The sequence below is a fragment of the Dipodomys ordii genome, unplaced genomic scaffold (assembly GCF_000151885.1).
Source record: "Dipodomys ordii isolate 6190 unplaced genomic scaffold, Dord_2.0 Scaffold78, whole genome shotgun sequence".
NCBI classification, from domain to species: domain Eukaryota; kingdom Metazoa; phylum Chordata; class Mammalia; order Rodentia; family Heteromyidae; genus Dipodomys; species Dipodomys ordii.
The window spans coordinates 3,471,088-3,543,176 of NW_012267294.1; positions in this window are offsets into that span (position 1 = coordinate 3,471,088).

A 72,089-nucleotide genomic window follows, 5' to 3' on the forward strand; every position below is an offset into this window, starting at 1 on the left:
TAATGTATTTCTGATTTTCTCATCATCAACTGAAGAGAAATTGAGCAACAAAAAGATATTATACTCTTGAAAAGTTTCTTTTTCAAAAATTTAGCATGCATTGTATATGCAAATGGCAAGATGGATGGCATTTACGACAAGATAAATTGCATTGTTTAAAAAATTATCGAGTATATGAAAGAAACTAAGTCCTTTGCATTCCATGTGGGTCCTGAATTTTCTCATCATGTTAGAAATTTTGAGTTTTTACAGGTAAAAGAGATCATTTTATTATAGTTGCACGTATGTTTTGTGAGACAAAAGAGCCAAAATGAAAAAGGAGGAAAGAAAACTCAGTACCTTTCAAGACAGAATCCCTTGTTTTTTCATTGCTAGTGAGTTGGTTTATGTGTCAGGCAAACTTTGATCTTAAAATATCTTTCAGAGGCATGATTTCCTCCAGAGACAATTTTCTGTCTTGATATCCTGGTAAGTGAAACAAGAATAAATATTTTGTTCTGTAAGTGTTCCTCCCATGACTATTCGTATCTCTCAAACTTATCTTTGTGTGAGGGAAGGTGTAGCCAATTTTTGTTTTTTTTAAAGATTTCCAGAAAGTTTCTCTCTTACTTAACTGGGAATCATTTTCTAACTTTCTAAAGATTCAGAAACAAATATTCTTATATCATCTTAATATCCAGTGTCCACAGCAAATCACTCTTAGATTGCCCTCCCTTGAGCCTCCCTGCATTCTTCCCTTTGCAGTCCTTTGCAGACTACCTGGATCACATGAAGCAGTGGCGGGGAGTTCTGTTGCACACTGTTTCTTGCTTCTCTGACCTGAAAAGGAGGAGCCTCATCCTTCCAGTTGGACATTTGACATCAGAATTATTTGGTACATTGTGTGCACCCTTTAGACAGCACATCTTCCTTGTTATAAGAGTCTTCTTGGAAACCAAACCAGGTGAATTTGTCAAAAGCACATTCTCTGTGATCACAAAGAAAAGTAATCTGAGCTATATCTGAGTTGGACTTAAACTGAATTTAAGATGAGAACATCTGAAAGCATTTCACTCTAAGAGAAGAGAAAGTTTACTTTTTCTAGTGCCTTCTATTTTTGTTATCAGAATTTTTGAATTAATCATGTCCTAATTATTTCACGCATCAATGTAAATTAAGATACTTTTGCCTTTTTTTGATCTTCCTTGGCCTTCTGTACAGTGTTTGTGAGGATTTTGTGTCTTATAGGTGAACAATAAGGTCTAGTAGAGTCAATCTAACTTGTCCACATCAGCAAGTCCAGCTCATATTTTAATACTGAGAATTCAACTGTCATGATACAATCACAGCCACTATACAGTAGAAGATTCTCATTTTTTTTCCAAAATATCCATTTCCTATAATTAGCCCAAAGAGAAACACAGCACTAAATTTTAGTACTTCTGTAAAGGCTTTACTACTTTGTAAAGGCTTTACTACTTTTCCACTTTGCGTGCACGTGCGCCTGCGCATGCGCGCGCACACACACGCACCAGTCCTGGGGCTTGAACTCAGGGCCTGGGCACTGTTCCTGAATTTTTGCTTAAGAATACTTAAGGATATTACTCTACCATTTGAGCCACAGCTGCACTTCTAGCTTTTTTTCTTGCCCATTCTGGCTATGAATCCTGATCCTCAGATCTCAGCCTTTGAAGTAGCTAGGATTACAGGCATGAGCCCCAGGCATCTGGTTTAAGACTATGACTTTTAAGAACAAGATCTGGTGCTGGGAAGGTGGCTCAGTAGTAGAGTGCTTGCCTTGCATGAATGAGGCCCCAGGTTCAATTTCTCAGCACCACATAAACAGAAAAATCTGGAAGTGGCACTGTGGCTCAAGTGGTAGAGTGCTCGCGTTCAGTTGAAGAGCTGAGGGACAGTGTACAGGCCAAGAGTTCAGACTCCATGACTGACAAAAAACAGACAAACAAAAAACAGGACGGAAAGCCCATCGTTTCTTTTACCATAGTTAGCCCATTTTATGCTAACTCTGAGGAGAGTTTGCACACGTTCATTTGTGGTATCTCCATGTAGTATGATTTTCTTCACAGGAGGTCCTTAACTTGTGAATTAGTGCTAAGAAAGTGACCTGAGGGGGAGAAAAATAAGTTTTGATCACAAAACTTTGCTGTCCCTTCACTTTCCTTTTACCTCCCTTCATCCCTGCTGGGAACATGAATGGGGCTTTGTTTCACAAGTTGGAGTTACCTTCTCCTATGCAAACATAACACAGAGAAGTTATTGCTGGCTTAAATTTGGCTTGCATCAATATCCAAGAAGACCCTGAGGAGTTCTGTCCTCTGATTAGGAAAAACATATAGATTATTTCCCCTTCTTTTTTTTTTCAAATTAAAACTCACTTGTAAAAATGTGAATATTTGATTTCTTCTATGGTGACTGGATCCAGAAGAAATAGTGTATAGGCAGTATTTGACTGGTCAATATTTCTTATATGTGCTCGTTTTATTTTTAGTCAAATATTTAGAATTCCTGTTAAGAACAGATGTCTAAGCATCTTGTACCACAGGGATTTAATGGGAAACGTTCATACCTGCCTGAAACCCATACATCATCCTTGTTTTTCATGTAAGAGTATGACAAAAAAAAAAGTGCTAAATATTTTCAGAGTACCAGTTAAGCAAATATGTATTAGCTCTTTTAATTGTTCTTCCAATCAGTCAGTTCTCCACCTATTCAAAATAAATATTGATGATTGAAAGCTTCTGGAGACAGAGCACTTGACTCAATTTGTATGTGAATCTATGGAATTGATAACAAGAGATAACGTATAGATTAAAGACTTTAGCCTTTATCCACGGTGATTACTGGCTGTTACTCTTTAAACTTCAATTCTCTTATAGTAAGAATTGAAATAGTGTAATAGAATGATGCTTTTGGAGGGACTATTTGATAACGTGAACAGTACTTAGCACAGTTCTTTTTTGTGTGATTTAAATGCAAATTTACTTATTAATTTATTTTTATTGTGAGAATACCACACAAAGGAGTTACAATTACATGGGCAAGATAACGAGTGCATTTCTTATCAAGCATTGTTTCCTCCTCTTTGTTTCCCCTTCCCATCCCTTCCCATACTCCTCCCCCCTACCCCCACCCCATCCTCTACCCCCCCACCAAAGTTGTAAAGTTTGTTTTTCCGAAATAACGGACTTGTACATCTCATTGTTGCAATGGATCCATCTGTATCCCTATTTAAACGATTTGTTTTTCCCCTTCCCCTCCATAAATTATACCAGCATCAAATACAGTGAAAGCAGGGGTTATACCGTGGGGGAGGGACATACAAAGCAACAAAGAAATCATCTTATAAATGTGTTAGAAACACTAGCATGAAAGAAAAAAAACATTTGAATACATATCTTGGGGTTCATTCCCCTAACATCAACTTACCTGACCTTTTCTGCTTGACTCAGACATATACTAGTTATTGCAAATAAGGGAAACCATGAGACCTATGTTTCTTTGGGCCTGGCTTACTTCACTTAATATAATTTTTTCCAAGCCTTTCCATTCCCTAACAAAGGGGACAATGTCATTCTTTCTGATGGAGGCAGAGAATTCCATTGTGTATATATACCACATTTTCTTGATCCATTCATCTGCTGAGGGGCATCAGGGTTGGTTCCATATGTTAGCTATAGTAAATAATGCTGCAATAAACATAGTGGTGCTGGAAGCTTTAGTATGGTCTTTTCTGTGATCATTTGGGTAAATGCCCCAAAGTGGGATTTCTGGGTCATAGAGGAGCTCTATGTGGAGTCTTTTGAGGAACCTCCATACTGCTTTCCAAAGTGGTTGAACAAGTTTACACTCCCACCAACAATGCAGTAAGGTTCCCTTCTGTCCACATCCCCTCCAGCATCTGTTGTTATTAGAGTTCTTGTTTATAGCCATTCTAACTGGGGTGAAGTGGTATCTCAATGTTATTTTGATTTGCATTTCTTTTATGGCTAGAGAGATTGAGCATTTCTTCATGTGTCTATTGGTCATCCTTCTTTCCTCTTCAGAGAAGTTTCTCTTTAAGTCTTTAGCCCACTTATTTATTGGGCAGTTGTTTCTTTGAAGATTTGTTCTTAACAAGTCTTCCTGTTACTTTAGTCATTCAACTACTGCTCTGCATTTCCCTTTCTGCAGCACCCACCATCCCAAGGCCCAGGAGTACAACTTAACAGCAATGTCTGTTCTAACAGCTCCTTTCATTGTTTGTTTCGAAAAACTAACTGAGATTAGGGAAAATCTCTCTCAGCATTTTTACCTGATTCTAAAACGTTGGCCTGCAAACCAGGAGAGAAAAGTCAAGGTTAAAAAAAAAATACTAGGACATAGATATCTGAGACACACTCATCTCCAATTAAAAAGCTGGAAACGGAGCTGTGGCTCAAGTGGTAGAGCACTAAAAAAGTTCAGAGAAGTGCCCAGGTTCTGAGTTCAACCCTAGAATCTCCCCCCTCCGAAATAAAAGTATTCAGCTTCTAAAAAGACCCTATTTTCTCTTGTTTACAGACTTAAGTGTGAACCTCTTCCTTAGATTCCATAAGATACTCTTTCCAGTAGATCAGCCTAGCTCCTATTTCCTTAGCTAACTAGGTACACGTTGACTCTATAGCTTATGAAAGAAATGATTTTAATATAATTAATAATATTCATTAAAATGAATGATAAGGATGAGAATAAAACCCAACTTATGGTAGTAAAATCTAGATTCTGGATTCTCATTGAAAACGCTACACTGGTTCCATTTTATTTACATCCTTCATAGTGGACTCAAGATTTTACTTGTGAATCTATGGTTCCAAGAGCCTCTATTACAGAGAGAAAACACTCGAGAAATATTTATGACTATGTGAAAGAAGTTGTGAAGGAAATAAAGTTAGATTAGATATAAAAGAATCTAGAGAATATACTTGAGAACAAAAAGATCTTCATAAAAAGTATCTTAAAGCAAGGCATGGGAATAGGCAAAGGTAAAATGTATACCTTTTTACCTCGAGTTACAGAAGAAAAACCAATTCTAATAAATAATTCTCTAACTAAACAGTACTTAATAGAAGTTGAAAGACCAGACATAGGTAGCCAAATGCTTTTAAACACTATCTTTTAGAGAAAAGAAAAAAGGAAACCTCAAATATAGATGTATTATTAACACAGAGAGTATTTCCATAAAAGAGTACTCTATTTACCAGAACACACTGCCACTCCCTCCAACCTCCAATGAACTTCCTGTTACAATAGACATATATCACAATAGCTTCTCAAGGCAGTAATGTTTTTTGTCTGAGGATTTGAAACAACTCTGAGGTGCATCTTTGTAAGCCAAGTAAATATGAGTTGGCTTCCAGGTTGTCCTGGTCAATTGATGTAGGATTCTTGACCTCAGATTCTAAACAATTGAAAAGGCAAAATCTCTATCACAATGATGAGAAGTTGGCCAAACACCTGTGGAAAAAAATCCTTCTGGCCAAGAAATGAGAAGCTGTGTAAGTTTCATTGAATATAAGTATGCCAAAAGTCCTCCTGGATTTCTCCATGGGACTGTGCTGGCAAAGCCAAGACCTGCCTAACTCTGCATCTATTGTTTGGAAAGGGCAGAGGGTTCTTTTATAGAAAAGTGGGAGGAGAACAAGATGTAGTTTAAGTTATTTATATGATAAATATCACTAAACCACAATATAAAGCTATAGATTTTCCAGCTTCATGCTCCTAATGCAAGGAGTCATTTATTAAGAGATTGAAATGAGCATTTGCTAACAATGAAGTCATTATTTTAATGAAACCTGATCAACTTTCCTGAATAATTTTGGAATTCTTTTTCAACAACATATTTCAACTCAAGGGAAAAAGAAAAAAAAAGGAAAAGACCATACGTTTGGCAGAAATGAAAACGGTTTCTATGGCAGCTTGATTGGGACGTGGAAAACCTGTTTCAAGCTATTCATAAACTCAAGTCTTGCAAACTATTTATTATGTACAATAAATTATATGAAACATGTAATGAAAAAAATGAGGGTGACTTGTTTTTAGGACTCAGAGCTATAATGAAAGCTGTTTAAGGAGAGCCTGGGAAGATGCTGGTCCTGGTGCTCCTGCTGAACTCAATGAATTTTTACTCATTCCAAGAGGACCTCCTACTCGTCACCAGCTCAATACAAATGTCACATTATTTAAAGAAGAAAAATTTGGAATTTTCCCTAACTGCATAAAGTACATCATTTTCACAATACAAATATAATTCATTTGGCCTCTACTCCTTCTGCCTGAATGGACATTTCTAAGAAGAAACTTAGACATGGAAGAGGCAGGGGAGAGACATCCTGACAAACCTCTCTATTTGAAGCCACTTCTACAAAAAGACAATTAGAATACGTATGTTTTTTAAATGTGTTTTCTCTGACTCCAGAAATCTTGACAATTCTTTGCCACATACATGTTTTTGCATAGACACGACAGTTACAGAGACTTTTTTTTAACCCCAAAGACAGATAATCTAATTGGCAACATAAAATTTATATTCTCCAAGTAAGAATCATTAGAGGCAGAGTATGCTATCAGGTTTTCAATATCTCACCTGGATAACAAATGGCATGGAAACTTTGTAATGGGGCAAAAAGATTTGGTTGGAAAACCCTAGTTGTATTTATTTCATACCCTGAAGGCTTTTGCTTTGTAAATGGTAGTCATTTGAATGTGATGTGAAGACTAGGAAGACAGAGAAGTGTTTAGGAGAGGTCTCTTGATGAGAGCAGGTCTTAGTGTGCTTTAAGATATAATCTTATTTTTTAAAAGCATTCAAAAAAATTCAACCTGTGTGCAACTCTATTCAAAAATGTGGGTGGCAGGCAATGAACGCAAATCTTATAGTACAGTTACTGAATCTGTAAAGTAGTCATAATAAACTCACTTTAGAAGGGAGATCGAGCAGAGCTCTATCCCCAGAGCCAGATTCCCTGAAGAGCTCATGAGTAGCGTTTATGAACTGTGTCAGTTTTGCTGTCTCTATTTCTCCATATGTAAAATGGGTGTGAATGACAGCATGTCCTGCCTGGTAGAATACCTGGTGGGACTAAGTAAGTCCAAGTTTTCAAAAGTACATAGGATATTCAACAGAAAGTAAACATTTTATCAGTGGCTATTACTATTAAAATTAAAAATGTTAAATGAGACATATCATTTTCACCTCTAACCTATCTTTCATTACACAAACTTTAGAACTTCAGAACTACTACCATCTTTTATTGTCATTCTAAGTTAATTTTTACCAGCTATGTCAAGGCATGATAAATTGTACATAGTTAAGGTACAGAATGTGATCCACTTTGATGCAAGTACACAACTCTGAAACTGATTAATGCCAAAATTACAAAAAAGAAAAAAAATACCCAGCACTACTGAAATTCCTTCTGCCTGCCCCAAAGTAATCCTGCATGCCCACCTTTGTTTCCCACATTTCTGTTTCAAGACAATAATTTATGTTTTTCACATTAAGTTTTCATTTTCTATTATTGTATGAAAGAAGAATTGTACAATGTATATTCTTTTTGGAAAAGCATGACTCTTCTCATGCAGCCTATTTATGCTGACATCAATCCATGTTTTCAACATCAATAGTAATTTTTTTTAATTCTAAAGGTGTTTCTCAACAACACTATCTGTATATATTTAATCCACAATTATTTTTTCATTTACCTGTTGATGGACATATGGATTGTTTCTAGTTTGAGGCTATACCAGTAAAACTGTTATGATCACTTATGTAAAATTTATATACAGGCACACATTTTCATTTTTCTTGGAAAAAATACTTAGAATCAGAATGGCTTCTATGTTTAATATTTTAGGACACTATCAAACTTCAGCATTATTGTGGCATTTCATATTTTCATCAGCACTGTTACATTCCTTTAGATGCTCACCAACAGTAGATCAGTGCTCTTATTTTAGCTATTTGAAAATATTTTGCCATTAATTTGCATTAATACCATTATTCATAAAGTTCAGCCTGTTTTCAAGTGTTTATCATAAATGTATCTTCAGTCAAGTATCTACAGTCTTTGCACACATTTTATTAAATTGTTTGTTTTATTACTGAGTTTCAATTTCTCCCACTCTATGTTGCATTTCAATAGCTTAGCTGCCAAATAATTTTACATTTTAAGTCCAACTTAATAATCAGTTTCTTTTAAGGATTGCAAATTTAAAATACCTAAGAAATCTTTGCCTAAATTAAGAGATGGAGACTTTTTTTAAAAAAAATCTGAGAAGTTTCGTAGTTTAGGGCTTTATATTCAAGTCTATGGAAATTTTTTATCATTTTTTATTGATATACAGAGGTGTTACAGTTACATAAGTAAGGAAATGAGTACATTTCTTGTTAAACACTGTTACTCCCTCCCTGGTTTTCTTTGGCTGTCCCTTCCCCACTCCCATTGGGTTGTGAAGTTCATTTCCAACAGAGTCTATTTCTATACACTCTTATCTAGTACTATTTATGTATTTGTCTGTCTTCTTACCAATACCACATTTATATTTCTAAGTGTGTCTTAGTCTTTATAACAAAACCTTGGAGTCAGGTATTGTAAATTCTCCAACTTTAATTTTGTTCAATGTTGTTCAGAGTTTTCTAGGTTTCTTGATTTTTCTATATGAATTTTAGAATCAACTAACAAGTTGAATCCTGATTGAATTTATATTATACCTCTATATAAGTGTGAGGATATTTGTTAGGGAAATGTCTATTGTTATCCATGAATGTACATTTCTTCAGATATTATATTTAACTCAGAAATGCTTTGCTATTCTTAGAATATAAGTCATTTACATCTATTTCATATATCTATTTCAAAATATTATGCTATATGCTTTTGTTAATGACAAAGAGTTTACACTCACATTTTCAGTTGTTTTGATTTTGGTAAAATCACATTGATTTTTCACGCTGATCTTCTATCCTGCATTCATCCAAATCAACTCATGGTTCCATAGATTTAAACCTACACCATCCATTTGTATGGAGATAAGGAGTGGTCCTCCCATCTCCTGGTCAATCTTTTTCTTATGTTATTTTACTAGCTAGAGCTTTCAGTACAATTCTGAGTAGGAGTAATGCTCAGGCATCTTTCTTTGTTCCTGACTTAGTAAGAAAAGCCTTCAGTCTTTTACCATTAAGAAGGATTATAGCAGAGGGCTGGTGGCCTAGCTACTCTGGAGGCTGAGATCTGAGGATCACAGTTAAAAGCCAGCAGGAAGCCGGGCACTGATGGCTCACACCTGTAATCCTAGCTACTCAGGAGGCTGAGATCTGAGGATCGCGGTTCAAAGCCAGCCCGGGCAGGAGAGACCCTGAGACTCCTATCTCCAATAAACCACCAGAAAACTGGAAGTGGCGCTGTAGCTCTAGTGGTAGAGCGCTCGCCTTGAGCTGAAGAGCTGAGGGACAGCGCCCAGGCCCAGAGTTCAAGCCCCACGACCGACAAAAAATAATAAAAAAAAGAATGATTATAATGTTACATGTAGGTTTTTCATAGACACACTTTAACACTATGAGTTGGTTTTACTGCTAAAATGCTAAGAGTTACTTGTGAACGGATGTTGGATGTGTTTCATGATGTTATCTCTCTGTGTGTATTAGAAAGATGAGATAGCTAGCCAGCTAGATAAGTAGATAGATAAATATCTTTATGGTTTACTAATTAGTTTACTTTCAAATGTGAAACCAAGTTTGTACCCCTCACATAAACTTCATTTGGGCATAATTTCTACACTTTTTGTATATTGATAGAGTGTATTTACTAACATATGGAAAGATCTTTGTATCTAGTTTGTTAGGTACATTTCAGTGTGGACTTTGATTTATTTTTCTTGCTTTTTGGTATTGGAATAATGCTGGTTTTGCATGATGACTTAAAAGTATTCCCTTTTTTGTAGCATTGTGGAAGAGTTTATGTTCAGTTGATATTAATTCTTCATTAAAACAACAATGATTTTTCACTAATACAGTCTGAGCTGGTAACTTTCTTGGTGGAAACTCATAAACTGTAGAAATATTTCTTTTATATAAGAGAAATGCTCAGTTTATCTATTTCTTTTTCAGTAGTTTTTCATAGTTTATGACTTGAAGAAATATCTCAGTTTTACATAACTTGTAATATTTATGGAGAATATGCTTTAATATTTTTCTCTTATAACTATAGATTTGAATCTATAAAGTCTATATTGATATTATTACTTCTCTTTATGACATTAGCTACGTTTGTAGTATCTTTAATATCTAGTCAACTATTTTGAGATATATCAATTTAAGTATTCTGCTCAAGCAACTAGGTTTTGGTTTCACTGAGTTTCTCTATTACTAGAGTACTTCATTGATTTCTGTTTTGATCGCTACTACTTCCTCTATTTTTTTCTTATTTTTTATTTTTTTTCAATTTTCTCAAATATGGATATTGATTTAGGCCTTTATTTCTCTTTCCAAAATTTACTTTTATTTTATTTGTGAATTTTTATTTAATAGATACACACCTGTAAATACAGCTAATCAGGAGGTAGAGATTGAGGGGAGTCATTGTAGGTATCTCAGGAAAAGAATCAGAGAGATTCCTTCTGAACAAATAAGCAGGGAATACCTAGAAAACAAATTCCAAGATAGAGAGAGAAGGGGGGAGCAGGGAGAGGGAGAAGGAGAGAGAGGGCTAAGGAGAGAGAGAGAGAAAGGAGGGAAGAAGGAGAGGAAGAGAGAAAGAGAAACAGATTCTTCTGGAAAATATACTATTATTCTCTCTTTTCAGCCTTTCCTCAAATGTCACCAGTTCCATAGGTCTTCCTTTATTTACCCTAAAGATTGACTCGCTGGCTTACTTTTATTCTCTCCTTTTTTTAATTTTAGCTCAAAAGCACTTATAAAATGACACACTCTACATTTTTCCTTTCTGTGTGGTTTTGCCCTTTATTTCTCCGAGTAAAATGAACTGTACATATGGACAGAGGACTTATGTCTTCGTTTTTGCCACTTTCTCCATGACATCTAGGAACTTACTTAGCACAAGGTAGGCACTTGGCCTACAACTGATTCGACTTTTTAAAAGTCTGTTCAGTTACTTGTTCTTGATAACTAAGTTGTAAACTAGAAGATAATATTTGAAATGATAAAACATTTTCTGTATTATGTATGAACTTCAAAATGCCTCTCCTATTTTTCTTTCCAGAACTCTATTTTTTCAGTTAGGAGTCTGGTTGAATCTAAGCATCCAAAGTCCTTGTCACAATATCTGTATGGAATCAAACTGAGAGCATTCAACACTTTGATCCAGTAAAATGTCATTAACTGACCAACTGTGGTATATAATGCTTATATTGCTAGCTACAAAGGAAGTGGAAATCAGAAGGATCTGTTTGAGCCTAGCCCAGGCAAGTTAGTGATTCCTCTATCTTAACTGATAAAAGCTGCTATTGGTCTATGTGCCTGTCATCCCAGCTATGCAGCAAGCATAAATAGGAGTATGGAGGTCTAGGTGTCCTGGAAATTAATGGAAGACCACTATTTGAAAAATAACAACAAAAGCAATGTAGTGTTGGAGATATGGCTCGAGAGGTAGAATACCTGACTAGCAAGGGCAAGACTCTGCCTTGCCCTTGGGTTCCATTCCTCAGTACCACATAAACAGAAAAAGCCAGAAGTGGCACTGTGGTTCAAGTAGTAGAGTGCTAGCCTTGAGCAAAAAGAAGCTCAGGGACAGTGCCCAGGCCCTGAGTTCAAGAGCCAGGACTGGCGAAACAGAAAGAAAAAGAAAGAAAGAGAGAGAGAGAGAGGAAAGAAGGAAGGAAGCAAGGAAGGAAGCAAGGAAGCAAGGAAGAAGAGAGGGAGGGAGGGAGGAAGGAAGGAAGGAAAGAACAACAAAAACTACTAAAAGTGCCACAGTCCACCCAGTAAACCATAATCAGTGTCGAAAATATCATCTTTGCATAGCACAGTACAATCATTAACGCTCATAATGATAAAACCAAGTCATCAAAAAAGATTAATTACATTCCATCCATTCTGTTTAAGAAGGCAGAGAAGTGTGAAATCCATTTTAGAAAGATTTCCATCAAAAATGATTAAAATTTTCAACTATCCAAAATGATTCATTCCCTGGGGTTTCTACATAGCCAAATATGTAAATGAAAAACACAAATATTGCATATTTCATACAAAACAAATAAGTAAACCACAGAAAGAGAGACATGGAGAGAAAGACAGAGAATGAGAGAGAGAGAGAGAGAGAACTGAATTGAGGTGAGAATTTTTCTAAGTTCTCACCAGGCTGTATATCTAGGCAGGTAGATATCTTTTTTTTTTTTTTGCCAGTCCTGGAGCTTGAACTCAGTGCCTGAGCACTGTCCCTGAGCTGCCTTAGCTCAAGGCTAGCACTCTACCACTTGAGCTACAGTGCCACTTCTGGCCTTTTCTGTGTATGTGGTACTGAGGAATTGAACCCAGGGCTTCATGTGTGCTAAGCAAACACTCTACCACTAAGCCACATTCCCAGTCCCAAGATAGATATCTAAGTTTTCATGTCTTGCATTTGTCCTTATTTCTCCATTTGAACAGTTGATGCCTATAGCAGAGAAGTTTTGATTACTTTGATTACTTCTTCTATCGCATGGTCTTGGGAGAGGTTAAAGTTTTTCCCATAGTCTCAGCACATATTTGGAATGATGGAGTCTCCCTCACTCAGAATCCTAAAAGTTCTGACTTTACTTCAAGAATGAAAGAGAAGATTTTTGCAGAATCCTAAAAGTTCTGACTTTACTTCAAGAATGAAAGAGAAGATTTTTGAAAAATTCTGAATGCTACTTGACTTGAATTTGAGCTACATAAAATCAAGAAACCAATGTACTTCTCATCTCAGTCTAGTGCCTTGTAGTTTGTACATATGTGGTAACTGTTGACTAAATAATTCTTTCTAACCATCAGCAAAAAAATTAAAAATTTACTAAATTATTGTGCATCTAGGTGACAAAATTATGAAGGTTGACTTTTAATATTGATCTGATAGGTGCTAATATGGGTATTTTTCCATCCCTGTACCCTCATTTTCAGGAATTATTTTGGACTTCAGATAAAATACAATAATACTGAATGAATGAATGAATGAAACAAAATTAATAAACAAACATTAAAATTGATTATTGACAATAAAATGATTACCAGTATAGGCTTTGTTCGAGGGGTAATATATGATAGCCCCTTGAAGCAAATGAATCAAGAAAATTCTGGAATGCTAAACTGAAAATTAATCCCAGTAATTACTCTAGAAAATATCTCATATCTTACCTTGAATGTTTAAAATACATGCATATTATATTTATTAAAAATAATATATTCTATAGCTATCATAGAAATGTTTCACTGTATCAGCTTGTTTAGAAGTTGAGTTCATTACAGAAGTAAAAAAAATTAGATGATATCAACTTGTCCACAAATGGAACATTGAACAGAATGAACAGTGATAGAACCAGAAATATTCTCTCAAAAATAAGAGGACTTAAGTGGTCAGTGAGTGAGGAGGTGTGAAAAATTAATCCAAAAATCATCTTCCCATGGTGGACGAGGGCAGTCATGGTTCATAGGTATGGATCTCCTTTAAAGGTTATTAAAATATTTGGAGCCTTATAGAAATAGTTGCTGCACAATATTATAAATACTACTGAACTGTTCACTTGAAAATGGTGAATTTAATCTTGGTAAAATAGAACAATATGTATCACCAGATGAAAATAAAACAAAGATGCCTAAAAGCTCTTTAAATCATTCAGGCCAACTATGGAGAAATCCTTAACTGGGCTGAATTACTAAAATAAAGAAGGATCAAGGACTAGACCTAACCATTAGCACCCAATTATAAAAATAAATCCTAGCATCTTTTTTAAAGACAAGAAACCTCCAACTTACATTACTTCTCAAAGCAAGTTAACATAGGAAACAATAATCAAATCCAGATACCAGGAAAGGTCAGCCATTCTGGGCCGGGTAGACCACATGCTGCTGTGCCAGGGAACAAACTGCTCACCAGTGTAGATTCCGTGTAACTTACCTCTGTACTCTCAGCCTCCACCAGCTGAGTGATGGTGGATATTGAATGAAAGTAGTTAAATTAGAGGATTAATACTGGGCTAAAATCATCTTTGGACTGAGTTTGATTTTGACTAGCAGAGTTTTAATCCCAGGAGATTATTATGTCAACTCCAAATCACAGCAAGCAACAGCCTGAGAATGTCTCATTACCCATGAAGACATTTGAGAATCAGTTAGGTAACATATAAAAAGGAAATATTCTTGGACTCTATCTCAAGTTTTCTAATTCAAGGAGGGCTTGGAAATCTAAGGTTCATAATGGTGATTTCATGCAGATAGTCTGTGGAGCACACTTTCAGAACCCAGTGCTACCCACTAGCTCCCAGATATGAGCTGTCTTACATACTTTTGCCAGAAATGGAAGCTCGGTGAGAGAATGGCCAGTGTCTTTAAACTCAACTAAGTAGGGAGTAAGTAGACTCTGAAGCTCTTCTGATCTGTTTTTATTCATTGTAAGTAGAACGCTATAACAACCAAGACTGTTCTGAACATGAAAATATCTCAGCATAATGAGCTGTAGAATCATGGTTGAAAAGTGTTAGAAGTTCTTTCCAATAAGAGGGATTTCAATTCACAGGCTGTGAAGGGTCCTTCCAACTCAAGTTCTCTGTTTCTTTTTTTTTTAATTTAATTTAATTTTATTTGTGAACATACTGTACAGAGGGGTTACAATTACATGGGCGGGATAATGCGTACATTTCTTACCAAGAATTGCAGCCTCCTCCTTTGTTTACCCTTCACATCCCTTCCCAGCCTCCCCCCTCGCCCCCAATCCCAATCCTTCTCCTTCCCCCCTTCCCCCCCCCCACAGACATTGTAAAGCTCGTTTTGGGCATGACAACTTGTACTTCTCATTGTTGCAACAGGTCCACCTGTATCCTTAAACAACTGGTTTTTCCCCATCTCCTCCACAAGTTATACTGACATCAAATAAGAGAAAGCAGGGGTTATACTGTGGGGGAGGGACATACAAAGCAACAAAGAGATAAATGCGTTAGAAACACATGCATGAAAGAAAAAACATTAAAATACATATCTAAGTTCTCTGTTTCTGTAATGAAATGTAGTCAACAAGCAAAAAAACCCAGATGATATGTGAATGTATAACTGCTTTGAAGATGTAGATTTCCATACATCTACCAATTTTACTCATAATTACTCATAATTTCAGAATAGCATCTAGCACTATTTTTGAAAGCTTTATGAACTTCATTTATATTTTATGAAAGTATCTAATATTGCATATGATGAGTTAAATTTGGGAAATGAATTTTATTTGTAAAAGGTAACATTCAATGTTTTAAGTATCTATTTTGTCTTCAGTTTTAATAATTTTACTTTTCTGATTTCAAAAGTAGATAGTCAAATTCACAAAAGTTTAAAAAAATTAATGTAAAATCACAAATTATTTTATCATTGTGAAGAAACCTTTAGTCATATTTTAGGACATTTTTCTCTTCTCCAACCTAAAGAGTAACATAAATAAACATTTCTGTGGTGGTCAGTTTATCATATTTTACATATTATTTAGAAAATGTACTCGATTTACCATGTATCATTCCATTAAAATTTAAATTGGTTAATGCCAAAATAAATTGGTCCTTAAGTCAAGCTTGATATTGACCCAAGGAGTATATTATTACCTTCAAACTGAAGCATATAAAAAAAGTCTTAAAATATAACTAGTTTCTTACATTTTCACATTTAGATTACTTCTATTTTATCTATTATATTAAATGTGCAATGAGCATGGTTGTAACTGGAGCATTGACATACTCTATATCTTAGAATGGATTCTCAGGCATAGAGATTATATGTCCAGCCCTATGGACATTTGCAGACAGCCCATGCATTTTTTTCTTTTTCAAAGTGCTATACATTAAGATCACACCAATTAGGATTTGACAAATGGGTATGAATGTGATACATTTACTTCTTTCACCGCACAGTTGCAAGCATGAGTATTTACAGGGAAAACAAAACTTTTCCACCAAATTTACTAGGTAGAAATGTGAAATCTTGTTTGTACATTCTTCCCACTGATGACTGTGGAATGAAGTGGAACATACCTGCAGATCCTTGTTACTCATTTTTCTTCAGGTTTTACTTCTACACTTGAACATTTCTTTACCTAAGGCAAAGTGAAGAAGTTTAATCTACAAAAATTCTTCTTTGTGTTTCTTACGGGTAAAAAAGAAGTAGACTGGGAAAGAGAATATTTTAAAGAAAAGGACAAAAATACAAAGTTATTTGAATGCTTTTATTATTGAAATTAAAGAGACTTATGGCACCAGGTGGCATTTGCCTAGCTATGCGTTAGCAAGATTTTTCTTAAAGACAATAATATGGCAATAAATATGAATGAGTTTTCCAAATACATAGACACTGTAATAATAAATATATGTTTTCATGGTCTATAATAAAATTTTATTTCAAATAAATCAAAATAGCGCAGAAGTAGTTCAAGGTAATGTTTTTTTAATAATTAAAAAAATTGAACAAATTTCAAATGAATCTACAATAATACAAATATTCTATACAGATTAAAACCATGGCTCTACTATCTAGGACTGTGTCTCTACTGTGTGACATTTGTTGCCACCCAAAAGATGTTCGACTCATCCTTAAAACCACATATTCTGACTTAGCATGCCCATAATTCTATCTACTCCGGCTGAAATCTGAGAATTGTGGTTCAAAGCCAGCCTGGGCAGGAAAGCCTGTGAGACTTTTTGTTCAATTAGCCACCAAAAAAGTGAGAAGTGGAGCTGTGGCTCAAGTGATAGAGTACTAGCCTTGAACACAAAACCGCAGGGACAGCACTCAAGCTCTGAGTTCAAGCCTCAAGACTGCAAGAGCAACAACAAATAAATACTTGCAATAAAAAGAAAGAAATGTTGCTTCCCTTCATTATTAGTTTAAATTTTCAAGCCCTCCATGCAACACAAACAATACAAATGTAAACTTGTGCAATACAAACTTAAACTTGTTAATACCAACCTCACACATTTAAAACAATTTGTTTTGGGTAAATATTCAATTGATTCACAATCATCCTACTTTTTAGTAATACTGCTTTTTGTAAGGAGTGGGGTTTTTTGGTTATTTTTGTTTCTATTTCTGAAGATTGTGCCTATGTTTATGGGTGGGAAAAAATACCTTTGTATTTTTCTTAAAAAGGAAGAAAGCTGCCCTTCACGTCTTTTGCTGGTGTGTGACCTGACCCCAAACTGCTTTCTTTTCATAGAGGTTGGAAGAATGGGCGTAATGCCACTGCTGAAGTATATATCTGAGGACTTTTAAGGGAATGTCCTGCTCAGCTTCCACTGGTCTACCCTCGTTGTTAGTGATTTTGCAAAATCTGATCCATTTCCTTTCAATCGCTTCTACCTGCTCCATGATGTTCTCATAAATGGTTCTTGCATCTCAATGCAACCATCTTTTTGGCTTAGATTTAAGGAAACTTGTTGACCTCTCAAATATTATTGTTTCCTCTCTGCCTTAACACACCAGGCTGGCCTTTCTTGTCTCTAAGGCCCTCCCCCGAGTGTGTGAAGATTCTCTAAGTCCTCTCTGATTTAACACAGGTCAGCCATTTCTAAACTGCATCCTAAGTGGCATAGCATGGCCACCATGGTGTTGACCTGAGGTTTTCTTTTCAGAGGACTGTAATTTTCCAGAGACACAGCCCTGAAGCATCAAATACTGAAAATCTTTTGCAAAGCTATTTCAGTGTTTCAAACCCTACTCTCCTTCCTTCTTCCCTCATGTATTTTCCCCAAAAGGGCCACTCAATCTGAACTCTTTCCTCCCTTCTCTTGCATTTGCTCAGGATCAAATCTTCTTTCTTTTAGTTAAAGTTACAATTTTCCTACATTTAGTCCTCTTTCCTCACTAGAGGAAAATATATCTTCTTTCCTCCAAGGCTTACTGTGTATGTGTACCCTTCAGAATCTACAAACACCTTTTCAGCTACTACAAGTCCTGATTCACAAGGTATTTTATATTCCCCAATGTATGTATGAGTTCTTAAAAAAATCATTCTTTGAACAAGGACTTTTTTTTCTCGTTATATTCCTCCTTTAATAACCCAAATCCTGCCTAAAACAATAGATACTTTGCCTGAATAGGGGAAGAGTCAATTAATTTAATCATTGCTAAAACAGATGATATTGATTAATTACTTTTATCTTCCAGTTGATTCCAATGTCATTTCTTAAAGGAACTATTTCTGGTCTCCAGAAATTGCTTTAAAAGCAAACTTCTTTTTTAAAAAAACTGAGTTGAATGTTGAATACATTGCTTTCGACATGTATATTGCACGTAAAAAAATTTAATGCTTTCTTACTGTACTATACTATCTGTTGTGAGAAACTTCCTAAGAAAACAAGTCAAGGAGAACAGGAAGTGAGGAATACACTGACATGGAGTGGGCTTCACTCGTGGGATAGACCCTGAACATGTAAAATAGGCAAAAGCATTTTCAAAACAATAAAAAATAATAATATGGAGAATGATTTGGGAAATAAGAATTCTGACTCTTCCATGTGTCTTAACAACACCTGTAAATCATTCTAGAAAGATGTATTTTTTAAAAGATATTTGTTCTTGGCATTGCTTTCCGTGTTCCCCCAGCCTGTCTCCATGTTTTTCATAATGCAAGTGCTTTGTTACAGTCTTTTTCTTCATATGATTGGTGCTGGCTCATCCCACTCTTTCTGTTTGTTTGGTCACAGCTGTCCATGGACATCTTTCTTCTCCCAAGTAGTTGGACTAACCAGGACTCACAGCAAATAATGGACAGCTCCAGGGTCAGTCCCAGTGGGGATGCAAGATTTTACTTTGGAATAAAGCCATTTTTGCTACTACTGAGGCTTACAAGAGGTTGTTTTTTTTTTTTCCATTTCTTCCTTCTGTCTTACAGCTAAATAGCTACTGAAATAAAAGCTCAACAAAAAGGGTGCTGCTTACTTTTTTCTCATTCCTTTTACTACCTAATATATTAAGAAAAGAATAGATATATATATATATATGTGTGTATATATATGCTTACATATATATATATATACACATATCACCATACAACTGCTGAAACTGCTTCCTCCAGAGAACCTATAATTCAGAGACCTCTCTCAGTTACTTTATTTTCACCTTCATCTCCCTACTGCCTTTGACATTCCAATCAAACTCTCTTACATTGTTTCCCACCCTTGGTTTCTAGAATTCAGTGTTCTTCTGATGTTCATTTTACGTCTCCAGAGTATTCTTTTTCTGTCTCTTTTTGCTTTGTTGCTCTGATCTGGATATTGTTTGTCCTCCAAAAATTCATATGTGGGAAGGTTGGTGCCCATTGTGGTGAGGTTGAAAGTCTAGTAGTATGAGATGGTTAAGTCATTAAGGACTCTGACCTCAGAAGAGGTCAATGAGTCAATGCTTGTAAGAGTGTGTTGCTATAGAAGAACAAGTCAAATCCTGAGGCTGCCTAAATTCCTGTTTCATCATGTGATCCTGTACATGTTCTAGTGTGGCCATAATTCCATGTTAGGGTACAACCAAGTAGGACCACACTGGATTTTGGTGCTGTGCTCTCAAATCATCAAAGCTGTGACCTAAACACATCTCTTTTTTAAATGATAGAGTTCCATGCTTCAAACTACTCAGTCATAACAAAAGAATATGCACCACTGTACCATATTCAGCTGCTGTCTTTTTCTGTTAGCAATTTTTTCATGAAATTTTTTAACAAAAATGTTTTCTTAAAAATTTCTTTTTGTTGCTTTGTATGTCCCTCCCCCACAGTATAACCCCTGCTTTCACTATATTTGATGTCAGTATAACTTGTGGAGGAGATGGGGAAAAACTGCAACAATGAGAAGTACAAGTTGTCATGTCGAAAACGAGCTTTACAACGTTGGTGCGGGGGGGGGGGGGGGGGGGGGGGGTTGGGGGGGGTGAGGCTGGGAAGGGATGTGAAGGGTAAACAAAGGAGGAGGCTGCAATGCTTGGTAAGAAATGTACACATTATCCTGCCCATGCAATTGTAACCCCTCTGTACAGTATGTTCACAAAAAATAAAATTAAATTAAAAATTTTCTTTTTAAATAGGTACAATTTTCATTTTTATATACAAAAAGGGTCCTTGTGACATTCCCATACCATAAACAAAGTCTCCTATCAAACTCACCCCCCTATCACTTTCCCACCCCCTCACCCTTCTTGAAACAATTTTAACAGGTTTCATTGTTCTATTTTCATTCAAACGCATAAAGTACTTTTTCCATATTAATTCTTCACTCTCTCCATTTTTCTTCTCCTTTTTCACTAGTACCCACTCCAAACAGAACCCATCATACATCTTGGTCATTTATTTTTTAGTGTATGTTAATTGTCCAAAAGAGTTTGTTTCATCATGGTATTTCATATGTTCATAAACTATACTTTGGCCAAATTAACCTTCTCTATTGCCTAACTGGTTCTCTTCCAGGTCTTTTCTTTTTAGTATTCAACATATTTCGGTGAGTTTCATTGTATTTCATATATATTTTTTCATATATATATATATATATTTCATATATAGATACAATGTATTTCCATATTATTCACTATCCATAATTCTCTTACCTTCTCCACCCTCCTCCATATCGTCATAAGCAGTGCCACAAGCACAGTCATTATTTGTGTCTGGTATATCCATTTATATGTATATCTTTTAAGACTAACTAGGTTTTGAATATTATAGAAAACACGCAAATTTGTCTGTCTAAACCTGTCACTTTACTTGACATAAGGATCTCTACTTTCAACTGTTTTCTTACAAATGACAGAATTTGGTATATATACACCTCATTTTCTTTAGTTTTTCATCAGTTGTAGGGCATAATAGCTGCTTCCATAACTTGGCTTCTGTAAATAGAGTTGTAATCAGTAGGTGTGTGTAAGTGTCTCTATTGTATCCTGACTCACATTCCTTCAAATATATACCCAAGTAATATTGTTGGATTCATGTAATTGTTCAAGGTTTAGTTTTTTGAAAAACCTATTTACTGTTTTCCATGGTGGTTACACTAATTAATATCACCACTAACAATGCATAAGAATTCCTTTTTCCCTGTGTGCTTACAAGTATTTGTTTTGTTGTGTGTTCTCCATGACTGAAGTGAGATAAAGTCTGATTAGCATTTCCTTTATGGCCAGAGTTTTTGAGCATTTCTTCATGTATTTTGTGGCCCTTCATATTTCATCTTTCAAGATGGTGTGTTCAGTTCATTTGCCCAGTGTTGATTTTTTGAGAATTTAAGTTTTTGAGCTCCCTTTCTCATACAGGTATTTTCCAAGATTCGTTATATCTAGAATTATTATCTTCTTGTAATTTCTACCTAGGTAAATATTTATGTAGCTTGAATATTATTTTCATGCAGATATAATTTATAATTATTTTTCTAACTGACTTCCCCACTAGACTATAAGTCATAATTTCCAGCTGTTTGCTGAATATTACCACCTTGTTACTCCCACTCAGTACTTCAGACTTAAAGTACCCAGAGCTAAAGTCCCCCAAACCCTTCTTGGCTCTCTTCATGACTTCTTTGTGTCCATTTCGATAGCTATGTGCTGGAGATAACCACACAGCTTACAAGTGTTCATCCCAATTCCTTTTGCAGGATAGGAACAGATGATGGCAAATAGTACAAAACAAACCAGGGTTTTGTTTTCTTTCTATTTTTTCCTCTTCTCCTTCCACCCTTCACACCGTCATTTTCTTTACCGCATCAATTTCCTTCCTTCTCTTCCATTCGTCCTTCCTTCCTTCCCTTTTCTCCATCTCTCCTTTTTTCTTTTCCTTCTCTTCCTTCTTCTAAAAGCTAAACTTTTTAGCACCTCACTGATCATTGTCGTATGACTCTTCTCACTACCTGAGTTTGAAATATAAGAGTAATTTTAGACTATTTTTGTTTCTTCACTCTACAAATCCATTTACTGTCTAGTTCTCTAATTTTTAGATCACTCCAAATCTTGCCTGTCCTATTGCTCCTGGCCTTATTCTTGCCTGACTATACACCCAGTCTTTATTTTTAATCAACTGGACAAGTGTTGTTAAATTAATCTTCTTATGGACCATAGTCAGACTTTTCAATGATCCTTCTTCCTTAAAAAAATTTGAGTCAATAATTTTCAGTCAATATCTGCTATAATTTGCCTTCTAACTCTAATGTTGCATCTCACCCTGAGCTCCTATCTTATCATAACTAGGAAAATATGGAGAATAAAATTGTTAAGTTGACTGAATGAACACATTTCTAACTATGAATCTGCTTTTTTACCCCTCCCAAAGGTTTTTTTGTGTTTGTGGGGTTTTTTTTTGCTGTTCTGTACACAAAATCATGCAACTCCAGTCTGAATGATCCTTATCCATGACCTGAAGACCCAGATCACTTTTTTTTTATTATTTTTGTCAGTCATGGGGCTTGAACTCTGGGCTTGGGTGCTGTCCCTGCGCTCTTCAGCTCAAGGTGAGCACTCTACCTCTTGAGCCACAGCACCACTTCCAGTTTTCTAGTGCTTTATTGGAGATAAGAGTCTGACCGACTTTCCTGCCCAGGCTGGCTTTGAACCGTCATCCTCAGATCTCAGCTTTCTGATAGCTAGGATGACAGGTGTGAGCCACCAGCGCCCGGCAGTACTTTGCTTTTATAGTCACATGTACACTCTATTCCTTTTATATTCTACTTTTTATAAGATGAACATTAGGCTAGGCCATGATGCTGCTATGACATCATGCAGAACAGGCAGAGGAGGAGCAAAGCTGCCTACCTCTCGGAAGCTAGGAAGCAGAGAGAGTGAGGGAGACACCAGAGACATGCCCCTAACCAAACTTCCTCCAATCAGGTCCTCTGTTACATACTTTATGCTGGCTTCCAGTAGTATATTTGACTATGAATCTGTCAATGGATTGAGCCCATTGGTTAGATCAGCACACTTATGATCCAGTCAACATTCAATGATTGACTATCCTATCTGAGTCCAAGTTCTCAATACATGAGCCTTCTGGGAACATTCCATATCCAGATCATACATTTGTGCTTGGTCTAAACAGTATAAAGCCAAAATGTATTGAATAATTTATTTGAATAATAATACCAGGATTTTACCCTGAATGCTTTATTTTAAAATTATCTGGTACCCTTTCAATTCCCATAAAATAACAAAAAGAAATCAGAAAATTTAACTCATTTAATATCATTGAGAAATTGGAGACTGCTACTTAACAAGATCTATGTCTGGAACTTCAGATTTTCTACTTCTCCAACAGCATTACTCACAATACATTCTTTTGCTCTTCATAGTCTATACAGCATTTACATAAATGAAAGGTTGATAGTTTAATATCCATATTGTCTGAACATAAAAGGAAATATATTTTTATACTGTACTAAATAATAAGCTCCATGAAGCTAGAGCCCATGTGTCTTTTCATCCAAAATAATCCAACTACCCCCTTTGCCTCAACATTATTTCAATAAATTAGTGAACCACATTGACCCTGAAAAGCATGAATAACATTCCTACTATTATTTTATAAGAGTTTATTTTCCAAAGGTTTTTAGTTTTTCTCTCAAGCTACAAAATCACTGTGTTGTAGAGTGAGGACTTTCCCCAAGGCCTTTATTGGTTTATTTATTTACAGAGTTTGACTATAGCTTGGTGATAGCATCAGTAACTGAGCAGAGAGAAAGAGTAATTTGGCACTGTTTTAGAATTTACTGATGACCTCGTACAGCAGCAATACTTTAACATGGGCAGCTTGAGTAACATCCTCTGTGTGTGTGTGTGTGTGTGTGTGTATTTTACCCTGTGTGTCTGTTAAATAAAGGCTGACATTTTAAGTTTATGAGAATATAATTAATGATCATGGATTATATTTGTCTTGTTTTAATAGATTTACCTTGCTATAATCCCAGAGAGTTTGTATTTTGTTTGTTTTTGTTTGCTTCTTAAAATTAGACCAAAAGAGTTTCCTCTTTGTTCCAGTTTTTGATCTGGAAATTACTTTGCTAGCAAAAGCTAATCTTTCAAAATGCATATGCACAAACTATTTTATGATACAAATTGTTAAACCATAGGAGTAGATAATGTAGATATTATTGGCCAAGATTCAAAATGAGAAAAGGACATGTCTGAATTCCATCAAGATAATAGATATCTTGTTAGGACTTAAACGGAATTGGTGAGAGAGCTATTCATACTTCTCTGTATAGGAAGCATATTATTTTATTTCCATATATCATTCTTTCAGAACAACCCATATTTTTATTAAATATTAGTATATTTCTGCATTTGATTGCTTTACCTGTGATGAGCACATTCTTTATAGTAATATTTACAATGAAGTCTATGATCTACTAAGTATACCTTGTGCTCCTAGGTTTTAACATGCTCAGTGCCTATTATACAGTTAACAATTATTGAGTTAGGCTTATGGAAACCTTTTGAGAAATATAGCTAAAAAAAACCATTGGGGTTGGTTTTGTTTGTTTGTCTAGTTTGGCATTTATTGTTAAAATGAATAATACAGCCCATTAACACATCTGAAAATCCCTTTCAAGAAACAATAATGCATCACCTTGGTCTCATCCTTTCTATATATGAAGAAATATTCTATGTGTAATATTACCTCAATTAGTATAGTTTGTAGACTGTTTAAACCAGTCAATGCAAATTAGCTTTGTAATTTCCTTTGTAATAATAGTCTGTTCTTGCTCACCTTATGTGCAGTTGAGTAATATTTAGGCTGTTGTTTTGTGTTCCTATTAAAGACAAAGGAATAAGAAGAGCAATAAATATAATCTATTATCACCTACTATGGACATGGTTTTTTAATCATCCCCCTTTTTATTGCATTAGCATAACATAAAATGTGTAAAATACTAACTCATCATTTTTGAAAGTGCTAAGCCCTACATTTATGTTTAATACATTTGTGTGGAAAATAGTATATGATGAAAATTTCTAATACCATCAAGTGTGGAAAATGAAAGTATTTTTCAAAATACTTTTGAAATTTATTTACAAAACTATTGACCAAACAGTATCTAATGTTTACATCAATAGAGAAGGAACATGAATAAATTTGTAAATAATAAGAATTGTAATTGTATTTTCATTGCCAAGAAGGTGATTTATAAATTAAATAAGTCTTTAATCCTTCTTAATGATGACAATAAGAATAGTTGATAACCATAGACACCCTCATTGAAGGCTGATGTCTGCGTGGGTCTTAACATTTAAGCACCACTAAGTCTTCACAGATTTTGAGTTCTTCTTTTGCTAGTGAGAAAATTAAAGAAAGAAAGGTTCCATAACTTTCCCAATGCTTCTTGTTAAAAATTTTTGAGTTGAAATATGAAACTTTCTTTCCTCATGCCCATCCTCTTATTACTTGCCTACAAACTCCATATAGTAAGTTTTAACCATTTGGGAAAAAACTCCTATTAAAGTTTATAAGATCCTAATTGCTTGAATTAATTTATCACATTCTTCTATAAAGAACTTTTTGTAACTATGGGTATTTGTAAATACAACCATAAATATTGACCCTTATGAATTTTATTTTGGTCTCTCACATTGCATCAAAGTACAGTTCTTAGCATCCAAAAGCAGTTGGTTCCAGGACTCCTTAACCCTGTGTATTCTGAAATCTGAAGGTGTTCAAATGTCTTACATAAAATGGCATTGTGCTTTCATGTAAATTAATGACATTTTCCTGTATCCATTAAGTCATATCTAAATCACTTATGATACCTCTTACAATACCTAACATAGTCTAAATGTTATATAAACAACTGTTACATAGTATCATTTAGGGGATGCTTTTAAGGAAAATATAAATATATGTCTGGTATAGATACAATATAGTTTAGACTAGGATTACAGGTGTACTCTACAATATTTGGTTTGACTGTTTTTCACCCAAGGTTGGTTGAATCTGGTGAAACAGAATCTAGAGATAGGGCTGATTATATTTTTTGACCTCTGACCTAAGCTTCAATTCCCATAGCCACAGTCAACATTAGTGACCTCAATCTGTCAGTTGTTTATATTCTTACTTATAGTGGGAGAGACAACCTTTCCTTCTGCTCCTCTAGCATAGCGGGAAGTTGGTCTAGCCCATCCTTTATCTTCAACATCTTTCGCAATGTCTGGCATTAAACGAATAAATAGTTTAGAGTTACTTGGTCCCCCACGTAGACAGAGTCCTGGAGAGCTAAGGACACATTCAGCCTTTCAAATATGTTCGCATCAGGGCCAAGGCATCCAGGTCAGAATTGAGCTCCATGGGACAAAATGTGATGAAGGAATCAATTGGTTATTAAACCAATTTATCAAAGTCTTGAACAAAACAGAGACAAAACAGAAAAAGAACAATACATGCATATATGAAAATAGCAACATGAAACTCACTGAAAATGTTTTGAAAAGAGGGCACTATACTGCTTTAAAAGGCATTAATAAAAATATAGACAGGATGTATTTGATCAAATATATATTACAACAAAACTCTCTTGTACAATTAATGTAGGTTGATATTTTAAAAATATAAGGAAAAGGAGTAAAATTTTTGAAAAAGATGACAATGCATTGTTTTCATAAGTGGCTTTGTTAAATGGCAGCTCCTTTGTATAACTATTTTACAATAATTTTAAAATATAAGGGAGAGAAGAGAGCAAGGGTAAAAATATCTTCTCACTAGTTGGTATTTTATGGCATTATTTGGAGATTAATAATATTCATACAAAGAGCATCAATAACAATAACAATAATAGTAGTAGTAGTTATCAAACAGTATCCTATTATACCTCAGAAATGGCATCCTGTTCATTGTATATAAATATAATCAAAGTTAATTCATAGAAAATATAAGTAATATCTTTCCATTCTAGCAATGAGGGACATGAACCCCAAGAATTACTATGTACAAACTAGGATCTGAACCCAAATTGTCATCCTTCAGCTTTGATTTTTCCACAACTCCCAATCTGGAATTGAGCCAGGAAAATAAGAGGTCCCTGCATTTTATAAAATGCTACCGTTTATTTCACATGCTTCATGTAATTATAGATTTATAGCAGTGCAATGAGTTTTTATAAACTATTTATATACTTAAGTTATACTCTATACCAAACAAAAAGTACATTGTTATTTTCATGGAATTATTAAGCATCTATTTGAGATTTGGAAGCCAAAGAAGGTAAACATTGGTCACGTTGTTATTGTTAGCTCTATTTTATGGAGGAGTGAGTGTAAGAGTGGGTGTGGTATAACCCGCAGTTTTAAGAGGATACAGATCCCAAGCTTGACGATTGCTTTCCATGTAGTTCCATGTGTAAGAAGAAAGTCTCCAAACCTACCATTTATATTGTAAACCAGAGTATTCCTTATCTGATGAAAAACAAGTTGGGAAATATTTGAAGCTCTGGATGAGGTGTCACTGTCAGGTGCTATCTCTTAGAAATGCATGGAACATTATTGCACTATGATCTATGTCAAAGGTGGACACAGAAAAGTAAGGGCAAATTATATTAATCTGTTTCTCAGAAAGATATCTCTGTTCTAAATCTACATCTGATTACAATTTCCTAATTTAGTTTATTTCATCATTTGTCCATTTCAGAGAGAAACTTACCAGTAAAATGACTAATTTTTTAAGAAAAAACTGAGTATATTTCAGAGACTTTGCCAGTGTGCTATGTCTTCTAACACTGGCCAAAAATAGCAGTAGACTAATTTTGAAATAACTATTTTCCCTGTAGAATCCTCAGTGTTATTCTCATTTGCCCTCTTTACTTGAATTCCTTTCCTTTTAACTCCCACCCCGGAAAAAAAAAAAAAAAGAAAAACAGATTACAGTAAACTTTGGCAAAGAATTCTATTTGCATCATTTTCTTAGAAGTCATGTGCTTTGGATTTCCTCTTGTTTATGATATATTAAAATGCCTTCCAGATGTTTTTAATTATATAAGAAAAAAAAATGTTTTCAAGAAAGCAGAGTAATCCATAATAAAATTTCCTCTTTTTTTAATGGCCAATAAATTAGTATATTCCAGCTTATCAAACTGCACCATAATTCTGAGGGTGAACTGATTGGAGAAGGTCAGGCACTGAGCTAGACAACCAGATTTTGGTTGAGGTAGCATTTTACCAAGAACACTTTCAGTTCCTGTTTCCAATAGAGCCTGCTCCCTGCCTAGAGCCTCCCCATGCCAAAGTCCATTGATTGGAATGACTTAAATGTCCCACCCAAATATAAACACCTCCATGGTGTTGGAAAGATGAAAGGAACAGCTTATTGATATTGTATACGCTAACATTTGGATATAGGGCGGGAAAGACAGCATTAACTGCTGGTATGCAATGCTGAGGTTGGACTTCATGAAGAGGTTTTCATTTACTCCTATTGGATACATGCCCAGACTGCCATAGGAGAATTTAGGGAGAAACACAGAAAGGAGAAGAACCACAGAACGTTTTCTGGGAACAACCATGTAAGGCAGAAGAATAAATATATATGAAGACTGTTTCCAGAAATGAAAGAGCTAGGGAATGATTGTGACCGCCACAAATCCTTCCCAGGGCCTCTTCATTTGTGTATAAAGGTACCTGTTTGTTCATCCTAATATTGATTAGGAGTAAGATCAGAAAGATCACCCTTCAGTTGAAAGAGACAGGACAGAGAAGGGCTAGCAGAAGAACCCTTACAACATTTTTGCATGTTGTTTAAAGAGAAAGAAGTTAGGCTGGGTTAGTGGTGGTTTTGTTTTGTTTTAGGTACAAATAGCTAAAAACAAAAGAGCATTAGGGATTATGGTCAGGGTTGCTTTTGAAACATATGTACTCATTGGTTGTCATGTGGGACAGGCTAGGAACTTTTGAGGAAGTAAAAATTTTTTCCAGTTCTTAATAAAAATTTAAGCTTGAATGGACATTCATTGTTCTCATTTAATAGAGTATTTTTTAAAAAAACTTAGTTTGTCACCCTACTCCAACTTATCCCTTTGTAACTTGAAGCATATTTGCCAAATATGAAAAGGTATGTTATTGGTGACAGCTTTAGAAAGTTATTTTATAAAAAAAAGATTTATCTTAAAAAAGTGTTGCCTGAGGGAATTTTTTAAAAAGTGAGGCAGTATGACATACAAACTGACAGTTGACAGTATTTATGAACATCTACTACTACGCATAAGAAAGAGAAACTCATGAAAAGAAAGAAATTGGAAGCATTTCACTAGAAGAATGGATAGGGGAAGCAAAAGGGTGGGATGGGTGCTCCAAAGACTTGCCAACTCAAAGGCTAGGATCCCAGAATTTACAGGAAAGAACATTAGGATTTCATGGATGCTGTAAGGAAGGGAAACAAATATCACCAGTAAATCAAGGACAATCACCTTGTCCCTGTGTTTTGCAGTTTACAACCATGCATAAAATACTTAGCAGACGGAGGCAACATGTGATTTGTTTTGTGGTCAAAATCTGCCCGTTAGCAATGAGTAGAAGATACCAACTCAAATGGAAACAGCTGGGACCATCTCCCAAGAGCAACAGCATTGTCAATGAAAGGATAGGAAAGAGACTGAACAAAAGGAAGTACTGCAGGGCGCCAGTGGCTCACGCCTGTAATCCTAGCTACTCAGGATGCTGAGATCTGAGGATCATGGTTCAAAGCCAGCCTGCGCAGGAAAATCTGTGAGACTCTTATCTCCAATAAACCACCAGAAAACCAGAAGTGGCATTATAGCTCAAGAGGTAAAGCGCTAGCCTTGAGCTGAAGAGCTGAGGGACAGAGCTCAGGTGCAGAGTTCAAGCCCCACGACCGACCCCCCCCCCCCCCCCCCCCCCCCCCAAAAAAAAAAAAAAAGGAAGTAATACTGTGGTTTCTCTACTGGCCACCAAGGCCACTTAATAAAATTAGAACTATGAATTTCTAAGAATCATTAGAAAATGTGAGTAAAGATCCAGTCAACCAATCAATTATGTATGCAAAGAAAGGACATCTGTCTTGAGTAACCTGATCAGACATTAAAATGATCAAATAGCATCACCCAAAAGAGCAGTGCTGGCTAGAAAAATACAGCTGCTCAGGGGCTCAACATCTCAGCCTAACAGTGTTTTGAGGTTTTTGTTTGTTTCTTTCTTTCTTTTCTTTTACGAATTCACTATGAGGCAAAATTCCGGCTCTGTTAAGGAAACAAACATCACTAGTCACACTAGAACAGAAACACAAACTTGGTTGTGTATTTTAGTTAGCAAATACAACTGCTGATGTAGCTTTGGTCAAAGGACATTTCTACTTGATAAGAGAAGATAGAAAGCCCACTGTGATCATGGAAGCCTTTATCTGTGGAAGGAAAGCAAAGGGGTACAAGGAAGGAAAGAAGGACAATTCCCCATTCCATTCCTTTTGACTTACCAAACCAAGACTACAGTCCAGGGAGAACAATATCCCAGCCAAATCTTTCACTTGTTTAAAAAAAATTAGATTGACCTCAGTCCAAAAAAAGTCAATTACTTTTACATTCAGAAATAACTTGCATAGAGCCTGAGGACACTTTTTCTTTCACCCATCCCTTTCTCTCCGATTCCTTGGTCTCTGCATTCAAGGCACACTGGCTTTCTTGCCATTTTTTTCTTTCCTCTTGTTTGGGCTGTCTCCCTTTTGCTTTAGAGTCTCCTCCCTCATCTTACCTTCAATCCTATTTGTTTGTAGTTCTTAGGCTAGTCTTGAACTTTCATTCCTCCTGTCTCCATCTCTGGAGTAGATGAAATATAGGTGGCTACTCCTGACTCACACTGGCTTTATTGACATTGGGAAAAGGAATACCAGTTGTGTTTTCACTTCAGGCTGTTACTTTGTCGATTTAGTGATTTTATCCTAGATGAGTGTGGCTCACAGTTGTATTTTCATATGTATGCCCTCAAATGTGGCTTTATCAAAGCAGCTCTCCATCCACTTCACCCTGTTTTACTTGTTTTCTATGAATCATCACAGATAAACTATATAATTTATGTCATTCATATAATTTATAAGTATTTTATCTCTGCCACCTTTAATATAAACTGTATGAAAAGCAGATCTTTGTCATTTTTACACATTGTGGTTTTCAAATTTTAGAGACTAACCAGGCTCAGAATAGGTGCCTAGTAAATATTTGTTGACTATAAAATGCCTAAGAAAAACTTTACAAAAGGCTTGGGGAAGGACCATGTTTTTATTATGTGCTCAACTCAGTAGTGGAAGACAGAGAGAAGGGCATGTTGACAGAGAGATAGACAGATTCCATACAGCAACACTTTCTGAAAACAGTACTGGGTTAAATCATAATGCAACAAGAGAATGTTTCCTAAACTAGGCAAGCCTCTGAAAACTACATCTTTGTGAGAGATGGCTTAAAGAAATAATGACTTTTTTCCCCCTCAGTCTAAAGACAAAAATATTAAGGAAATAAGAGGAGGGTTAAGATAGTGGAACTATTCATCTTTTTTTAAAGTATTACAGAGGTGTCCTCTGAATCTCTGTGCAGACTTAATCTTCTGTTCCTGAGAGGGCACAAAGTTTCATGAAACTTTGATAATTTTGTTTAAATTTTTAATCATTAAAGCTATCCTAGAGTGAAGTAAATTCCATTAGTGTGCCAAATAGAAGGTAATCTGAGAGGGATATTATAAACTGGGCATCTTTCTTTATTTCTTTTATTTATTTATTTATTTTGCCTGGGAACTATCCCTCCTGAGCTTCTTTTCATCAAGGTTAGCACTTTACCATGTGAGCCTCAATGCCACTTCCAGCTTTTTCTGTGTGTGTGGTACTGAGGAATCCAACCCAAGGCTTCATTCATGCTAGGTAAGCACTCTACCTCTAAGCCACATTCTCAGCCCTGAGGGCATCTTTCTAATAATATAGTATCTTCTAAACTAGGGCCAGGAGCATAGATCCATGATGGACCACCTGACTAGCATCCCCAAGGCTTGAATTTCATCAGCAGCAACACACTAAAAAGTATCCTCCAAATTTGTATGTATACACATACACTTGCAACTCCACACATACTTGTTAGTTTTCTTTTCTTTTTCTTTCCTTTTCTTCTCTTTTGTGAAAGTCCTCAGGGCCTTGGTGCTATCTCTAAGCTTTTCTTTTTTTTTTTTTTGGCTCATAGCTAGTACCCTCTCATTTGAGCCACAGCTTCACTTCTGACTTTGATTAAGAACTTAGCAGACTTTCCTGTCTTGGCTGGTATTTAACCACAATCCTCAGATCTCAGCCTCCTGAATAGCTAGGATTACAGGTATGAGCCGCTGGCACCCAACACTTGTTAGTTTTAGTTGCTACAAATCATCTAGCTAGTTTCTAAAACAGATGACACCCAGTTAAAGTTTAATTTCAGAGTAACCACAAGGTTTTTAAAATGATAAATAGCCCACACGTAATATTTGGGGAAATCTTACGCCAACAATTTCTTTGTTGTTTGTTTGAAATTCAAGTGTAGCTGAAATTATCTGAAATTCTAAGTTTAAATTTAGCCTACATTCTATCTGGCAACCTTATGCTATAGGAAACAGATATAACAAAAGGAAGGTAAGTGTGCTAATTTAAAATTCAGAATTGCAAAACTCATGTCATAAATATGAGATCGAGGATAGACATGCCAGAACCCATCTATGTATCTATGACCATTATAACCTGCGCAGATTGGAGATATTGATCTTCCAGCCACAACACCAGGTGCACTTATATTTTTCCCCTCATTTTTAAATCATTTTTGGCTGGATTATTCCACAGTTTTTGAGAATGTTAAAATGTGTTTATTTTAAGGCTGCTTTTTCTGTTCATCATACTGTCTCAAGAATTTCACAGAATACTTTGTCCTCAATGATTTACAACATACCATACTGATTAGTTGGCTTTATCCAATTCAAAGTTACCTATTTGTGTCACATTATTTGGGGGTGCCACACTAATATTAACAACTGATCACTTGAATGCCCTTTTGAACAGATCATAGTCTTAGAAATTATAATTATACTGGCATTACTGTAACTATAAAGTGTTAATGAAAATTTCTTAAAAAATATATAAACAGAGGAATGTTTCACATGCTACTGACCAACATGGAGCCTGTAGTAGGAAACTAATGAAATACAGATTGAATGCTCAAGTGTCAAATTTTAAAATTCTAAGTTTCTTGATAAGACTTTAAAATTATACATTAAACTTTAATCATCATTTCATATTTTGTGCATAAAGTCATGAGTTATTGCACCATTTTACATCTGTCTAATAATTATGTTGCATAGTAATAGGGCCTCCTTTTAGAAGGTAATATAAAGAAAACTAAAATCAAAGTTAGAAAATTTATTAAATACATCATCAAATTCTGAAACCAAAAATTCAGAAAATGGAGAACTTATGGGATGGGGCAATTAGCAGGAGTATCATTGAGCAAAGGAATTTGGTTTGTGCTCTCCAGATTAGGCTGAGCAGCAACAGTGGGGAAGAGAGTTCATGTGAGATCCAGAAAGAGGCATTGTGCACAAAGCTTTGGACAAGAGCATGAGAATGAAAGGAGGAGAAGGCATAGAAACACAAAAAAAAGTAGAAATACATTCAGTCCTCTCTATCCACAGATTCTGCTGAATTCAACTATTACAAATCAAGAGAATTTTTAGATAGATAGATAGATAGGTAGACACCAGACATATACGGAGTGCTTTGATTGACATTTTTCCCTAAACAGTACAGCATAACAATGCTGCATATTGCACTAGGTATTATAAGTAATGGGAATTTAAAGTAAATGGTAAGATATGCATAGGTTATCTGAAAATATCAGATGTGAGTTTCCCTATCTTTTGGTACCTGTGGGGATGCCTGGAACCAGCCCTCCAAGAGGTAATTCTAATTCTCTTTGGAAATCATAGGTCATAATCATCAATGGGAAATAGGATGCATTCATCAGGAGCTTATAGACATATCACAGAATTAAGAACAGCTGTCACAAGTGCTAGAGTCTTTCAACAGACCTGCCCAAGAACTGAGCATCCATCCCAAAGTAGTGTTCCTGATAGTGTATATTATAAATTCATCTCAACAACAACTACAGCAAAAACTCTGAACCAGCTACCAATGGCTCATGCCTGTAATTCTCGCTATTCTGAAGGCTGAAATCTAAGAAATCATGGTTTTAAGCAAGTCCAGGAAGAGAAGTGTGTGAGACTCTTAGGTCCACACACCAGAAGTGGAGCTGTGGTTTAAATAGAGCACCAGCTTTGAGTGAAAATTTTAAAAAAAAGAGCTAAGGGGCAGCACACAGGACACGAGTTCAAACCCCAGAACAAGCACAAGGGGAAAAAAACCAGCTCAAAGGGCTTTTCTATTATTCAACCAAAACTCAGAGAACAGCAACCACCATTATCATTCCGTCAGCACTTCTTTAGGAGAAGTCATCTTTCAGCACAGATTTCTGAACTTTGAGGGTTCCTTCTATTCAGAATGAAGACCACAAACTTTTGTCTGTGGATACAAATCAATACTTAGGTCTCTGAAAATTTTAAGTGGATTGGTGGTTCAGAGACCAGATGGTGAGAAAATAGCTTGATCTTACATCCTCCCTGCAGGCAGCTCCCCCACTGGCAGCCCCAGGGGTTTGGCCTGTGTAGAGGCTCCCAGATCAGGCTCTGAGATTACTTTCCAAGCATTAATCTCTGTGAGACCAGGAATGCTGTTCAAAGGGATGTCACTTCCATGCCTTTCTCTCCAACTAGAGAGGAAGACATTTTTGCATGCAATATTCTTTTGCCAGCTCATCCATCAGAGAATATTTATTTGTTCATTAATTTCTTTTATGAACATTGTACAAGTTACACAGTACAGTACCTCCTGTTCATTTATAGCTCAGATTTACGCTCCATGATTTGATAGAAGGGGCAGCTCTAGAGTAGAGCTAGCTCCTTCTCTGTGTAAGCAGTTATGCTGCGATTTACAAGATAAAGACATTCATTTTAGACACTGTAATTAGCACTTGTCTTATTTATACATCTCCCTAAACATTGTGTCCCCTTTAAAAATATTTTTATTTAAGATGGCATGCAACGCAATAGCTCAGCATGTGTTAGGGGGAAAAAAGAAGAAGAAGAAATAACCACTGGTAAATCCATCTGTTAAAAACCACAGTACACAAATTAAAAGAGTAAGTTAACATTATATGTCCTAATCTCCTGGCACTATTGTTTGTGCTTACTGTTTCTTGCAGAATATTCAAAAGGTATTTTTTCCAGTAGAACAGCTCCTTTTAGTCCCACCCTGGAAATGCTTTGCTTGTTTTAAATAGGTCCATTATGCTCTCAGACACCTACATAGTTAGCAAGTCCAGCCTTAGTAAAGTGACTCATCTATATGGTTTTCCTCCTTTATTATTTATTTTGTCTTTTCCAACTTCCCTTTCATACAATTCATAATTACCCAAAGATTTATTAAAGTCTTCACCAAAGTTTCCTGACTAAAACGCACACTGTGATTCTGCCTCGAGCAGAGAAAATGGCAGTAACTCAGTCCTCAAATTTCTTTTACTTCTTAAATGTTTCCCTTCCTCCATCACTTGTGAGACAGGTGAGAAAAGCAATTGCCCCCACTGCTTAATGCATCGCAACTCAGAAACTCACTCCATCCTTGTAATTTTGAATCCCAACCCAGCTGGCGGTTCCTGGATTTCAGGCTCTGAATATGAGTTCAGCACTTTTAAATCAATCACTCTGAATGGTATTTCTGTCAAATAGAACTCTTCTTATTTGGACGAAAAGTACTCCTGCTTTTCAGGTACAGCCTCGAGAACTGGTCTCATCAATGAAACCAGGATCGAGGAGAAAAATTAAACGAGATACAATTTTCTCACATTGTCATCGGAAGAGTGTTGCTCCCTTTACTGTTTAGTAAGACAAGGCACCTCTGTAACTTGTACAATTTTTTTTTCAAACAGTTCCTCCATTCCAGGCTAATGGCTTATTGCAGTTTGACAAGCAAAGGGATTACTGGGGTCAGATGGAAATGGAAGGAATGAAATATTTCTGGGATTCTCTTGCCTTTAACTCAAAATTCTCCCTCAAATTAATAAAATGCTTCAAGAATCAGGTTACTTCATAACTTTTCCTTGCAGGTTGTGTCCTCCAAAGTCACCATGGTTGGGAAGGACACAGGCCTCTTGCCTGAACCAGACCGCATCAACGGATTTGGAAACACTTCCTTTTCCATTCCAGTAGGGCAAGTTTAGATGGCAGACAATGAGAATAAAGAAAAGCATCAGATCTCTGAAACATTCATTGGGACCGTAACTAGCAAGAAGAGGGAAATTGGTATAATTTTTATAATTCATAAACTATTTGTGACTATATGCATTGCTCACTAGTACTAAACATAGTTCATAAGTATGTATTAAGGTCACCCAGTTTTCCACTATAATTTTTTATTGTAAATGGGTCTTTCACTATAGAAAGCAATCTCAAATATATAGAGAAATGTAAGCTGTAAGATTCTTAAAGGAACATCCATGAAGAGGTACCAACTTTCTCCATCAAATGATAAAAATGACATTTTATTTTCCTGTCATATATCCTCACAATATACAAGATACCTTAAAATTGTTTTGCCTATAAATAGTGATTGAGTTATGGAAAATTGACATGGATTTTTTTTATCTCTAAGTTCTACTGTGATTGGTAGCTATAAGAAATTGTTAATTAGGGGAAAGAAAGATGCAAATACATATGGAGGGGAACATTTTGACAAATTTTTAGAAATAATGAAATCAGTGTATTTGGTAATTTGTTCATAATGTATCCAACATGTATTTATTGAGTGCTTATCATTATTGGCAACTGAATATCAGGCACTATGGTAGCTATCAAAATTCAACGGTAAAATAGAATAGTCTTTGACCTGGTGAATTTGAAACACTGGTCTCATTAAAGCATCACTGAACTCAGTGGCTGTAAAATTCTGAAAGTCTAAACATGCAGCAATAAGCAAGGAATGTGAAGGAAGGGCCGCAAGAGATTTTTTTTCAGGGGGGTCTAGTCATGGGGCCTGAACTCTGGGCCTGGGCGCTGTCCCTCAGCTCTTCAGCTCAAGGCGAGCACTCTACCGCTTGAGCCACAGCACCATTTCCGGCTTTTTTTTTTCTGCTTATGTGGTGCTGAGGAAGCGAACCCAGGGCCTCAAGCATGCGAGGCAAGCACTCTACCACTGAGCCACCTTCCCAGCCCGGGCCACAAGAGATTTTAAACAGTTAAGAAAAATCAAATAATTTTGAGTTTAAAAAGCACCTTACAGACCTCACAACTCTGCTTCCTTCTTAGCTCCACTAACATTTTGATTTGTTTGTTTTTGAGTCCGGTTGTGGGGCCTGAACTCTGGGCCTGAGCCCTGTCCCTCAGCTCTTCAGCTCAAGGCTAGTGCTCTACCACTTGAGCCACAGCGCCACTTCCAGCTTTTTGCTTATGTGGTGCTGAGGAATCGAACCCAGGGCCTCAGGCATGCAAGGCAAGCGCTCTACCACTGACCCAACTTCCCAGACCTTAACATTTTGATTTGTATATATGCCTGACCTAAGTCCTGAACCTACATCTCATCACATCCAGGACAGTAATGAGAAAACCAATGCTCTTTGCATAAATGCACAAAAAGAATCCAACTTCTAAGAGTTTTTCCAATACGAGAAAGAGTTTGTGATTGAATTACATCTGCCTCAAACTCATGTTTTGAAATGCTGACGTCTCATATTTTCAAATGTAACTTTAGTTTGAAAATAAAAGTCCTTGTAGATGCAATTAGTTCAGTAAGACATCAGTCTTACTGAACAGGATGAGTCTCTAATCCAATATGGCAGATGGATTTAACCAAAAAAAGAGTGTAAAATCTATGCTTTCAGAATGGACATCTGGTATTGTAGTGTCATAGGTGAGGAATCCAAGAGCAGTTAGAAGAGAATGCTGGAACAGATCCTTCACCAGAGCATAGGTTCACGACCCTGATAACACCTTGTTTTCAGATTTCCAGACTCCAGAACTTTGCGGTCATGAATTTTTCCTGTTTGAACCATTACAATAGGGTGCTTCTTTGCAGAAACTTTATGGAACTGATAGAGCATAATTCTATTTCAGATTTTCTCTGTTCATTTCACTTACACAGTCTTTAAACAAGCATTTCCAGATCATCTAATGGGCTCATAACCCTGTAGAAAACACTGGAAATCCAAAATTGAAGTGGACACACAATCCCTATAGTTAATAATACATGAGTATTCCAATGTGTCAAAAAATTGTGCTGTTGGGTTTTTCTTACCTCAGTCTAAGATTCAGACTGTGCAATTCTTTCCCAATCTATGTGATTTATTCCCTCAATTGACAATGAAAAAATGAGTTCTATTCCTATCTTGGGTGCAGCCTCTTCTCTAGAAATCCATGAAATTGTTGCTTCCCCAGAGTGCTTGCTGCTTACTGTCTCCAATCAGTGAGGCATGGCCTGGGAGTGTAATCTGGGCCAGTGACAGCCCTTTGGAGCGTTATTAAACAAGCATCTCCCATCTCCCCACTGGAGAAGTAGAATGAGGACAGCACTGAGTCCCTGCCATGCTTTATCAGGGCTATAAAATGAGTATTTAAAATTTTAAAGTTTTCAAATGAAATATACAAAGGTTGAGTATTTAGCAGTTTATCAACTTTACCCTTCTGTGGCGAAAAGAGCAGACAATAAAATTGTTCAAAGGAGCTGGAGGCTTCAAAACTACTTTCTGCCATTTTATTGCAACTTTAAAGAGGACTAAAAAACAAGTCCCCCAGCAGGCCTCTGGCCAGTTTTGCTGCTTCCCCCTCTGAGATCATGTTTGCATTCCTACAGCTGAGTCTGCTGGAAGGGGGCCCTCATGACTCCCCTGGGACCACATACATGGTCACCGCTTCCAGGGCTGTGGTTGTGACAACCAGAAGCCTAAGGAATTGAATGATATCTGGCCCATGGAATCAAGAGTGAAATGAGTCATGACTTACACTGTCTCTACTACATAATTACCAGTTGCTTTTCTCCATTTCCCAGTGAACATCTATCTACCCCAAGTCTTTCTGCTCCTACAACATCACAGTTATTTTATGCAAAGAATAGTAACAAAAAATGGAAGGGGAATACAAAATGAGTCCAAGACTGCATTCACCCCTTTCCCTCTATGAGTAAAGTGGAATGGGTAATAGGAGTCTCACCAATGTACAACAGGAAAGGAGAGACACAAATTGTGCTTCTACAGATTTGTGAAGAGCATCTGTGCTATTTGGATTTCTAGAAATTCCACTGGGAACAGATCCAAAAGATCAACTTTTAGGTGAACTGATGAGGTAGTTATTGTTCATAATTTTTAGTACAGTTTCTAATTTTTCTGTAAGGTCAACTCCTTTAAATCTCACCTTTTTATTTAGGGAAATAACATATAGTAACTTATAGGTGGTTTACAATATCCATTCTCTCTTCTTAAGTGTGGAAAGGGGACATGAGGTCTAGTATATATAAAGTCTCGTTGAGGACTCTTGGTCCTTTTGCATTTTGTTGTCTTTTTCTATTTTTTAAGAATGCACACCAGGAATCTGAACTGTTGTCTCCACTTGGTTTATATAAAATTCACTGGTATTGAGCCTCTGGCCTACTAGCCACCACCCCCTCCTCTGCTATACCACCAAGGCATATCTGTATCTACAAAGTTGGAAACTCCAAGTGAGATGCAGAGAAAAAGACACAAGCCCCAGTAAATGGCTGTACGAAACCTCAGAGATGTTAAAAATTAAGAAACATACAACTATTAGAGTTACATATTCATTTACTTAGTCATTTAATTCATTTTTTTTTCTCGGTCATGGGGCCTGAACTCTGGCCTGGGTGCTGTCCCAGGCTAGCACTCTACCACTTGAGCCACAGTGCCACTTCCGGCCTTTTCTGCTTATGTGGTACTGAGGAATTGAACCCAGGTCCTCATGCATGCAAGGAAAGCACTCTATCACTGAGCCACCTTCCCTGCCCCAGTCATTTATTTCTTTAACAATATTTGTTGAGTGTGTACTAGATCATGCTTACCCCTAGGGATATAATGTTGTACAAAAATAGTCATGCTTCTTAGCTTCATGGAGCTCAGAGTTTGATGAGGTAGTGGTATCAATCAAATAGGGATGTAAATAAATTAATTAAAGGTATAAGTGTTAAGTTATGTGAACAATAATGATATTGTGCAGTCACTTATATCTAATCTGAGGTAGAGGTAGTGGTAGAAAGGTCTCTTAGAAAGCAAGCCTGCATGGGCTGGGAAGGTGGCTCAGTGGTACAGTGCTTGCCTTGCATGCTTAAGGCCCTGGGTTCGATTCCTCAGCACCACATAAGCCAAAAGAAAAAAGCCGGAAGTGGCACCATGGCTCAAGTGGTAGAGCGCTAGCCTTGAGCTGAAGAGCTGAGGGACAGCGCCCAGGCCCAGAGTTCAGGTCCACAACTGGATACCTCCCCCCCCCAAAAAAAGAAAGCAAGCCTGCACAAATAATTAATGGATTTAGGATTTAGAAAAAAAAAAAACCTGTAGCCAAGTTGAATGTGAGGATAGGACTGAGGTCAGCAGCAGTCCAGGCAGAGTACAGAAAAAGGTGAAACATCCTTTTTCAAAAGAAGAAGGACACATGGAAGATTTTAAGGAACATCCGGGTAACAAACCACCTAGAGAGAAAGGTGTGAAATGCATCTGGCATGGTGGGTAGGAGCAGCCATACAGGGTTAGGCAGAACTGTTAGAATGATTGGATGTGATCCAAGAGCTATAGTGAGAAGCAGAAAGGCTTCAACATGGATCGTAACATGATGACACAACCATCATTCTTGCTAGAATGGTGCTGGCTGCACCCCACAAAGCTTTGTGCAGCCCCCAATTCTGCTCCCAGACCAGATCCACATCTCCTAGAAAATCAGAGCAACACTTGGCTTCCTGCACACTCATTAAACACTTCCATATTCCTCACAAAAGGAAATGGCAAATGACTATTAAAGATGCTATTAACTGGACTACATATCTAGCAAGATATTATCCACTAATAACAGATTCAGAAAGCACAATGTACCACCAGTTGGATTATCTCTGCAAAGCCACCTGCTAAGAGAGCAAGGAAAACTTTTGAGCATAATTCTGTTCTTACCTTTAACTTCCTTTCATATCTATAGCAAACCTCTAACACCGTAAGTACGCTCGACTATCAAAGATTATCAAAAGTGAGAGGAAGTAACAGTTTAAGTACACTTAAACTATTTACCTTCAGAAATAATGAGCTGATTCCTAACAACAGAGCAATAACCACACTTCCACACTACTGGCCAAGAAAGCCTGGCTGTTACCCAAATTTGAGTAAATCACACTACAAACACATGTTAATTTTGGCCACTCCTCCTTCTTAACTAAATGTTTATTTCAAATTATCTGAGCTTCCTCCGTTCACTTTTACTCTATACTTGGATCCATCTGTGCCGATCACAGGCTTCAAAGCCTCCCCTGGCTTCCCATTTCTTGTGGGCTGGAAGGCCAACCTCTGGCAAAGTATGCGTGCTTCAGCCTCTCCTGGTCTCCAGCCTCCAGTCACTGTAAGCTCACGTTGCTTTCTGTGTGCCGCATTCCTTGTTCAGGGTTCAGTCCCTGTCCTTGAAATGCCTAAGGACTGGTGAGAAACCTCACATCATGTCACATGGATTCCAGAACAGTCAGTTCTATTCTAGAACATAAATAGGCAACTTGGACAGAGTCAATGCAGCATGCTGGCAGAACACATAAAACATAATTCAGGTCCACAATGTTTGGGAATTATTTTGGATTTAGAGTGATGTAAAATGTAGTCCCAGCAGTGAGGACTACACAGCCCATAATGTCAGGATAAGTGCTCTAATTCAGGTTACTCTCTTTTCTCCTACTATGCTGATTGTGTTTCCCAATACTGTGCCCCCCTTGAAAACAAAGACTATTACAGATACTTCTATAGTATCCTGAACCTGTTCATTTAGTGCTAACCACATGCTATGAATTTCCAAATATATGCTGATCAATTAATAGGATAATAAATTCTTGTCTCACACTGTATGGGACAAAGGACAAAGTGGTAGAAAGTGCTGGATATACCAAATCAACAAGAAATGAGAAGCATGACTATATAGAAGAGGCTGGCACAAAGACAAAGCTCTATTGGTCCTTAATGTTTTTTCCCAATGTTACCATGATAATGATATAATGACTATATTATTTAATTGGCAGGTAGGAGCCAGGAAAAGACCTCACCAACTCACGCTAATGAGAGGTAGGCCCATTGCAGTCAGACCGAGGTCGCATTTAGTAATTGATTTTCTATTTTTAAAATATGCGCTTGCCTCTCTCCAGCCAACATACACAGAAGTAGACTGTAACACAGAATCCACTTTGTTCTTTCATTTTGTCAAGTGTAGTTGCATTTTAATTATTTATGATAATACTTAATAGTATATTAGTAAGTGTCCTGTAGTGTGGCATGTAAAAGTAATGAAGTCATAGTAATATGAGAACATGAGAGACTTCTCAGCTATTAAATCTCTGCTGAGGAGTGAGTAAGACTGTGGGGTTCCTTGTGAACATTGGGGGTTTGCAGATTAGGGAAGTGAAAATTAGCAAAGTTTTTCTGAATTACATTTATGAGGTAGGTATATAGTGATATTTCAAAATGAATTGAATAAAACTAATATATTTGAATATGACAAACACATTATAATACATGTTTCTTTTATGTGGAAGGCCTAGTAGATAATAAGATTTCTTTTTAAAAAACCACTCAGCTTTTTTTTTTTTTTACTCAATCTCATTCTTTTGTATACTTTATTTTTATTTCCGACTCGCACAAAACACATTTTGGCTCCAGATTATTAAGAATAATTTGAGCATGTGGAGTTTTTCAAAAAAATTTAAATTAATCTCTCTTATGGTTATGGATGGAATTATAATCATTTCCTGAGGAAAAATAAGATTAATGTTTTAAAAGTTATATAAGACTTGACTTCATATTTTTGCTTTGGGTCTATTTTACATAGTTTATTTTTACTTAAATATTCTTTTACATCTAACTTTCCAATTCTAAATCCCAGAAATAAATTTTACAAGATTCAATGGAATAAATGTCTATGGAGACTACCAGATCCTACCTTCAAATACTGCCCCTCCCTTCCAAAGGCACATCCTTCTCTGTGGCCGGGCCAGGCCTTTGTTCCTTTCTACCATTTTAGAAATGTTTGCCCAGTGCCTTTGTCTAGGTAATTGAAAATGTCTCCCTGTCCTTTTTGGCCTTTCTTTGCAGATTGTGTCTTCCCCTGCTTTGAATAGCTCCTTCTTTGTTTCCTTCCAAATTTCTCCTTACCCCTTCCACTCTTAAGACCCATCCTTCATCCTCTTTAAAAACTCATGTTGGCACCATGTCTCTCTTTTAATCAGTTCTGTTCCCTTACTCACTATGGCATGATTTTTTTCCCTCACCTTATACCACACTCATCAAAGACTGAAATTAGTGTTTTTGTCCTATTACTAAAATATTGAGAACATCTATATTTTCAGGTTGCAGATTTCAAGTGGTTAACTTCTATTGCAGAGTTCCCATAGTTCTGTGGGAATAGAATAGAAACTGAATGCAAATAATAAGAACAATCACAGAAAGAATAGTCTATTATATTATTGTGGAAATAAAAATCTAGAGAGAAATTGGGCTTATGATCATTTTCATGATTCAATAATTAATCCAAACTTGCAAAAAATATCCAAATTATTATCTGGATGAATATTTTGGTGCCCACATTTTAATGTCATAGGTATAGATATAGGTTCAGCCAGGGATTAAAATATCAAAATATTTGTTCATCTTATTGAAATAGTTGATAATGATAATTTGGTTGTAATTATTGAGATGCCTCTCATTAGCATAGAAGAATTATGCAAGGCCTGGGGTTCAAAGAACATTCCTAGAACAAATGAACAAGATAGAACATATCATATTCCAGGCTTTTCAAAAAGAAGTCTCAGGGACCCAGCTAAGTGAACAACACATGTAGTTGGAGATGCTAACCAAGCTATTCTTCTTCAAGAGATTTGACCATAGTTGTATTACTTCCATCAATATACAATTGATGGCAGGTGCTCTACTCCCAGGGCGACACCAATAAGAACAAAGGGAATAGGATTCAGATTAAGCCAGAAGCCTCTCTGAGTAGAGATTTCAAGGCAGTGTTCAAGAATTAATAGAAACCTTAAGTCTAGGAAGCTTAGCATGTGAAGAAAGGCAGAAACTTGGAAACTCAATGTTTATTATGATGCAGAGTGCTTTGGTCTGGTTAGCAACATATAAAATACAGGAACTTAATGGTTAGGGCAAAGGACATGATGTTTCATTGCACGGGGACTGTGAGAGAAACAGGAATACTAGGAATCTAGTCTGCTTTGGAGACAATAGTATCACCCCTCAGGAAAAATAATTAAGAGCTCACCTGGGCAAGGCAGAAGAGGAACTGACAAACTGTAATTTCCAGTGAGATATTTATGTCCATATATTTATTTACATACCTAAATCAATCTATATTTATAAAAATGTGCAATACACCAACGTTGCACAGCTACCGTGTTATCATGCAAGAGGGAAAAGCAGGTCATAAAAGGTCTAGGCAGGTTAATGTCTACATTAATATCACTCTAACTCCAAATATATGCAAGAACCTGTGAAATTTGACATGTTTTACATTCTAGCGTTTTCCAATAGTGTAGACTAAGTAGCTTGAAATTCCTTTCAGTTTTGAGAATTTTAAAAAACGTAACCTATGTCCTTTTTAATGCATGGGTGTACTCACACAAAAAAAGTCAGGACATCCTTAGTTTTTAAACATCTATAGGAATTTGACAACTTTTGCAGCAAAATGGAACAGATACTCAAGAGCTCCTGGGAAGGGGTTACCAATATCAGCAACCAAGGAATAAGAGGCCAGAGTTGGAATCCCTAAGATGGAAGAGAGATACAACTAGACTCCATTTATAAATCGAGACCCTGTCCACTTGTATGTGAAAATAATAAAGATGCTTTTCTGTGTGAATATATGCTCCAAATAGTGTGGCATGGGGAGACTATGTATTTGAAAATTTGTAACCTCATACTTTCTGTTAGACTGAAATGTTTTCAACCCTGTATAACTGTAACATGGGCATAATAAATTTACACGTCCTACTGTAGTGCAATGGGAAGACAAACACAAAACATTGGTGAAAGGATAGACCCTCAACGGGATAAATGTGGTTCTCCCAGTTAGCTTGATTCAAAATAAACTCAGAATTTAGAATATATAAGACATAGTAGAAATCAGTTGGCAATAAAAAAAAGTCATACACAGGAAGCAGAGAATTTATATATATATATATATGTATATATATCAAATTTTCATCTTTTAAAATCAAAGTTTTCATCTTTTAAAATAGTTAAGTTCAAAATGTTCAAAAGAAAAAATGATAAAAGAAGAATATATTATAAAAAGGACTAGTTAGCTTTTGAAAAAAGGAAACAACATGGACAATTTAAAAAATATAGACATTGGCAATATAAAGCTAACAAGTAAAAGAGTAAACAGAAATAGATCTTGAAAATTATTTTATAATGTAGCAAAGATAGATGATATGAAAAAGAGATGTTCCAAAGGAGTCCAGAAGAAGATAATAAAGAGACTAGAGAAAAGATGATATTGAAAGAATTAAGAAGTTGCTCCAAACTCAATATAAATATTATTTATTAGAATCAAAAGGGTCAAGAAGTTCCAAACATGATAATGATATTGAATTCATGCCTAACTATATTGTCTTAAAATCTGAGCAAAAGGATCTTCTAAAAGCAATCTAAAAAAAACATATTTGAAAGTATAAAATTTGTACTAACAGCATAATAATAATAGTAATGATAAAAATCAAAAGAACATGAAGTGATACTTTAAAAAGTTGAAAGTAAATATACTGTCAGGTAGACTTTTATGCTGTTGTGATCATCTTACAGAAATGGATGAACTTTTGCCTTTCTCCCTTCCATTATCTACTGGGATATCATGACTTATGGTCTCATCTTCCCCCCCACACACCAGGACATGAAAAGATTAGGGCCCCCCAACATAGACCTAAAAAAGACCGAGAGATCAGAGAAGGGACACTTAACTTCATTTTTATTTATTTATTTGGTGTCTGTTGTGAGGCCTGGGCGCTGTCCCTGAGCTCTTTTGCTCAAGACTAATACTCTACCACTTTGAGTTACAGCTCTACTTCCAGTTTTTTGTATTTTGTTTTGGTGGTTAATTGGAGATCAGCGTCTCAAGGCAGCGTCCTGCCTTGTCTGGATTTGAACCACAACCCTCAGATCTTGGCCTGCTGTGTAGTTAGAACTACAGGTATGAGCCACCAGTGCCATTCTAGGACACTTGACTTTATGATAGTTAGGTTGTCAGAGGCTGTGGTGGGAAATTTACTGAACTATCCAGAGCTGATATGATTTTAATTTTCTGCTACCAAGAAAAGAAGGCACTTAAAAAAAAAGTAGCATTCTGTTCAAGTTGAAGGCACACTCTAACCCATAGAAGGATGAAATAGGCAGAGAACAGAATCATAAGTATCTACCAGTTGGTAAGGTTCTGGGCACCTAAGGGAATTCTTCTTTCTTCTGTAAATCCTGTAATAATATGACCACTTCTTGTTGGTTAGCTCCACATTCTACTGGCCCCTTACTTAATTTTTAAAAAATGTTGCAGATACTCACCTACACATATATTGTGCTGCTACTCCATCTCAAAGAAAAAGTGTTTTTGTCAAATTCATAGGGCCTGAGAATTGAGTCTACCAGATTTCATTGTTTTTCTCCCTTCTGCCAATTGTGTAGCAAACTTTATTTGTTGTCTAGAACCGCACAGGCCAAAAGAACTATATGAACCACATACTAAAATTTTCTAGTAGCCACATTAAAAATAAAGAGATAAAATTGGTAATAAATTTCATTAGTCAATATGTCCAAAGCAATACAAAATTATTGAAATAATTTACATCATTTTCTAAGCCCTCAAAATTTAATATATATTTTAATTTCAGAACATCTCAATCAGACATAATTTTCCATCAGAAATGTTTGATATATATATTTATAGTTCATAAAGTTTACAGTTAAAAAGGTGGATTCATATACCAAACTTGGTCTAACTCAGAAAAACTTAAATATTCTTTCCTTTGTTCCCCAAAGAACTTTTTTCCAACCTTTGCTTTACCTTTCTTTTCCTAAGTCTGGCCATATCCATTGTGTTCTTGATGAACAGCTATATCATGATGCTAATAAACAATATCTCTAGCCTGAAACTCTAGCTACTCAGGAGGCTGAGATGGAAAATTTGGCTTTAAGCCAGAGTGGGCAGAAATGTCTGTGAGACTGTATTTTCAATTAACCACCAAAATGCTGGGCTAGGGGCATGGCTTTAGTAGTAGAGAACCATTTGTGAGCAAGCAGGCCATACATGAATCCCCGAGTTCAAGTAACCACTACCTCCCTACACATACAACACACACACACACACACACAAAGACATATTTCTGAGGTTAGCGGATCTAGATTCCCTGGCTCAGTTGCTCATTTACTGAATGTGTGTTCTTGAGGGAAGGTATTTAGTATTTTCTGAGCCTCAGATTCTTTACCACCAAAATAATAATAGTCACAAACAGGGAGGGAGGACAAAAAGTGACAGAATTCAACAAAAAGGTATGCAAGTAATGCTAACAAATATTATCAACTGCTTCCCACTAAAGGGTGAGCCTGTTCAGGTAGAAGGCCTTCCTGTAGCATGATTATTCCTCAACAACCGTTTGCACTGTGCCATGCCCATGGCTGTATCTACAGCTCAATAAATGTTTATTTTGAGCTTAAATTCAAATCAAGTGCTATCACAGACTGGATTTCTGCTTCTCTCTGCTTCCTAGCCAGTCTTTGTTACATCTCCAATGTTTGTAGCTCCTCTATTTGCTTTTCCTTAGTAGTCACAATAGTCCCAACAGTCTCAAGAGGTAGGTGAGAAAAATAAAAATTTTAAAAACCCTTTTCATGAGGCAAAGCAGTCACAGAATAGAAATGCCATTTAATGTCAGAACTGCATTGGGCTAAGTCTGGCTGGATATAAACCTTTAAGTCCTAGTACTAGATTCACTGCAATCAACCCCTCTGCTCATTTCTCTAGCGGGAAAGTACAAAAGTAGCAAACTGCTGTAGTTTAGGTCAGTGTACCAGCCCTATGCCATCGTCTTCGTAGGTATGGCAAAGGCATCAGGAAGTTCTGTCTGCATGCTGACTCTGAATAAAGGACTTCAAACTCCATCTGCATGGCTGCTATTACATGATGAAATCAATTAGGCTACAAATTGACCTAGCAATGACACAGAGGAGGAGACCAGCATGGAACAGATGAAACAGAGAGAGTGGCCTGCGTTTGCTTTTCCTTCTGGCTTTACAAAGTTCAGTTCTATCAACATGTTCCTCCTTTGCTTTGAAAACTGCTGCCCCAGCGACTCTGAACCACCCCCTGCTTGGCCTCATTCTTTAAACTCACTAAGTTATTACAGTTAATACTGTGGTTAATGGTTTCTGGAAAGACGATAGCTATCAGCATCTGAGTGTACACATTTTGGCCTAAATATTGCAAAATCGCAGGTATGTAATGCAAAACCTGGGTGTGCCTGGCTGTAGAAAAGAGCTCATTAGGATTAATCTTTTACAGAGTGACTAATGCAGATGGAACGAACCGGGCCTTTTCCTCTCTAACTGCAGAGGTTTGTGTCTCAGCTTTCAAACAGGTTTCTTCGGGCTGCAGCTGGTCACTGTTGAAGATTTTACTCAAACATATGGAACGTAAAAGGAAAAAAAAAACTTTTATTTCTTTTTAACTTTTGTATACTGTAGCAATTTCTTGAAAATCAAGTGGCAGAACCTAAACACTGGACTGACTGCCAAAATGTTTGCCCAGTGGGGGAGGAGACTGTGGGGAAGCATCCAGCAGAATTCGAGAGCTTCAAGAGCAGCCTGGGAGAACTCCGTATTACCTTCTGTTCCAGTTCCTCTGGTCTGCCAGACTTTTGTTTCAAAAAGCATCTTTATGTGACAGTACATTTGTTACCTCGTATCTGAGAATACTTCCCACATTGCCTCTAACTTTTAACTTGAGTAAAAGGCTTGTTGTCTTGAGCTACTTCTACAGAAGAGGCCAGAAAGACACAAGGCTTGTGACATTATGCTCAGAGTACAAAGGCACACCTTGCACACATACGCACACACACGCACACACACACACACACACATACATTCCTCCTTCTAAAATTAGTATAAGTTAACGAGTTTTCTTATGAGTGCTGTAGTCAGCTAATAGAAGTTGAATACTTTCCCAAGGTAATGGCAATTGTTAGTCCTCATAAAATGGGGGCAGGGAGGAGAAATTGCTGCTTTATCAATAAAAACATACAGAGCAGAATACCTACATAAAGAAATTTGGGGGATAATTTATGGCATTTCATCATGTTGAGCTGCATTCCAAGTAATTTGCCCTGGCAGTTTTACTCTCAAAATGAAAATCTCGGTATTTTTCTTGACTTTATCAAATAAAATGAGTTTGTGTTCAGCTGTAGTCCATATACTTGATAATTTGTCTGACTGGGAAGGTTATTAGCAATTTAAGAAATAAACCCATTTGGATTTTCAGAGTTAACAGAAATAGGAGATAGCTATGATAATCTCCTAAAAATTACAATGTAACACACAAAAGTGAGATTTAAGTAACAGGATTTTCCATATGCCAATAACACCAGGGAAATTCAAATTTCAACTCCCGATATTAATTTCCAGGGACTAAGTGGTTGGTATTGAAGTCAATGAAAGATACATTTTACGAAGCAGAGAGAGAAATTCAATTCAGAAGAGCAGACCACACAGAACTCTGCATTTAGAATTTCTGAGGTTGAAATGTACCTGAGTCAGTTGGGTAAGATTTTTCTAAGATTTCTCCAGCCTGGTCACAGCCAATAGAGGACAGTAATCACAATAGCCAGAGGATCCTGATCATCTGGACTGATAGAAGGTTACACCTACAAGGTCATGTGAAGATTATTTAACCCAACCCACAATTCTATAAGGAAGGAGACTGAGGCACAGGGATTAAATGACTAGGCTACCACCACTCATTTGAGTTCGTGTAGTTTTCACTCATTTATCTTTCAGAGATTGTTTAAACTTCTTATTGGGTTTTTTAGAAATTCTTTATTTTTGAGATGGATTCTTTATTTTCTATTTTACAATCGGGAGGATACTAGCTTATCATATTTCCTTAAGGAGAGTTTTCAAAATTGTTAGTTGCTCTTTTATAATGTTCAGCCTCTGTCAATATTGTAAAGCATTAAGATTCAACTTTTCCATTTACCAAACACTTTAAAATCTAGGACTTGCTAATGATGCATGCTATTTATTATTTAACCTCGGTATAGAATATCAGCAAATCTAAATGACTTTGCCAAGGTCATACAAGTAGGCACAACAGAGTTCAGAACTTGAACCAGCCACTGTTTTATTTATACCATATAAGTTTTAATTCAAAAACTAAGGCAAAGAGATGAACTTACAGAGTGTTTTGTTTTTGTTTGCTACCTCCAACTTAATGGACAAGCACATGCTATTTAGACACATAAATAAATTCCTTTTCTAGGTCATACTATAGCTTGAGTAAATAAACTTTTGATTCACTCATCTGTAGAGTAGTAATAATCACAAATTTTAGGGAACTATTAAGTGGCTAATACAGACTGACAAAAGGATTTATCTCATTTCTTGGCATAAAATAACACCACATGACTATCATTTTGCTATTATTCCAAGCTATACTATCAGTAAAATATACTGGCCTTTTTGTTATAAACATATACATATGTACATATATGTGGTTTTATGGATATGCATTTATGTTCATATGAGCTTTAGTATCTATTTTCAGTAATTATCATTCATGACTTGCAGAAAGGGTAGGATTACAGGCATGAGCCACTAGTGCCTGGCTATGTGTTTTATTTTTGATGTACAATGTCTGTAATGACAAGACATGTTCATTCTCTCAAAGCTCATGGAGACTGAATGAAGACCAACTCCAAGTCGCTTACACGGCTCCCTTCCCTGGAGAGATCAGCCGGCTACCTGGTGGCAGGTCAGTCATACGGGACTGCTTTTATCATCTGAGGACAATGGTCTGTTGTTACTGGAATGTACACCTCCTCAGAGCATGGGTTTTCTAACACTGATGGATATACAGAATGCTGGTTTCATCATCAAGCTATTCTGCAGGATGGTTGTCTATGTATTACTTCTGACCAAGTAACTCACTTCTGAACACACTTTTACCAGGAAAAGTGACAGTAATTATATTGAACTAGAAGTTAAGGCTGCTCTCCGGCCATGTGAATTCCCTTATTTCTCTTGAGTTAGCAAGTAAAGAAGGAGTTACTGTATTGGCTGGGGTTATTGCTCCTGATGACTGGGGGAAATTGAACTGCTACTACATAGTAGAGGTAAAGGAGTATGCCTGAAATACAGGAGACCCTTGGGGCATCTCTTAATATCACCATGTCAATGGAAATCTATAACAAATCAGCTCAGGCAGGACTGATAAAGTCCTAGACTCTTCAGAAATGGAGGCTTGGATTATTCTGATAGGCAAACACCATGACTTTTTAAGGTGCTTGCTGAAGAAAAGAAGACCATGGAATTGTTAGTTAGTGGGGAAAGATAGATATGAATATCAGCTGCAACTTTGTGACCAATTTCAGGAATAATGACTATACTACTAGGAATATTTCTTCCCTATTTTGTTATAAATGTTTAGATGTGCCTGTGTTAGTTCATGTGTGTCTGTATGTAAGTATGTACACATACAAGCTCTATAGTTTTATTTCTTATTCCTTCAGTTTTGATACCAGATGTATTCACAATAGTAAGCTTTGTATCTCTAAGCTATTGGTAACAAAAGAGAAGCAAAATCACCCAAGGGCTTTGCATCTTCTTCTATGGTAAAGGTTTAGGGTGTTTTGTAAGTTATGTTCAGAAAAAAATTGTTTCATTCATGTCAGGGAGAAATAAATATAACTTGGCTATTACTTTAAACTTGAAGATGAACTGTGATTCAAGGAAATGTATACATGCCAGGTATTCAAGGAATGGACTATGAGAAAATAGGTGGTATCATAAAGATATTTATATATGTATGTATTTATTTATTGTGCTGTTATTGGGGCTTGAACTCATAGCCTAGGCACTGTCCAGTAGCTTTTGTTTGTTCAAGGCTGGCATGTTTACCATTTGAGCCACAGTTTCACTTGTAGCATTTTTGGTGTTTAATAGGAGATAAGAGTCTCATGGACTTTTCTGCCCTGACTGGCTTCCAACTGTGATCCTCATATCTCAAACTCCTATTTAGCTAGGATGCAGGTGTGAGCGACTGGCACCCCGCTTTGAGGATATATTTTAAAGCATTTAAAGTCTATAACCATTTGGCATTAAGTTAAGGAGATCATTGTAGGTAATCACAGTGGGCTTGTTTCCACTATTTAGGAGGTCTTCAGAGCACAACACTTCCCTGAAGAACTTTCATCATGTCCAGCAGTTTCAACTTGCCCACATAATAGGTTTCCAGCTTCCCTACATAACCCTCCAATTGTGGAAGCCAGGTTCAATGCAATAAATCTGTTACTATATGTCACCTAGTGGTTATCTATCCACAGATTTACCCCAAGTGACACAAAATGTGTGGGTATGTTTATGTGTGGGTGTTTATTCTTTGTAAATTGTCTTTCCTGTTGAGAGATTCATAGTGTCTTATTGATTTGCATAGGATCTTTATTTACTAAATATATTATCTAATACATTTAAAACATTTTTCTCAGCCCATTCTTTGACCTTTAATGTGTTTTAAATTTTTGAGATGCTTAAAAAATCTTTATGAATTTTTTTCTAGCAATGCTTTCATGTATGGAATTCCCTACATTTTCTAACGTTAGCCTGTTTAATACATTCCTATAAATATATACAATAGATGTCATGGATGATCTTGACAGTTGCAAAAGTTTTCCATTTTTTATTACTGATCTTAAGCCCTTTCATGAACTTCTGTGACATACTCTCTCAATATATCTTTTTGTCTTTTGTATTTGTATTAGTTCTTGGAAATAAACTCAGGGCTTGAGCACTGTCTCTAAGCTTTTTTTACTCAAAGTTAGAACTCTTATCAGCTGAGCCACTGGTCCACTTCAAGCTTTTTGATGGTTAATTGGTGAAGAATTTTTCAGGTTTGTCTGCCTGGGCTAACTTTGAACTGTGATCCTCAGATCTCAGCCTCCTAAGTAACTAGGATTACAGGCCACCAGAGGCTGGCTGATTTTTTTTTTCCTCTTTGTGATACTGGGGATTAAACGAGGGAATCATGAACCTTAGGCATTTACTTTACACCCTACTTTCCTCCCTTACCCAATGAATTCCTAACTTCTAGAGGCTTTAATTGAGCCTAGATTCTGCCTCTAAATACACTATCTTACTTCTGTTAGTTAACTCCCATTCTAGCTATAGCCCAATATGATTCAACTCAATGGGTCCTCAGCCTTTTAAAGAAGCTTTGGAACAAGAAGTAGTATTAAAGCAGTTTGTGTTTGTTTTTCACTATTGTTTGGATGTTTTTTGTTTAAAAGCAAATCATACAAGTCTTCTTTGAGCCGTGAAAATGACAGGAGGCATAAGCTCTGCTTCTTCTTCTGCAAATCCTGATTACAATGTGAGATCATGAAAGTCTAAAGAACAGGCTATGGGGGAAAAAGGTATCACTTCATTGTCATTGTACTTAGGGTGTGGACAGGGTTAAAGAAGGCTTCACTGGGAAGTTAGTATGTCCATCACCGGTGGAGAAGAAAAGAAGAGAATCGTTGAAAGATGGAAGAGCACATGCAAAGACCAAGAGCAGATAGATACTGAAGCATGAAGAGAGAGCAGCCATGGTGTACTTGGTGGTTTCCAGGTGCTAGGTTTTCATGTGGTGTTGATACTCATTGGAGAGTGGTGGGAATTAGAACTAATCATGTAGAAAAAAATGGGGAATAGACACACACCTGCCCCTTTCTGGGGCAGGTCAACTTTATCTAAAGTCAGAGGATGAGGTGAGATTTGCAATAAATGCGTGAAACTCGAGTGGAAGGAGGTTGTAATGGAACACCATTCCTGTTTTGCAGCCATAAAAGCCTCATATAAAAACAAGTTTACATAGTTTTAAAATATTTATCTTCAAATTTATATTCTTTTCCTGAGCTTCAAAAGGTTATAAAAGATTACAATTTGACATGTCCATGAACATGTCTAGTGCATCTCGATCTGTCATCTTTTCCCTCATTCTCTCCATTCTCTCCTCCTTCCCCAGAATTATTTTATATTTCCGACTACCATTATTTCACATATATTCCTGAATATTCTTGCCCAATTTGTCCCATTCCCTTTTTCATTCTCTCAAGGTTTACATAATAGTCACAATATCTTATGAGTATATATAGACTACTCAACTGATTCAAGTTATTTCCTGCAAAGCATAGTTTCCTTGGCATTCCTTATTTCTTTTCTGACAGGTTAATAGATATTTCTGAGCAATAGCATGGAGGTTATAAGACAAGAACAAAGTATAATCACTAAAGTACCCTGGCAGAGAGAAGGTAGATAATAGGATGACCACAGGCTGTGTTGCTATGGGCTGGTAATGGTTAAGAACTTCAAAGGAAGACCTAGTTTTGAGAACTTAAGTGCCCATACCACACAGAGAGATTAGACTTCTACTTGCTTAATCATAAAGAGACATACAGAGTACACATGCAGTTCAACTATTGATCTCTGTTTCTCATGGACTTAAGAGTAGCAAGACTTTTTACAACCCATGAAATGAGCACATCATTCCTAAGTTGATGATAACCTTGCTAAGTGTTCATTCTGATGTGGCCCAGGAATGTCCTATGACATTTCACAATGCTAGACCTTTCAAACTGAAAGATTAATTTTGGCATTAAAAAGTGACTTGCTTTCCTATTGCATTTGATCTTTGAAATGGTAAAATTCCTGACTAGGATGAGCTTTAGACTTTTCTTTAATTCAGTAACCTTAGAAGACTTTTCAGCAATGTCATGGCAGAATCTCCTTCAGATTCCCTAAATATTAAAACTTAACTTTAACATTATATTAGTTGGAGTTATATTTTATTTCATTTTGCCTGTGAGGTAAATATTAGCTATTTTTACCCTATCCTATTCTGTATCACTTATGGATACAAAAATTATACTTATTTGTTGACAAAAAGGTAAGAAGAAGAAGAAAATAGACCTCAATGACACAGTGTTTCCTAGGTGTTTTAAAAACCAAAGAGGAAATAAGAATGTGGCTTACAAGTCTTCCCTACCTCACCTACATCTTCCCTTTCCAACATTGTTTTCTTTCTTCTGCTTTAACACATTTTAAAATGTCCAGTTCCTCTTTGCTCCTCATACAGGAGCTGTGGGTTGAGGATTCCAACTGGTCAGACATGTTCTGACAAGAGCACTCACAGGAACACGGAAGACACAATCCTGTTAAGGATCTCATCTTTTAAGAAATGACAGAGTAATTATAGGACAACATGTCCTTCATGAGTGAAAGCAACCGAACTGAAGTGCTTTCAAGGCTGGCCTGACCTACCCCTCTCCTGGCAAGATGGTGTATGTCACCCACTGTGAGGGGCTGCTTTTTGACCACGTAGGTTTGTGTATGCGTGTATGTGCAGGTGAGAGCAAATGATAGAGAGCTCACGACACACCATGGGTTAACTCACTCCATTTCAGGTTGGTTGAAACTCTGATAATAAACCCCCAACACATTTTTACCTCCATCTCTCTCCCCCACCCCTTAATCTTTAAACCTCAGGCTGCTTTAAGGGGAAATTTAATCCACATATGTCTGCCTCATTTTCATTTAAATCGTCAAAAAAAGTTGTTTTAAGAGAGTTCTTTGATGTCCTAGACTCCCTTGAGCCTTTTCTTAGCCTATTTTCTTAAAAACAGGAATTAGCATTTTCCCAGGTATAGTGGAGCCAGCACTGTCTCCCTGCCAAACACACCCTGACCGCCCCTCTTCAGGACTCAACCAAAGACAAAACTGGTGGAGGAAGTGCTGGGGAGTAAACAGCCTATCTAAGGATCAGAAAACCTTTACAAATATGAACTTTTAATCTGGAGCCCCACAGTGAGGTTAATCATTAACCTTTCTATTCTTCCAGGACCTCATTTGGCCCTGAAGTCCTACACAAGGAAGCAGATCTCTCACACTTGAGTCATATCTGAATTCTGGAGGATTTGGAGATGTGGATCTTAATGCAAGCTGCTATTTCTGTCTTATCTTATTTTTGATAGGCCTATAGATATGCCCATGTTGAATCCCATATTCTTTTGCCCTCCGGGTGGTATTTTACTTCTTTGCTTTGTGTCTAATGTGTATCATTTCATTCTGACTTTCACATTCAGCATAGAACTTCTTCATCATTTTCTGATACACAAAAGTAGGCATATTCCATCTCACTGTGCACAGTATTATCCAAAGAGTAATCTATGTTTGGCTAAAACTCAAAGGATTCCCACAGTGAAGTCCTAACTTTAATCAATGGAGAAATCTCAGAAAATTGTTTAGAAGAAATGTACAGTTGAAGAAAGAACAAATACTGTAGATCTTTGGTCCAGAATTCTTACTTTACTTTGAAAATGATTTTAAGTAAGGTAGTTATATTTCAAATGCACTTTCTTTCCCATAGAGTACTGTCTCCAAAACTCACCACTACAGGGCCTTTAAAATATTATTACACATAGACCTCAGAAATAGGACACAACGTAATATTGATAACAGGAATAAATCAACCAGTTAAGAAATTTTTATAACTAGAAAACAGCAATACCCAGAAAGAGGAATATTCATTTCTTTATCCAGGGAAATTCCAAGGTCTGTGGGACCTAATGGATATGTAATAAGGGGAAGATTTCTTCTCAAAACAAAATCACAGGTGGCTCAGTGGTAGAGTGCTTGCCTTGCATGCATGAGGCCCTGGGTTCGATTCGTCAGCACCACATAAGCAAAAATTTAAAAAAAGCTGGAAGTGGTGCTGTGGCTCAAGTGATAGAGCAGAGCGCTAGCCTTGAGCTGAAGAGCTGAGGGACAGCGCCCAGGCCCAGAGTTCAGGCCTCACAACCGGATCCAAAAAAAAAATCACAATTACAAATAAAAAACTTGAAAGTGGATATTTATTTAGAAAGAGAAAAATAATCCTGACATATTTATATTGCATGTCTAAATACATTATATATATATATATATATATATATATATATATATATATATATATATATATATATCTTGTTTTGGTCTATTTTCTGACAGAATGTTAAACACTAGACCTGTGTCTATCTGTCAAAATCACTGGTGACCATGCTAACTTAGTAGTTTTGAAACAAGTCACTAAGACAAGGACAAGCATTTGTGTCCATTTCAGCTATGTACAAGGTTGAAGTACTTTATAATATGCATTGTACTTTATAAGCATTGCTACTTCCTCTCCTTGAGATTCTCAGAAATCTCTTTGTGTGTATGTGGCAGTGGTGGCAAGGTGGGGTGAGGGAATCATCTTCCACATCTCTTCTGAAAATTTTGCAGTACACAGTCTGCAGAGAGCACTTAAATAAGTTTTAATAGCACATGAAAGAATGGATGACAAAACAATATTTTGCATTAAGGAATCTCATCAAAAGCAGTAACACTCCCACACCCTCTTCTGTACTTGAAGAGGAGACTTTTTGAAGAGTAATTTTTTAAGACAGCTAGTGGACAGGTGCTGGAAAAAAGCTCTCTCTTTGCAATCATTTTTTTCTCACTATCAGTCCTGTTTTTTTTTTTGTTAGTGTGTGCATGCATGTAGCTTCTCTTTCTATCATTGATAATCTGCTTCCCAAATTACTCTATATATGCCAACATTGTTCTGAATGCTTCTGCAGTTCATTGGGTATTTTGGTCTTTTTTCCTAACCATGTACATGCTGGTCTTTTAAGACTCAGGATGTAGAACAACACTTGATGATGTGCATTCATCTCTTCCTCTGAAAGAGCTTAGTTACCAACCTGCTACATATTAAGACTAATCTTGGTTACCCTTCTGTGCACCTTTAAATTTTTTCCCTGCATGTATTTCCTGTAACATGATACTTGTGTAGGAGCATGACTATAGGGTCACTGATGTGCTCTGACCTTTGGTGTGGAATCTACATGACATTTTCACTCTCAGTGTTCCATTATTACTGCTTTATTTTGCTCCATTCACATCTGTGTTTGCTTATAATATACTTGAATATCAGTGGCAAAAGGGAAAACTGTATACAGACATACCATCTTTTTTTTCAAGTAGTCTTACAATATAATTTTAAAATAGGCTTTGGCACAAAAATAGAGCAATCAAATATAGCAGCAACCCAACAAACTTGTTGAAAGACATCCAGTAATAATTTTTTATGTTTTTCATGCAGTACTTTCACCTACCTATCCTCCCAATATTTACTTAGGAACTTTCACTGGGCCATTAGGGTTTAGCATCTAAAGGGCTTTGCAGGGCTTTGAAACACTCTTCAAGTTGCCCAGATAGTTGTTTCTTACATATTTTCCCCAACAAACTTGCATTCCATAAGGAGTAAGAAGAATTTATCTCCCTTGCTATTTCTCAACTATAGAAAATACAGGTACTCAATGCATATTTCTGGTGGAATCTCACCTTAATCTTTTACTTTGTTATTAAAATTCACTCCTGGGGCTATTCTGTATTGTGCTTTTTTTGGTTATGGCTAGTTTTGTAGTGTTTTCTGACTTCCATTTCAACTTTTTATCTTTTGTGTTCTTTTTGTTGACTTTCAATTTCAGAAATAGCATAAAGGATTCTGGTCACACCATTTTCTGTCTCTGTAGTTTTCTGGGCAGTTTATTTCCATAGTTAACACACGTGGATCCAGATCTTTGAAAACTTCGATAATACTAGGGGTGTCACTCTGGAAAAATATACTGCAAAATTACCCACAGGTTCCAGGGTATGGAAAGCTGGTCTCTATTCACTAAATATTTTTCTATTGGTTTCCCATGAAAGTGGCAGATGCTATTATCTAACCAAAACATCAAGAATTTTCACAATAAAAAACTTATTTTAAAAAAAGAATAATTCAGAAAGCAAACCAGATTTAAATGTTAAAAATCATGTAACAGAATAAGGATATAAAAATTAGTATAAATATAATTAAAAGGAGGCATGATAAAAAGGAGTAGAGATTGAAAAAGTGAATATCAGGAATTCAGGAGTTAAGTCAAAGTAGCTCATGAAATTAACTTTAGCATGATGGTTAGTAGCTCTTGATTTTAAAACATTTTAGTTTTGATCATCAGCTATGCAAACTTAGGAAAATTACTTAACCTCTCAGTGAGAGCTTCCATCTTATGTTTTGCTCTGTTTGGTTAAATACTTAACCATACAGCACATGATTAAATACAGTGATGAATGCTGAAGCATTTAGTTTCCATGCTCAGTAAATGCCAGTAGTTACAGATAAGGCTTGTTTAAACCATAAGCAAAGGTTTTGTGCAAGAACTACAAAAGCAGTAAGAAAAGGAGAAAGGGTAAAAAAGAAGTGTCAACTAAACTGGCTTCCAGTTTTCTCTATATTATGTTTCCTACAACATTATCCAACCATCATATAAGCCAGGAAGTGAGGAAATCAGTAGAATTTCTAGCTCATGAGGGCCCATTTCAGTAAATGGAGCAAAATGTTTGCATTTGAGGAGCTGACTCTTAACCCTGGTCAGCTTAAATGGGTCACTGCAGATCCGTTGGAAGTGAAGCATGGGCAGCACATAATCGATCTCTCTCAAGCAGCATCATTAGCCCAATGAAAGTTCACATCACCCATACCCTGATGAGTTTGCTTTAGGGCTCTTCACTGTTGCACATTGTGTTATTGATGATCTGACCAGAAATCTCAAGGAAAAGGTCTGGTTTGTTCCTGTAGGTCCTCTTGGGAAGAATGGAGATGCTGGAGAGACCATTATTTTTTTTTTTGCCATTTTCAAAATGCATTTTACCCACAAGCTATTTTACCCACAAGCCAGCCTATCTCAGGATGGTAAAATGATAAACACTAATGATTACCACCCATATTTGCATCTAAATTCATAATGCAGAATGAATTTTAGGTGGCAAACCCAGCAACCTTGTTTGTGATTTCTTTGTGTAACATGAAGCAGGAGGCTGAACAAATAACCTTCCTCTAATGTTTAATGTTTAGGCTAGGCACTTGATTTTTGCTTTTAGACATGTTCAAAATGTTCAAAAGGACTGCTAAACACTATTTCTTGTTCTCCAAATATAATATTTTGAACTCTATTATTCTACCTTCATCTGCTCCCCATGTAATCTCATAGCGTGGAGTAATTTAAAAGAAATATTGTTCCTACGTGGCTTTCTTGTTCTAACTTGAAGCCAAATTCTGGGCTATTGTAAAGTTTAGAAAAGCTACATCAAAAATCCGAGGACTTAGCTGTATTCACCACATAAATTTTGTCACATTTCTCAAAGTACTAAATTCTAGATAGGCCATTTCTTCCATGTTTAAACATGGGCTCAACAATTCAATAGCTATTTTAGATGGCCAGGAGAAAGTAGGATAGTATGAATCATTTCTCACTTTTTTTTTAACTCACAAGGCAAGTCCATATCGGCTTCACTCTAGAAACAGAGTCTAAAAGAGCACGTTGTAACAGTCTTCTAGATAAAATTCTTTGCCCCACATAGTGTGTTCAGGATGTCTAGAATTTCCCTTCCACAAAGAAGTCCTGGCTTTCATTTGGATTTCTTAGCGTGGTTCTGGGATCCACAAGAAATCAATTTGCTTTAACCAGGCTTAAATCCAAATCTTTTTGGGCTTGACAAGCTGAAATGTAATTCAGAGTCTACTCTAGGCCTTTCTAGAACTAATTTCATAGTATGTTCAGATATAGCATTAATGATTCATCATTCATCTCCACTGTTTAGTATTGTCACCATCATCACGAGAGGTGCCTGCGGGTCCCACTTGCAGTTCATATCTCTTTTGCAACTTCCATCTCTATTGCCATCTATTGATCTTGAATGATGGCATGCCCTCAACATGCATCTGAGCAAAGAATTCTTTCAGTATAATATTTGAAATTAGTTCCTGGGTAAGCTGGCCCACATCTGTAATCCTAGCTATTCAGAAGGCTAGGATCCTATGATCATGATTCAAAGCCAGCCCAGACAGGCAGGTCCATAAAATCCTTTTTTAAAAGTTTTTTAATTGTAAAAATACTATACAGAGGGATTACAGTTATATGAGCAAGGTAATGAGTCTATTTCTTATCAAGCGTTTTTGCCTCTTCCTTTGTTTTTTCCCTACTGTCCCTTCCCTCCCATCTCCACAACTACACTACAGCAACCCCCCCACCCCTTCACCCACCCCCCCTGCCTAAATTGTAAACTCTTATTAGCCACCAAAAAGTTGGAGAAGGTTGTAGCTCAAATGATAGAGAACAAACCTCTTTGCAAAATGAGCAAAGAGACAGTGTCTGGGCCCCTGATGTCAAGTCCAAGTACCAGCACAACAAAATAACATTACAGCTAGTTGCAGATATGACTTTAGTCAATGACCAAAGAATAAAAGAAACTAGTTTTGGCCAAATGTGTCACAAAATGACACATCATCAGATTGCTCTAGGTTTGGCGAGTCTGGACTTCTTATTCAAACATGGAAGAAGAAACTGTCTTTAAAATAAATGCATGGCCAGCCACCAAGGCAAAGCAGGATGGGTGCCATGTAAATGGAGACTGTATCTCTGCAACAGCCAGTAAACTTTTTTTTTTGGAAAGAAGTGTTCATAGAGGACTTGGTATCAACTTTGTATGTAAATGCATACTAAAAATAAGCTATGCATTATGGATGATAGGTATATGGCTGTGTCTCAAGGATTTTGCAGTCTCGTTGGGAAGCAAGCCCCTTACCTACAAAGCATTTCATCCAAGCGTCCATTTCCATTTCCAACCCATGTGTTTTGCTGTATTTTTTCCCTTGGAAGAGTCTCCAGACTAGCTGTCGGGGTGACAGACACTCTGCCTTATCACTAGCTCCATGTAGACCAACATATGGAAAAGTAAAAAAAGGATCTGCAGCCCAAACAATGGGCTTCTGTTGCTGGTTTCTGAGTGTTCTGTTGAGCTGGTACTCTAACTGTCCCACTGATAATGTTTCCTTATCTTAAAAAGTGATGAAACCAAACATAAGTTAGAAAAGTGTCCAAAAGGAACAAAGAAAAATGTGGAAAATATCTGTGGTCTTAAATGATATGTTTTCATTCGACTTCATTGAAAATATTTGCAGATCAAGAATATATGAAATCTCTGCCTCTCTCCTTTGAAAGCTTTAACTTTCAATACAGGCAAGGTCTTTAGCAAAGAATTAGTCCTGTCAGCAGGTAACAAATGCACACAAAATGATTGCTTTAGAGAACGGACTCCTTTGGGACATTTTTAGTATCCGAATTATAGATTCTCTTTTTTATAAATCTCATTTCGTGTAATTTGTCTCTTTGGATTCTTTATGAGGATCATGCTTTCTTATAGCCCTCAACTCAAACTATATAGAATCCTGGTCTTGAGCTGATTATGCTGTCCTGCATCCAGTGTTTGGCTCTCCATTCCATGGTTTGGTATATGTCCTGTGTTGGCAGAGGGGCCAGTATCCTGGCCAGTCTCTGCTCTCAGATATTTCTTCAGAAATCTACAGATGTCTCCAGTCCTTTCATTTTGGTCTTATAAGATCCTGTAAGTCTGGCTAAATGTTTGATGTCTACATGGCATTTTTTCTCAGCTCTGATTAGATAAACAGATATCCTTTCTCTGGAAACAAATTCTGACTTCATCCTTTGTACCACTGACTTAGTACATTGGTGCAGATGAGAGAGTCTGAATTCAGAAGATCAGCATTTGAAAAATCCAGAGGGGACCAAGATGACAGACTCTGACACAGTCAGGCATGGAAGAAGGTATTAATTATCCATGACTACAAGCAATTCAATGTGTACTCTCTCCACCTGCTGGGCCCAACTCTGTGATCCTCTGACTTCACCCACTGTAGAAATCTCTAAAAGTCATCATCCTTGTGAATATTCTTTCAGCATGTGCCATGTGAGAACACTGTGAGGGGTGTTGGTTATCAAAGAGAAAAAGGTAGATCTTCCAGTCTCCAAAGACCCACAGCGTAGGTAAGAGAAGACTGAAGAAAAATGCAAAGATACAAACAGCACTGCACTTAGTACCATTTGGATGATGGAAATAATATGAGCCACAAGGTTTTAGGAGAGAAATTAACTTTTACCTAGGTATGTGGTCCACACACACTTGAGCCCTGGTAAAGCAGAAAGCTATGAGTTTTAAAAGATGGGGTTCCCTAAGAGTTGAAGTTGTACTCTATTTTTCATAGAAGTAAGAAACTAGAATTCTACAGGCAGCCAGCTTGTCTTAATGTGTGTTAAGTTGGTCTGTGAGGGAGCCATGTAGATGAAGTTGTTGAGGCTGTTGTTTGCAAAGGAAAGCCTTGACTGATAAGAAAAACAGTGAGGCTGCAGGCTCCTGCTTTGAACTGTGCAGATGCAAGATGTGCAAAGAATGTTACAAGCCCCCTGCTTTGACACAGATAAGAGAAACAGAGAGAAGATAGAGCCTTGGGTCAGAAGGCTGAGAGCTTGGAGAAAGGCAATGCTCATGCATTTCAACAAGCGGGCTTTCAGCAACCAGAATGTGGAAAGAATCAGAGAGAGGAAGAAAACCAGTAAGAACTATAGTTTAATAGAAGAAGGAGGAATATATAAGCTAGTATAGAAAAGGCCAGGGACCTAGAGAATCGACTGACCTTCTTGGAGAATCAGTCTTGCCTGGAGAGCTCATAACCAGAAGGAGAATATGAGCTATGAACTTTCTGGACAATCAAAACACTCTCCACCTGGTTACTGCCTAATAAACTCCAAAGCCCATAGTATCTAGTTGATCTGTCAATGCTTAATGGTAAAATTGAATTGGTAATCACTCAGAAATTGAACCTGATTTGACTTCTTCAGATTGTCTAAAAGGATCAGTGTCCCCCAAATGACACACATTTCCAGGGGTGTACAAGGGCCAAAGTAGGTTGATAGTTTTTTGTTAATTTGAAGGAATCTGATGCATTTTGGGAAATATAAATTCTCCACACACTGATTGTTTTGTTCTGGGCCATGCATGATGGTGGAGCTGTTAGTAAAATTTTAAGTTGTTGTTAAAAATGCCTTTCCTATCAGAATTTTGAAGGACACTAACCTAACAGCTGAACAAAAAGGAAAGGCAAACATAGGAATTATAAAAATAAGCAATCACATATTTTGAATAAAAAAGAAATGCACCTCCTTTCAGGGTGTTTTGAGAATAATGAAGTGTATTTTTGCTGATAGACAGCTATTAAGGGCACCTCTAAACCTATCTACCATAAGAATATTGCTCTGCTAGTCCTCTTATAAAGAGGGAATTTGAATGCAGTTGGCGAATGTAAAACTTGCAATGTGTTTTCAATTTCAGATCATGACACTTTCATCCCCAAATTTGGGGAAGATAATTTTTAATTACAGTAATAAGAACCACATGGGGTAATGATTGATGTGACCTTGATGTGTCCTATTTCTTTGATACTCTTTTTAATTAGCAGCAAAAGGATGCTTTATATGCTGGGGAAAGAGATGAGTTGGTTGGAGTGGCAATGCTCTTCCTCACTCTGGGACTGATAGCTTACCAAGAGTCCCGTTCACCTGAGACCACAGGGAGAGGGGCCCAAAGTAGAGATCATTTATTGCCATCTGTAGAATGGCTTATATCACTTAATGCGAAGCCCCAGAACAAACAGCCATTTTTTATGTGTGCTGGGTTGGTTTGGGCTGGTATTGTTTAAATTACAAAATCAAGGAGGTTATTTAAATTGATACCACATCAGTGCTCCAGGGCTTGGAAGTCTACCTGCACTGGGAGGGTGAGGAAGAGAGATGGAAGATGTGCAGTAGGATAGAAAAGGCACAGTGTAGAAAGTGTTTGTAAGCCAAACAGACAAAAACAACAAGGTCAATAAGAACTAGGATTGTTGGCTTAGGACAAAGCTAGAATTGGCAATATAGGAAAATAGAATTGGAAAGAATGAGAAATCTAGGTGACTAATCAATGGAGTGAAGCATGATATAGGCACTCTGTTGAACTTTAAAGAATTAGAGAGTCCCTAAATAATAGATTTACCTCTTTACCACCCCTCCAATATTGTGGCAAACCCAAACTCTGCTCTTGTTGATAAAGTAGGGGTAAAAACACCCTAAGGTTTTTTCAGTACAGATAACAAATAAATTATGAGAAAGTTTCTGGCAGATAGCAAATAGATGCTCAGTGCATGTTGTTTTCCACCACTGTACAATTATTCCTTGAGCAGAGATATGAACATAGCTTTTTTTTAAAACCATGAATCATTTCTTATGTCAGGGAACCAGTCCGATTCAAAAAGAATTTGAAGGGGAAACATTGACAATAGCTGGATTCCAGGTTTTTAAATACATTTACTAAATACTGTCAAAGAAAATGAAGGCTTTGAAAAAAGAATGAACTTATAAAAGTTATTCTGAGAGAAGAGGTTCTGTGAGAACATCAAATAAGCAAAGTCTTCTTCATTCATCTCCTGAGCTAGGAGGGAAACCATCTAGATGAGTATTGCTTGCACAGAAGTTACATATAATACAAGGGAGAAATAGAAGAAAAGCAAGGCTTCATCCATTGTCTACGACTATGCTTCACATAGTCAGACCAGACTAGATCAATGCCAATGAAGAGGGAAACCATGCTTACATGCTGAGTGGAAGAGGGGACAATCTCATGATGAATGGAGGGATGGGACCAGCCCTAGGGACTAGAAGATGATTTTTGCAGCACTACTGTTTCTTGACAGCATTTCTTCAGTCCTCATCCTGGGGTGTTTTACTTGTTTTATGAACTAATCCATGATTTGATCAGATAGGACAAAACTAAAACATATATTTTGGAAATATTATTTACAAAAGAAATTAAAAACTTCTTAGTAGTGTTCCTAAACATGACCAACCCCTTGGGTCTCTTTGTAGTTAACATGCTGTTCCATGTGCATGTGAGGGAGACAGGAAAAGGACCTGCTCCAGACCTTTCAAATGTATTACTAACCAAAGAAAATGTCAGGCTTTCTTGGCTCTTTTCATGCAGATAATGACCTGCAGGAGTCACACTGCTGAACTCTGCAAGAGAAAGGAAATACAAGAAGAGGCAAGCCAGCACAGGCTATCCCGTAGGGAAAGAGAACTTTTATTAAATTATCTTTCCAGATAACACCTGATCATTTGCTTTCTTGTCTTCTGATTGTCGTTAGTGGGATTTTTGGTTCATGTATTTCTGAGAGCCAGACTGCCTTTTGATTCTGGTGGTGTTATCAAAGAACAATAAGTGTTAGTTTGCTCAAAGTAAGAAATACAGAATGAAGGTTTAGTTCAGTGAGATAAATGCCCTGTTATAAAGACATCATGAAGTTCCTAACTTTCGTGAAAGAAGTTAGTAGCTAATTTGTGGTTTAGAGTATCCAGTACTCCCTCACTCTGCTTGTTATTAACTTTCTCAACCTACTCCTTCTTGCTGCTTTCCACTGAGCAGACTAACACACACACACACACACACACACACACACACACTCCTCTCCTCTGGCTGGATGCATGTTACCATGCAAACTAGTCAGGATTGATGGCATAAAGTACAAACTTCAATGAACTCAGTGTATCATGTTAAATTGAATAAGCTCCAGTTAAATGTTTTTGATAGTATTCTGCTTCCTGTTTAAGCAAGAGACTCTGAGAGGAAAAAAATCATTGACGTTTTTGAGGGTTTTGATAACCAACACTACCAGGTAAGATGCTATCTACCCCTATGATCAGGCAGCCCTTACCAGGTAAACATGACATCTCTGTCCACACTTGAAACTAATATGCTTCTTGGTTCTTCTCTTCATTTTTGCACTTTGACTTGTGTTTTTCCTCCATGGACTCACTTTTCCCCATTTTTCACCTGGTGTTGAATATTTTATTTGTCTGAGGTTTAGGGTTTAATTCTAGACCGTTTAGATTCGTTTGAGTTTTAGCCAGCAGAGAACTGCTCCAAGACTAACTTCATCTCCTAAAGATTACTGACTTGATGGAAATTTGGAAGCATAAAAAGAACTATGGAAAATGTTTTGACTTGTACTTTTCCAACTGTTTTAGTGTTGCCAACTGAAGAACAGTGGGAGGGAAGACAACGTAAATCCCTAGTGAATTTAAATCCATCCAGCTCATCCCTCTCAATTTATATATCGTGATACTTAGAAGATTTATTGAACACTTATATAGGCTAAGTAAAATGCTGGGAGTTAGATATACAAACTTGGTAAGACAGTCTCTAATCAATCTGGGTGGAAGGTTTTGAATATACATTTTAACAAGCGCATCAAGGGATTCTGATATATTGACATAAGGACCAAATTTTACCAAACTCTGGTTAGTGATCATTGGTTTACTAAAACCCAAATTTGTTTGCAAAACGGAAAGATGAAAAGTACAGAATATTAAGTACTTTTTCATTCCCAATGTCTAGTCCTGTCTTGAACCTAATGAGTAAATACTTTGGTAAACACAGAGAATATTTTGCTAACACACATCAATTTGTAAGAATTGCCCCCAAATGAATCAGTCTAGTGATAATTATATAATTTTGCAAGCCTGGTCTCACCAATCCTTTTCTGGGCAGAATTTCCACCCATGTACTGTTAGATTACTAAAATTAAAAAACATGCAAGTGATTGAGAAGTAAACAGAGGGAGAGGGAGAGTAGTGTTCTCATCTGACTTATGTGCTCCAGCATCAGTAGTGAGGGCCACTGATCTGAGCAGTTTATGTAACTCTATTCGCTCAAGAGGAAAAGCAGCTTTCTCTATTCAATCTTGGCACTGGTTTCTAATGTTCTTTCCCTTTGCCTGTAATTAGAGTGTTGATTCAAGTTCCTAACAAAGTGTTTAAAAGGTACAGGACACTCTGGGCCTGCTGAGGGACAAGAGAAGGCTCTGCTCTTTTTAGTTAGTCTCTTGGACTGGACACGGAGAACTCCTGGATAGAATTATACACATGCCCCAAGCAAAACATAGTCTGTATTTTCAAATCTTGGGACAGCTGTTTGACACAGACATCATTTCAGTCCAAGAACCTGCACAGATAAAAAATAATAATAACAGTGGTAGTGGGGGGGGGGCGGTGTTACATTCACAGCATTACTTTGGAGTTCTACAGTCATGCAAGTAAAATCTGATCAAATGAAAGAGCTTTGACCTTTAAGAACCTCATTCTGAAGATTATTGCTATTTATGAGTGAGTGTTCCCAAAGTTCAGGCATCTGATTGTAGGGCCAACACTTAGCCAGAGCTCATCACTTTACCAGTTGTTTATGGCTGATGTCTATTCAGATTGGCTGCATGTGTATTCTGATCAGTTCATGGAACTTATCGAACTTCGCAGTTTTTCAGCATCATCCTTGTGACTATGAAGATAGATGCATTCTTGAATCTCAATTATTATGGGTGAGCAGGCCCAGCTGGATTACTCTCATCCAGGGCTCCTATCGTTTTCAGCTAGACTTCACAAAACAATGTTTTCTTGATATCTACTGTAAAAATGAGAATTTTCCAAGTTTTCAGATATATTTATCAGGCATGTTAGGTATCTGCTAAACTGCAATTTAAATCAGGCAAACCCAACTTGTTTACATGTCTTCACACTTGAGCACATTAGTTACTCTTCACATATTTCCATTGAACTTCTTTTTATTAGAAAGCTGTGATTCATACACCCTACTGGGCTAGGACTAACAAATGACAATGACAATGACAAACAAAACAGAAATGGCTCCTGTTCTCCTGGGCTTACATTCTAATATCCTTAACCACATTACGGTACTTATAACATACCTATATCACCACCACCATCACCAATTGTGCTAGAACCATGACTTCTACTGCTACAGTTGTTGCTAGTACTGTTTCCATACTTCTGCTACCACTCACTAATATTTATGACTAGGTGCATTATAGGCAATATTTTAAATGCACAATCAATGCAGTCTGTTCAATAAGGTGATGAAAGAGACACTGTAATCAAACCCATTTTGCATATTGGGAAAACAAATCTTATAGACCTTAGGTAACTTGTTCAAGGTTATAAAGTTAATTAACATTAAAGGCTCAATTAAAATTCAGGCAGCCTCAGTCCAGAGACCATGAAGATATAGTTATTGCCCAATATGAGACAACACTGAGCAAATAAAAATTGACATAGTAAGTAACTAAACGTGGTATATGTATGTGGTTTCCTCCATTCATAGTTGAGAGTCAGAGCTGACATCAACGAATTTCTTAGAAATATCTTTGGGCTCAGAGAGTAAAACCCAGAAAAGATTTCTTTGGCAAGATCTATGACTGAAAGTTCTTTACCTCAAGGCTGATTTGGGGAAGCCTGTCATTTCATGAGCCAATTATTTTACTCAGAAGTTTGAGAAGTTCAGGAATCACTGAAACACACTTTCTGGTAGTTTCCATCCTTTGGACTACTTCTCTCATATAGAATAATGCAAATTAACCTTACTCAGGCAATACTGGGGTTTCAACTCAGGGTTTTATGCTTGTTAGGTAACATCTCTCTCCCTCACCACCCCCACCCCCTGCTGGAGCTTGACTTCAGATCCTTGAGCCCTCACTTAGATTTTTCACTTATGGCTGGTGCTCTACTTCTTTTCTAACTCTAAATCTTCTAGGTCATTTTTTTTGAGAAATCATTGAGGCCTTTGTCTAGATTTTTCCACAGAGTTATGATTTGTAATATTGAAATGTGGGGAGATAGCTTTTTTTTTGGCCAGTTATGGGGCTTGAACTCTGGGCCTGGGCACTGTTCCTCAGCTCTTCAGCTCAAGGTTAGCACTCTACCACTTGAGCTCAGTGCCACTTTTGGCTTTTTCTGCTTATGTGGTGCTGAGGAATTGAACCCAGGGCCTCATGCATGCGAAGTAAGCACTCTACTACTGAGCCACCTTCCCAGCCCAAGATACCTTTTTGTAAATGAATAGTTCCCTATCTCCTCCTGACTTATTTCCCTATCAAAGAATAGAGGCAAAGAGGACTCAAAAGTTTATATTTTCAAGAAAAAGAAGAGAAAGTAGTTTTTAAGGAGTTATCACAATTCATTTCTGTTGCTATAATGGAATACAAGAGGCTGTATAGCATTAAAAGAATTGAGATTTATGTGGCTTTCAATTCTAGTAGCTGGTACATTCAAACAGTATGGCATTCAATCTGGGGTGGAACCCCTGGATATATGTGACAGAACAAATAAATAGAAAGGGAAGCAGAGACAGGCAAAGAGAAGTCACAAGATAAGAGAGGGAGCAAGGGAATACCGTGAGGCTGGTCCAGGGTCACTTTTTTCTAACAAGCTGTTCTTATGGGAATGGATCCATTCCTAGAAGACATAATCTACTCTGTGAGACTAGCATTAATTTCTTCACAAGTATATTGTGACCCAAGCATTTTCCACTAGGCCTTGTCTTTGAAATATCCCCCACTTTTCAATATTCCATTGAGACCCAGCTTCCCAAACATGAAACATTCAAACCATAGAAGGAGGTAAAAACTACCCTTTGTTTCCAACCAGCATAGCTCATGTTCTTTTTACTGTTGGCATCCTGTAGGCTTTTGCGTTCATAAACTGTTCTTTTCATTGTGCTTTTTCCATCACATGTCTTTTAGTTTCTTCCCATTGTTCTCACCCTCCTGGGAGCTCTTTAGTGTGTTCATATACTTTCTCCAGGTATGTTTCCATGCAATTCCCAGAAGGCATGTCTTTGACCTGGAATATTAGCAACTGATTTAAACTTCTAGTTGTATCCCCTGCTGTTCATCAACTAAAATATTTTTTCTACTTAATCATATGTTAGAAGCCAAGACAAGAAAGTGGCATTCCTTCATGTAAGCTTGGGTTTTTTTTCCCACTTATAGAGAAATGATAAGGAGACAAATCTTCAAGATAGGACATGGCAAAGGCCAGACCAGGGTCAGGTCTTAGAGCAAAAACTGCACAATTTTCTTGAGATAGCAACCTGGGATCCCAACAAGGTGTGAGAATATCATCAACCCAAATTAGAATCTCCAGAGAACATCTTCAGGCATCGTATTTTTAGAAAGGAAAAAAAGTGGTCTTTAATAACTATAACTGGGTAAGAGCTCATCTTTATAGCCCATTATATTGATAGAAAGAGCATATAATGACCCTTCATTAAAATCTAAAGCCTCCAATTATTTTATTATTGTTATTTAATATCCATTGAGTTCTAGCTTTAATTTTACCCAGTTGGTCCTACAAATGTAATTGTCTTGGTTGATATAGAATTTAATTTTTGGTCTAATATTTAGAAGAAAAAATCTTTATGATTTGGCAATTTCTTATTTCTCCCAAACACACCAGCATGTATACATATACACAATATAACACTACGCACAAATACTACCAGAGACACATAAATATGTT